This window comes from Mustela putorius, unplaced genomic scaffold (assembly GCF_011764305.1).
Source record: "Mustela putorius furo isolate JIRA1106 unplaced genomic scaffold, ASM1176430v1.1 tig00537284_pilon_pilon_pilon, whole genome shotgun sequence".
In the NCBI taxonomy this organism is placed as follows: Eukaryota; Metazoa; Chordata; class Mammalia; order Carnivora; family Mustelidae; genus Mustela; species Mustela putorius.
This window is the reverse complement of record NW_025422422.1, coordinates 1,504,483-1,558,453: the sequence shown is the minus strand read 5'-3', so window position 1 is coordinate 1,558,453 and position 53,971 is coordinate 1,504,483. Positions and strand designations below refer to the sequence as shown.

General features: G+C 36.0%; 1 protein-coding gene across 1 annotated transcript; it reads left to right on the top strand.

Moving 5' to 3' along the window:
• The first annotated feature begins 14,428 nt into the window (after window positions 1-14,428).
• TDRD15 (tudor domain containing 15) lies at window positions 14,429-48,260 on the top strand. The gene is made up of 4 exons (XM_004745884.3): window positions 14,429-14,525; window positions 22,780-28,984; window positions 32,826-32,938; window positions 46,348-48,260. Exons 2-3 carry the CDS (start codon window positions 22,783-22,785, stop codon window positions 32,882-32,884), a joined length of 6,261 nt encoding a protein of 2,086 aa, XP_004745941.2. The 5' UTR covers window positions 14,429-14,525; window positions 22,780-22,782; the 3' UTR covers window positions 32,885-32,938; window positions 46,348-48,260.
• Window positions 48,261-53,971: the final 5,711 nt, after the last annotated feature.

Here is a 53,971-nt window from a genome sequence, read left to right as displayed (position 1 = left end):
AGCTTTGTTTTTCTTTTCAACCTTTCCTTGGCGATTTGGGTTTTTTCTGGTTCCATACAAATTTTAGGATTATTTGTTCCAGTACTAATGATATATTATTTGTTGACTAATATAACACAATAAAAAAAATAATAAAGCAGCGATTCTTAAATAGATGGTGATTTCAGCTCCCAGGGAAATCTGGCAATGTCTGACGACATTTTGTTTTTCTTACAATTTGTGGAAGGGAGAGTGCTACTGGTATCTACTGGGTAGAGGTCAGGGATGATGCTAAACATCTTATGATGCACAGTACAGCATCCACAACAACTAACTATCCAAATATGTCAGCAGTGCTTATGTTGAGAAACTGTGTCCTGCACAATGTTGTCCAAACCTAGCTAGCCCTTTCAAAGAGTCACCTGTTAGGCTTTTGAAAAATCCTTGTGTATGAGCCCTACCCCTGAGATTCTGATTAAGGCTACATAAAGAGAATCCTGGGATCTGTGTTCAAGAGCTTTCCAAGTGATTCTTCTGATTGGCCAGATCCAAGAAATATTGTGTGAAAGTAGACTGACTCTCAGCTCTTAATTCAGATGAAAATCACCTGGTAAGCATTAACAGTACTCCCAGAATAGATTAATGGCTCCAAGGCCATTACCCCTCCTGTTTAATTTCTTTAATTACCTATCTCTCAATTAATGGGGTCATTAAGCACTTAAGACTTGCCTTAATTTCCTTCCTTTAAAAAAAAAAAACTTTCATTCTGTGTAAACCCAGTTTGCAAATGATTACATCTTGTTAATTATTGTACACTTTCTGTTTACAAACAGAACAAATGACCTAGAAAATGTTTGGCAGCTGTCTTTGTTTGCTGGTGTTTAATGGGAAATGGCTGAGCAGACAGGCACACTGACCCTATTGGTCTGGCGCAAATCATCGCCCAGTGCTCCGGTACCAACTAACTAAACTCGTGGAGGTAGGATTTCATTTTCAAGGGTCTGGAGTTGCGTGTATTAAGGTTAATATAATTCTGCTGAACTTAGGAAATTATAAAATGAGTTAATTTTAGCTTTAAGACTTTTTTTTCCTATTTTTTATCATTCTGTAATAAATGACTCATAGGGAACAGTCCTTACTCCCTTTAAAAAATATATATATGTTTTATTTATCAGAGAGAGAGAGCACAGGCAGGCAGAGGCAGAAGTGGGCTCCCTGTCGAGAAAGGAGCCCTATGTGGGACTCAATCCCAGGACACTAGGATTATGACCTGAGCTGAAGGCAGCCATTTAACTGACTGAGCCACTCACGCATCCCAGAAAACAGTCCTTTCTTTTCAACCTAAAAGGTAGTAATGGAACATGACACCTAAACACATGTATCTGTAAGAATGAAAGTTAAATATTCTAAGAGGGTACAGATTTGAAAGGAAGATATCCTTTTGGCTGGAGAGAATTGGGAAGTTTTCATGGAAGTAGCCCCAGCTTTGGCTTTCCCTTCACCCATTCAGTATGTTTGCTGGTTCCCATCTTCTAGTCCACCATATTAGGAGTCAGGGATAAGTAGGCACAATCCCCTTATTAATGGAATTTCATTTCCTGGAGGCTAATTAGTCAGCCAGCAATTATTTATTGTGTGTCTACTGAGCCAAGCCTACAGACAGGTGATGATGATTCCAAGTAATCAGTGTTAAGATAGGGGAAGAACATGGTAGAGTTCCTTACAGGCTGGATTTTTATTGCACCGAATCCTCCTTTCTAAGCACAGACATATCTCTGACCTCACTTGCAAGGCTAGTATCACAGGGCGCTCCCTCACCCTCAGTGATAATTTAATCATGCAGCTGTATCTGTTTGCTGACTTGCTGCCATTATCTATCTGGTGGATCACTAGGGTTGACTGGCATCCTTCAAGGGATCACTACAGAAGTGTCATTAAGAAACCGGTGACCTGATTCTCTTTTCATCCCTCTTAGGAAGTTTTCTGAGAGAACTAATAGGTATTGACTCTTGTTTGTAAATCTATGTCAATTGTGAAATTCTTCAGGAATATGATTACCCTATACTGCACTTTGTGGGGCCAAGTGGATAGTGTGACTAGCTTTATTCAATTTCAAAGCGATGTTAAATTGTAAAACATTTTAAATATATCAAAAGTACAGAAAATATTATAACAGATACCTATATGTACTTCCCATAATGCCAAGAAGATCATAATAGTATGCCCCCCCCTTTTTTTTGCATTCTGTTCTGTCTCTGTTGTTTTCTCTGGGACATAAATGAAATAAAACATAAAGATATAGCTCAAGTTCCCCTGGTACCCCACCATCCATTCCTTCAGACTTTCTTCATGCCAGAGGAAACCAGTATCTTAAAGCTGATAAATGAGCATTCTAATTCTCATGTATTAAATGAAAATTTAAAATCTTAATGTGTAAGCATGCATAAACAATATATACTATTGTTTGCTTAGGGTTTACACAAATGTACAATATCGGACATAGACTTCTGCATTTTATTTTAATTCAAAATTATATTTTCAAGAGATTTAGATATATGTAGATTCAGTTCATTCATTTTCACTGCTGGACAGGAATCAATCTATTTCACCTTACCTGTAGTTCAGGTCTTTTTCCCCTATAACATTCTTTTTAAAAAAAAAATTAACATATAATGTATTATTTGCCCCGGGGGTGCAGGTCCATGAATCATTAGGCTTACACATTTCACAGCACTCATCATAGCACATACCCTCTCCAATGTTCATAACCCAGCCACCTATCCCTACACTGATAGATATTTTAAATGTTAAACCAACTTTGCATTCCCAAGGTAAATCCCATGTAGTGTTTTCCTTGTATTTCTGGACTTGCTATGCTAATGTTTTGTTAAGGATTTTTTGCATTCATTTTTGTCGTGGCGGGCGCGACAAATCGACCAGGAATGTGAAGGTAAGAGGATGAAGAGAAGAACTCGAGAAGCAAAGAGATGGGGGCAGGAGGAACACTGAGGAGGATATCCAACAGTGCTAAGTTTATTCAAAGCACTATGGCCATATATATAGTGATGATAGGAGAAGCAATACACCTGTGTCTAGTTGAACAACCACGAGTTCCCATAATAAGTTTCACATTTAACTATAAGCAGACCTCGTGATGCCAAAAGGCTGATGCCAGTACAATTGTTCTGTATTGATACAGTAAACCTGAAAGTAATTTATGGGCTGTACTAAGGCAGCAAGGACCAGCACAGAACTTTTGACCCCAACCGAATTGTTCTCAGTTGTTTAGCAAGTGTGTGGGCAGTCACGTAGGCGAGCGCACAACACATAGCACAGACCCTTTCCCAGTGCTACTCAACTTCTCCCATCCTAAACCTTTTGTTAGGTTATTTGGACTTTAAAGCAGGCACAAGTCAGGGCCTGGTTTGGTCCTCGTCTCAAGCCTTATTGTGGCCTCCCACACATTTTTATGAAAGATTTTGGTTTGTAGTTGTTTTCTATTAGCTTTATCTGGTTTTGGTACTACGGTAATGTTTACCTCAACCAAATTGTGGAGGTGCCAGGGTGGATCAGTTGGTTAAGCGACTGCCTTCGGCTCAGGTCATGATCCTGGAGTCTCAGGATTGAGTCCCACATCGTGCTCCCTTCTCTGCAGGGAGTCTGCTTCTCCAGCTGATCTCTCTCCTCTCATGCACTCTCTCTCTCTCATTCTCTCTCTCTCTCTCAAATAAATAAATAAAATCTTAAAAAAAATTGTGAAGCATCTTGTGTTTGGAAAGATTTTACATAAGCCTGGTCTTATTTCTTAACTAAAATGTTGGTATCATCTGCCACTGGAGACTTCTGGATCTAGACTTTTCTTTTGGGGTAAACTTCTGTCTACAAATGCCGCTTATTTAAATGGCCTGGGGCTAGCCAGCCTGTCACTTTCTCTTGAGTGACCTTTGTTATTTTGTCTTTCAAAGAATTTGTCGATTTCACCTAAAAGGCATAAATTCCTCATAATATTCTATTATTTTAAAATACGTGGTCTCTGTAGTGTTGTCCTCCCTATCCACTTTTACTTGTGTCTTCCTTCTTTTATGTTTGATCAGTCTGACTGTTCAAGAGTCAAACTTGATCTGAGTTTTGTCACTTTTATTGTTCTTTGGTTTTATTTCACTGATTGTTCTTTGTTATTTATTTTCTATTTTATTGACTTCTCTGATGTTTATTATTTCCTTCCTAATGCCTATGAGTTTAATTCACTTAATTCACATTTTTATGATCTTAAAGTAAAATTTCATAACATTAAATTGAGAGCATTTAATAATATAAATTCCCCTTAAAGCACTACTGCTGCAGTGACTCATATACTTTGATAAGCTACTTTGTATTCATTTAATTTAACGTATTTTCTAATTTCCCCTGTAATTTCTTCTTTAGCCCTCCGTTATTTAGAAATGTGTGTTTAATTTCCAAATACTTAGAGATTCCCCAAATATCTATTTGTTGATTTCTAATTTAGTTCTACTCTGATCATAACATACTTTTTATGATTTATTCTTTTAAATTTATAGAGCCTTATTTTGTGGCTCTATAATTTAAAAGAATAAATCAGAATAAGCCCAGAATATGGTTTATGGTGGCAAATGTTTTGTGTGCGCTTGAAAAGATGATGCATTCTGCTGTTGCTAGGTGGAATTTTTATTAAATGGCAAATAGGTCAAGTTGATTGAGGATAATGGTCAGCTGTTATACCTTTACCAATTTTCTTTTCACTTTGTCTATTACTGTTAAAATCTCCGGCTAAAATTATGGATTTGTCCATTTGTCCCTTTACCTCCAATAGTTTTTGCTTCAGATATTTTGAAACTCTGTTATTATTTACATACACGCCGAAGAATGTTACGTCCTCTTAATAAACTGACCTTTATATCATTATGCATTTACCTTCTTTGTCATTAGGATTGTTCCTTGCTCTGAAATCTGGTTCCTCTCAAATTCTTATGCCACCCTAGCTTTCTTTGGATTGTGTAGGCATAATAAATATTTTTCTGTCATCATAATCAAGTCCACACTTTGCTTTTAACCTGTGTTTTTATGTTTGAGGGGAGTTTCTCTTAGACAACATATAATTGACTCTTGCTTTCTTATCCAATCTGACAACCTGTGCATTTAACTGAAATGTTTAGAACATTTATACTCAACATGTTTATCAGTATGGCTAGGTTTATATCCACCATCTGCTGTTGTTTCTTATGTTCCATATCTTTTGTTTTTCTCCGTATTTTCCTGTTTCTTTCTTCTATTTTCCTACTGATCTCAATTAGAATTTTCATGATGTGGTGATTAATTGCAAAAACATCTCTTATCTTTATGTCTTCCTGAATCACGCACTTTGCAAAATGACTCTGAAGATCAGGCCATCACATGGAAGTGTTTATTTTTCTCCCCTTGAAACTCAGCTGTCCTTGTGATTCACAAGGTATATGTATTTTATCCCTTCAGTTTCAGTCTTTGTATATGGTGCTCCTTTGGTATGTATTTTGTAAGTCTCATATAACTGGATTTTATGGTATTTTATTCTTTAATATTGTCTATAGTTACAGTCTGTAACTTTACATTTCAAATAGATAAACCTATTTGTACAACTATTTTCTTACTTTGTCTGAAGCTAATCAATATTATAGTCTCATGCCAAATAAAATGATTCTTTTAATTGATTTTAACTTCATTCTTATCTATACCTCTCCTTTTCTAAATCATGTTGACATTGCCAACAATTTTAATTTTACATAATCATTAAATTTGTCAAACACATTTCTACTTTTATTTTGAGGAACATTCAATTACATATTATTTCACAGATGTATCATCAGTCATTATTTAAATTTACGCTAATTATTCAATTAGAGACCATTCTTTTCTTTCTCATTTTAATCCTTCTGATATCAGGAATTCTGGTGGCTAAAGTGAATCAAATCACAAGGCCAGCGAGTATTTAAGGGGAGGAGAAATAAATTCCTCTACTCAGTAATAAGATCTGCAGTCATTTTGCATTTAATTCTTCTGATATCTACCCACCTTCAGTTCATTAAGAAACACGTATTGAGTACATGTGTGGAATACACTGTATTAGGTGCAGGAGACGTCAGCTGTGGGTGAGATAGATATGATCCTGGTTCTTACCTAACCTACATTAGGTCTGCAGTCCATAGTCACAAGGTCCTGTTAATTTGGTGTTCTTCATAATCTTGAATCTGACCCCTCTTCTCTATATTTCCTGCCTCTGCTCTAATTCAAGCCCTTATCGTGTCTCACATCTTTTACTGTGAAAACCCACTCTCCTCATGAATCCATTTCCCACAAAACGTGGTGATTTGATTTCATCACTCTTTAAACTTTGTTCCAGGGTGAAGTTGAAACTCTGTAGAATACCATGTTCTGTCCCTGCTACCCCTAGGTTGGATCTTTGAATAAGTTTCTCAATTTACTCTTGTTTGCCACTGACCTGATTTTAGTTCTCTATGCATTTCATGCTATGTTTCACTTTTTTTTGCCCTGGTCTATATTATTCTGACATACCTCCATGGTCTCTGTCTCTGCCACACCAAATCCTCCCCATCCTTCAAAGCTTACTTCAGTGCCACCTCCTGGAGTGTAGAAGAAGGGGCAGAGTTGGAATTTCAGGAAACATTAAAAAGGACTTGAAGGCAATGAGGATGAAGCTGACTGCTAGACTGAGGAAAGGTTAAGTGGAAAGGAAAAGATACTGGGGCCATGATGGCAGGATGAAGCCTCGGCCTTGAAACAGGAACGGGACAGAGAGCCCCTAAGGAAGATAGGTAAAAGAAGATTGTGGGCTTATATGAGAAGTTTTAGCCTTCTAGCTGTCCAGGAGGAGGCCATGATGAGCCAGGGCAGTTTCTAGGAAATGAGAGCAGATATAGGGATGAAACAATGTCCATTTACAATTGTCCCATGTACCACATCTTGTGATATATACACCACATATTTGGAAAACAATTCAACAATATCATTTTTAACAGCCATGTAGTAATCAATTATATGATCCGAATCCCTTATTGATGGATCTTTACATCATTTTCTAGTTTATGTTATTTTAAGCAGTGCTGTACTGAATGTCCCTGTAGCTAAATCTTTGCTCTCAACCACAGTAATCTCCTCAAATGAAATGACAGGAGGTAGGAGAGAGGTTGTGGGAAAGGGGAATGCTAGAAAAAAGGATATTCACCATAGTGTTTCAAATTGTCCCCAATGAACACTTCAACTGCAAGTATATAGCATTGTATGAGCACATCAACTGCTCCCCCATGTCCTCATTAACACTGGGTATTGTTTGAAAAAAAAAAGAAAAAGGGTCAGGTTTAGTTGTATCTTAAGTAGAAAAGACATGTTCTTTTAGAAGTGACAAAATGACCATAGCTGTGAGGTCATCACTAAGTTCATGCTGCCTTCTGGTGGCATCTATAAAAAAAACCAGACAACACTCAAACCCAGTCAAACTGAACCATCTGAACAAGTCATCACTGCTAAATCAATTAGGGTTAAAGTAATAGAAAGTGGGTAGTAGAAACATAGAAAAAATGGACTTGACTCTAGGATACCGAAGGAAAAGGAAACAGAAAAAATGGACTTGACTCTAGGATATTGAAGGAAAAGGAAACTGGAGGAAAAGATTCTTACCCACAAATATCGTATGTGGTATGAGTACATGATGCAATCAGAGATGATTGGCTAGAATGGATGATAGAAAAAGAAAACATTTAAATGGCTAGTTCTCAGGAGAGATTATGTGCGGCTTCCTTGAAGGGGAGGTAGGAGCTACTCTGTTTTATGTATTTAACATCTGTTTCTTCCATAGGGCGGTGATGACAACAAAGATTGAAGACATTGAGAGACTTGCCTAGTCCCATACTCTTTTAGAGTAACTGTATCTCTTAACAGTAGTTATCTACTCTGGGTCTTAGATTGGTTTGGTAAAGCAGTCCAAGCAGGGTCATTTTTCCTTTCGTATTGTTCCTGTGTGCAAGACACCATGCCCCTATTAGAGATGAGGGAGGAAAGGAAAAGGGAGAGCTGTAAATGCAGGTGACTCAGATGTGACCCTAAAAGGGCTTGCTAATCTACTTCTGTTTCTAGAGTTCCATCCTCTGCTCTGCGCACGTGTTCTGGCTAATCACATCCACTCCTGGAATTGCAAACACCGCCTGCATCTGGTGCATTTGCCCATTAAATCTTTCACGCAAGGTTTACTGAGGAAAAGCAACGTGCTCAGCAATGTGCTTGCTTCTGTAAGACTTGATGTTGTAGGATACACAGACATTAAATAGTTACATGAATGAATATATGTTTACATATTATGATAAGCAAAGGAAGAAGTCCAGGTTGCTATGAGAAACTAAAACTTGGTGTTTGTGGTTCTTAAACCTTATTGCTCTTGCATTCTTAGTGCTCGCATATCTACAATGATTGAGGACTTGGCTAGATTCTTCAATCTTCTTCTTTTTGTTGTTAGTGCCAAAATTGGGGACAGTGGACTTGAAAAAAAATTTCCTTCCCAGCCTTCAGAATTGTTTACATTCTGAATTTCTGGGCAGTTTAGCAAAAAGGCCTTATCATAAATTACCAAATTGTGTGTGTAATTCTTTCATTTAGCTGTGACTTAGCAGATATAAATTAGAAAATATATTGTTAATTTCCACATTCCTTTTCAAAGCTTTTTTCTTCTTGTTCATTGAGGTATAACATATATAAAGGGTACTCGTCTTAAGTATGCAGATCAACATGAAGACACTTTGATAATATTTATCATTACTTATTTGATAACATTTATTTTTATAATGTGTTAGTTTCTATAAAGCCCTGGAGTTGAAGATTTGGTGAATTTAATATGTGAAAAGTTCCCACATAGAGCCAAATTGTTTAGCCCAATCTGAATCATTTTCCAACAGAACAAGTCTGAATTAAGTTTTCATTTCAAATCAACATATTAATAAACATCACTATGATAACCATCTTATTTTGTAATTCTAATTCTAAGATAGATTGCTAAATAAGGAAAAGATTCTTGCCATGAGTTTGTAGGCTGGTTGAAATAAAGCATCTCTGCTTTAAAAGTTCTTACATTTTTGGGTTGGGTTCGCTCCAACAGAACTCTCCCTTGGGAACACTGTATTTTTAAAAAATGTCAAAGAGATGAAAGAAAAAAATGAAAGTTGTTCTTAATATTAGCTAGGGTTGTCAGATAAAATACAAGATGCAGAGTTAAGTTTGAATTTCAGAGACCAATAAGTTTTCAGTGTTTTAGTATATCTGGTAATCCATATACTGAAAAAAATTTTGTTAGTTGAAATTCAAATGAAACTAGGTTTCTGTGTTTTTACTTGCTTAATCTGGCAACTCTACTCTTATTTGACTCCATGTTATGTCTAATTATTAACAACCGAACAGGTGCCAAAACACTCCATTTCTAATGCTTTGCCTTTCAGAAAAAATTGAATAATACAGAGAAAGCACAACTAAAATTTCACTGATGTTAATATTTTGAGCTGCTGACTATTTGTTTGGTGTTTGAAGGGAATTTATATGCCAGGGCCAGACCAAACACAATGGTAAATAGAGGTAATATAGACATACCTTTATTTTATAAAGTGATGAAAGGGAAGGAGAAAAGAACTATCTGCTTCAGGCTTGTAGGTAGCTTGTTTCTCAGGCAGATCAGTATTAGGGAAGACTACACATAAAGGTGGGGATCTGGGGGCGCCTGGGTGGCTCAGTGGGTTAGGCCTCTGCCTTTGGCTCAGGTCATGATCTCAGGGTCCTGGGGGCTCTCTGCTCAGTGGGGAGCCTGCTTCCCCACTCCTCTCTCTGTCTGCCTCTCTGCCTACTTGTGATCTCTCTGTCAAATAAATAAAATCTTAAAAAAAAAAAAAAAAGGTAAGGCTCTGGAGATTGAATCCTTTAAAATTATTATGCCAGTGCCCCTTTTGGAAGTCTTTGAGTATTTTTTTTATGTAATTAATTAATTAATTAATTAATGAGACTGAGAGAAATAGAGAGAGCACACACACAGGGGGAGAGGCAGGCAGAGGGAAGAGCAGGCTCCCCGTTGAGCAGAGAGCCCGATGCAGGGCTCAATTCCAGGACCCTGGGATCATGACCTGAGCTGAAGGCAGATATGCTTAACCAGCTGAACCACCCAGCAGCCCCTCTTTGGGTGTTTCTAAGTGCAGGGTAATCCAGTTTGATGACTACTGACCCAGACTTTAGGGAAGTCTTCTTAGAGGAAATGGCATTTAAGCAGGAAAATGAAGGATGAGTAGGAGTAAGTTAAATACAAGGGGCAGATGATCTGTCAGATATTCACAGAAATTCCTCCCAGCAGATAAGTTAGAAGGGGGAGGTGACAATTGAAGTTATAATGCCCCCAGGTCTTTGTATGGTTTATTAGGAGGGTAAAGACATTGATTAACTTCAGAATTCCTTCCATTAGATAAGTGTTACAAATTGTAGGGTGATCTCTAAGAGATGGTAACAGAGTGAATAACTTCCCAAGTGGTAGAGAAGAAAGTGGCTGGTGGGGGAGAATTAGAGAAGGAGAAGGTAATTTTTTTTTTCACTCAGTCTCAAAGAAAACAATAATGGAGAAACCTAGAAAACGTGTCAAAATCTTAACACTTAAAATGGTAAGAATGAATCTCAAAAATTAGAAATCACAATGTCAATAGACCAAGGGTAAAAAGAATCTACTACGTCTGAATAAACAAACATTAAACAAACAAAAAATGAGCAAACATTGAGCTACATCTTATTTACAAGAGACACTTAGAAAGACACAGAAGGTTAATAGAAAAAGAACAGAAAAAGATAAACAAAGGCAAATACTGACTAAATGAAAGCTGGCATGGCTAAATCAATACCACGCAAAAACTTTTTTTGGACTTGAAGAAGATTATTACAAATTGATTAAATAAGCAAACTCATCAAAAGAAGCTTAAACTTTTATGAACTTTATAAAATATAGTCAAAATATAGAAAGAAAAAATTGGCAGATTTACAAGAAGCTGTCAAAAATCACTTTCTGTACCTGATACTTGGAAAAAATTAAGAACTTGTTGTCATGGATAGATGTTTACAAAAAGACCAGGGGTGCCTGGGTGGCTCAATGGGTTAGGGCCTCTGCCATCAGCTTGGGTTATGGTCTTGGGATCCTAGGATCAAGCCCCGCATCGGGCTCTCTGCTGGGTGGGGAGCCTGCTTCCTCCTCTCTCTTTCTCCCTGCCTGCCTCTCTGCCTACTTGTGGTCTCTGTCTGTCAAATAAATAAATAAAATCTTAAAAAAAAAAAAGACCAGACGTTAGGCCATGAGGCAAGTGTCAAGAAATTTGAAGTAATCAGTATTATATAGACCATATTCTCTGACCACAATGCAATTAATACAAGTTATAAATGAATAGAAAGAAGACAACAATATACTTCACATATCTGGAAATTAAAATGATTTTTGGACCATAGACTACAAAATAAATCTCAGTAGGAATTAGAAAAATTTAAAACTGAATTATAATGAAATAAGCCATAAAAACTTAAGGGATACAACTAAAGCAATTGTTAGAAGAAAATTATATAGTTTAAGTACTTTTTTTTTTTTTTTTTAAGGAAATGAGATGTTAAAAATAAAGACAGTAGAGACGCCTGGGTGGCTCAGTCAGTTAAGCATTGGATTCAATCTGAGCTCAGGTCCTGATCTCAGGGTCATGAGTTCAGGACCTGAGTACATGTGATGCCTACTTAAATAAATAAATAAAGACAGTAAACATTCAACAAAAGAAGCTATGATAAATAATAAAACAAACTCAAAGAAATTATTTAAAAGAAAAGGATACTGATATAGAAAAGATAGATGAACTAGAGAACAATTAGAACAAGAAACACCAGTAAAGAAGATTAATCAGATCTGTCAAGAAAAAAAGTGAGAAGATATAAATAAACAAATACAGAATAAAGGAGGAAATGGTCACAGACATAAATTTTTACTTTATTATTCCTTTTTCTATCTCTTTTTAAAAGTTTTTATTTTAATTCCAGTTAGCATAGGGTTATATTAGTTTCAGGTGTACAATATAGTGACTCAACACTTCCATACATCACCCTGTCCTCATCACAAATATACTCCTTAATTCCTGTCACCTATTTAACCCATCCCCCCTCACCTCCCCTCTGGTAACCATTAGTTCTTTATAGCTGAGTCTGTTTCTTGGTTTGACTCTCTTTTTACCCCTCACTTGTTTGCTTTGTTTCTTAAATTCCACATAGGAGTGAAATTATATGGTTTTTGTTTTTTTCTGACTGACCTATTTCACTTAATACGCTAGCTCCAGCCATGTTGTTGCAAATGGCAAGATTTCATTCTTTTTTTTATGTGATATCTCATTTTTTAAAATTAACATATAATGTACTATTTGCCCAAGGGGTATAGGTCTGTGGATCATCAGTCTTAAAACACACATTCACAGCACTCACCATAGCACATACTTCCCTGGATGTTCATAACTCAGCCACCCTATCCTTACCCCCTCCCCGGCAACCCTCTCTTTGTTTCCTGAGATTAAGAGTCTCTTATGGGGCTGCCTGGGTGGCTCAGTGGGTTAAGCCTCTGACTTCGGCTCAGGTAATGATCCCAGGGTCTTGGGATTGAGTCCCGCATCTGGCTCTCTGCTCAGTAGGGAGCCTGCTTCCTCCTCTCTCTCTGCCTGCCTCTCTGCCTACTTGTGATCTCTGTCTAATAAATGAATAAATAAATCTTTTTAAAAAAGTCTCTTATGGTTTGTCTTCCTCCCGATCCCACCTTGTTTCATTTTTCCCTCCCTACCCCCGAACCCCCCCTTTCAAATGGCTCAGTAATATCCACATCTTATTTATCCATTCATCAATCAATGGACACTAAGGCTCCTTTCACATCTCAGCTATTTAAATAATGCTGCTATAAACATAAGGGTACATGTATCTCTTCGAATTAGGATTTTTGTATTCTTTAGGTAAATACCCCAGTAGTGCTTTAACTTTTGAGGAACCTCCATATTGTTTTCCAGAGTGGCTGCACCAGTTTACATTCCCACCAGCAGTGCAAGATCGTTTCTTTTTCTTCACATCCTTGGCAACACCTGTTGTTTCTTGTGTTGTTGATTTTAGCCATTCTGACAGGTTTGAAGTGATAACCTCATTGTAGTTTTGACTTACATTTTCCTGATACGAGGGATGATGAGCTGCTTTTCACGTGTCTGTTGACCAGATGTATGGCTTTGGAGAAATGATAGACACAAAAAGATTTTAAAATAATATGCTTGTGGGGAGCTGGGTTAAAGTGTCTGCCTTTGGCTCAGGTCATGATCCCAGGGTCCTAGGATCTAGCCCTGCATTGGGCTCTCTGCTCAGCAGGGAGTCTGCTCCCTAGCCGCTGCCCCACCCCCACTGCCTCTCTGTTTACTTGTGATCTCTGCCTGCCAAATAAATAAATAAAATCTTAAAAAAATAAAATAATATGCTTGTATTATTAAGACTACACATTAGTAAATTAGAAAACCTAGGGAAATGGATAAATTGATAGAAAAAATAAAATGACAAAATTCATTCAAGGGATTGAAAACTTGACTAGATCTGCATGAAAGAAATTATAATGAAGTCAAAGATTTTGTCTTCCTCCAAATACCTGTATCTAGATGACTTTACATCTCAGTTCCTATTCTTTCAAGGAACTGTTAATTATTGTTTAATAGAAAGTGCTACAGAATATAGAAAAATAGCGAGAGTTGTGCAACTCATTTTATGCAGCTAGAATAATTTTCTAAATTAAGGCTTTCTTTTTTCTTTTGAAATAATTTCAAATTTGCAGAAAAGGTACAAGAGGAGTAGAAAGAACACGTGACCGCCAATAATTTGAAAGTATATTGCTGACATCATACCCAACACCCCTAATACTTTAGTGTTTATTTACTACAAGCAAGGACTTTTCCCTGCATAACCCCAATAGATTTATTAAGATCAGGAAATTAACATCATAAGTTACTAGTATCTAACCGGAGATCCAATTCAAGTCTCTCCAAAACAGAAAAACACAAGTAAATGCAATAATATATCTAAGTATGTAATTTAACAGGTGCTCAATAACTGACCATTACTTTTACTAATCTGGAAATGCATTAGGGGTTCCTGGGTTTCTATCTTGGGCGGCCACACGGTGGGTAAAGTCTGTCAGTTTGTACTTGGGGAGTTTGGAGCTCAGATTGGGCTTTGCCCTCCCGGGGCCCCACGCAGCCTCCGCCCTCGCCCCAGGGCAGGAGGAACTGTGCCCACCTGTGAACCTCCTACTCCCCCGCGAAGGCGCCGGAGCTCTGCGCATGCACCCTGGGGCATAAAAGGCGGGGGTTGGGGGGTGGGGTGGAGGAAGGAAGCGAGGAACCAGGTCTTAAGTTTGCTGCCATCTTGAGCGCTGGTACTCTTCTAAAAGCTTCGGGAAGAACGGCCTGGCCTAGCGCTTCTCCGTAAGTGTGTATTTTCTGACAGCCTGCTCTGGGCTGTATTGTTTTCTGTCCCCCACTCCCCTCACCTTTGTCCCTTGAACCGTCGTGGCTTCGGTCCCAGAGGAGTGGGCACCAGCCTTCTGCCCCCTGTGGGGGCATGCGCGCAGCCCGGCCGTCCTCTCTGCCCGCTAACGGCGTCGTGGGTGCCAGTAGTCCGGCCCCCGGGAGCGTCGCTCTCCGGGAGCGTACGGCTCGGGGTCGCCTGTGGGAAGGCTGAGGCTATGGCCGGCTGTTGTACTTGTGGAGCTGGAAAGACCCAGACGACGCCAGCGCTCTTCTGAGGAAACTGATTTTTGTGGAGTCTCGTCACTGTTGTGATACTTGAACACACTTTCAGAAGTAACTTTTTGCCTTTCACAATTCTGAAGAAATGCAAACGCTTTGCGGCGTGTCCCCTAACCTGAAAGGCCAGGTTAATCCCTCGTCGGTGCTTCCACGCGGCCCTCCTGGCCGCCGTCAGCCGTGTGCCTACAGCCACACGTTCCTGGACGCGTGTGGGGGGTCCTGGTAGTTTTCTCCACGCCTTACCGGGACCCCTTACATGCCCCCCTACGCGACAGGGTTCCTGAGACCTATTCATCAGAACCAATGAAAGTAGATTCATTGTTTTTGATGTGGTGGTAGTTGTTGTTGTTGTTTTTGTGATTGAAACATAAAAGAGGCCTTCTGTAACCTGCTCCACCATCAGCATATGTTTAGGTAGTGTGCTGGGTGTCTTCTATAGCTTTACTGAACTCTAATTGAGGAAAAACGAATTGCAGGTCAAGTGTGCCATTCGATGACATTTGAAACCTAACACAGAAATCACCGTAATCAAGATAATAAACCTACCCCGTCACACCCGAAAGTTTGTTGTGGCCCTTCCCAGGCAACACTGATCCACTCTCTGTTCACTGTAGATGAGTGTGCATTTTCTAGAATTTCATATAAATGAAACACAGTATACATTCCCCTAGCTTTCACTCCGTAATTATTTTGGGATTCATCTGTGTTGTGTGTGTCAATATGTTGTCCCTTTTATTGTGTGTGTGTGTGTGTGTGTGTGTACACAGAAAGCATCTTTTTAACAATTTACATTAGCCAACATCTAGCACATCATTAGTTTCAGATGTAGAGTACTTTGTCCCTTTTTTTCTTGCTGATCACTTTCTATTTATGACCTACAATCATCCTGTGGTTCCAACTCCATAAGAGACAAACTGTTGTGACTCAGATTTGAGTATTTTGTAGACCTTTTCTCAGGAGTGAGTGAAGCAAGCTTGATATTTCAAGGAAAAATGTCAGTATTTATTGATGACAAAATTCACACTTTAAAGCCAAAATTAGAAGTTGGAAAACTTGTGCCTATCACTGCAGGCTTTAGAGCTTCCCAATACTTAAGTTGTCTGAGGTTGGTTGTGATATTTGATTTTTGAGATGTTCAGGTAATGCAGCAGGTCGGTTTTAAGGAAGTTCTGCATAATTCTGAACCAATATTTTCAAGCAGATCAATGTAGTACCTTTAAAATCGTTCAGATTTAAAAATTCCATTCAAAGCTCAAGATGAAGGGATTTTAAGGTCCGAATACAAAAAATTCACATATAGGGCTTAGTATTTCCATATTGTAAATAATGTCTAAGAAACCACCTCTCATTGAGTTTTTATAACTATCAAAGAGTATCTTCAGTTCTATGAAAAAGCTCTTAAAATGCTACTCTTCTCTAATTATATGTGTGTGGCCAGATTTTATTCAGATACTTTACCCCAAAAAAGCCTATCGCAACACATTGTAGGGGCAGCTCAGAGAATCCAGCTATTTTCTATTAAGCAGACATTGGGATTTGCAAAAATTGTAAAACCATGTTCCTCTTCTCACTATTTTTTTGGTTTTGAAAAATATCTTTCATGAAAATACTTAATGAATTATGATTTTAAAATATTTAAAAAATGTTTTTCTAATATGGTAAACATTGACAGAAGCTACATAAACAGTCTTTGGTGTCTGTCATGGCTTGGGCTGCTCTGACAAAATGACTTACACTGAATGGCCCATAATCAACAAATTTATTTCACAAAATCCTGCGTGGTGTGCAGTCCAAGATCAACGTGTTAGCAGATCTGGTGAGAGCCTGCTTCCTGTCTTATAGATCATAGATGTCTGTGTTCTCTTGGTATCTCTGTATGGCAGAGTAGAAGTTCTTTTGTGATTCCTGTGTGGGTACTAATCACATTGCCGAGGGCTCCATCCTCATGTTCTCATTGAATCCTCAAGAACCTCCCGAATCCCCACCTTCTAATACCACCACATTGGGAGATTGTTTCAATGTATGACTTTGGAGGGGCACAAAAATAGCCCATAACAAGGTCCTCATTAATTTTTTCAGAGCATAAGGGTCCTAAGACCAGATATTTAAGAACCACTGGTTTAATGGAATTTTTTTTTTTTTTTTTTTTTTTTGGTGTTGGAGCAAGAGAGGTTGGGGAGGGGTCCAGAGACTACTAAATTAGGAGAAGGTTGCAGTTTAAATTGAATGGTCAGGGAATGCTTCAGCTAAACAGAAACCTCTGCCAAAAACTTGAAGGCTGTAAGGAAGCAAACTGTACTTGAAGGGCAGTAGGCCCCAAACCCAGATCCAAAACCCAGATGTTCAAGGAATAGAAAGCACTGTAGCTGTGCCATAATGAGGATAGTAGGAATAAGGTAACAGAAAAATGTGTGTGTGGTGGTGGTGGGAGTCCTAGTGGTGATGGTTAGATCCTGTAGGGCTTTCTAAACCACTGTTAATGGCTTTAGTTTTCACTCTGAGTAATTAGGAGCTACTGATGTTTTTGTAGTGTATGCTGTGTCTATTTTTAAAAGGTCCTTATGGTTAGAATAGTCATGGAATGGTGGGGTTAAGGATAGAAGCAGGAAGACAAGAGTCTCATGTTATAGAAGACAGAGGAAGGTGGTTTGGGTCGGGATGTATCAGCAGAGATGGAAGAAAGCATCAGAATTTTTATGTGCTGAGGATAAACCCAGTAGGATTTCCTGGTGGATTGTGTGTAGGATACAAAAAAGTGGAGTCAGGTATGATTGAAGATACTTGGCCTGAGCAAATCTTGTATGTGGTAGATCATACTGATTTTAATTTTGTTCTAGCTTCATTTCTTTTCCCTATATATCTTATTTCTTTTCATCGTAACAGAATTCATTGTTTTTGCACCATACCCAGTGCTCCATGCAATACATGCCCTCCTTAATACCCATCACCTGGCTTCCCCAACCTCCCAACCCCTGTCCCTTCAAAACCCTCAGGTTGTTTTTGAGTCCATAGTCTCTCATGGTTCACCTCCCCTTCCAATTTCCCTCAACTCCCTTCTCCTTTCCATCTTCCTATGTCCTCCATGGTATTTGTTATGCTCCACAAATAAGTAAAACCATATGTTAATTGATCCTCTCTGCTTGACTTATTTCACTCCGCATAATCTCTTCCAGTCCCGTCCGTGTTGCTACAAAAGTTGGGTATTCATCCTTTCTGATGGAGGCATAATACACAATAGTGTATATGGACCACATCTTCCTTATCCATTCGTCCATTGAAGGGCATCTTGGTTCTTTCCACAGTTTGGCGACCGTGGCCATTGCTGCTATAAACATTGGGGTACAGATGGCTCTTCTATTCACTACATCTGTATCTTTAGGGTAAATACCCAGTAGTGCAATTGCAGTTTGTTTTCTATAATTAAATTCTCTTATGGTTTGTCTCCCTCTTTGTTTTTCTTATTTTTCCCTCCCTTCTCCTATGTTCCTCTGTTTTGTTTCTTAAATTTCACATGAGTGAAATCATATGGTATCTGTCTTTCTGACATTTCACTTAGCATTATGTATGTTTTTGAAAATAGTAAGATTTCATTCTTTTTGATGGCTGAGTAACAGTCCATTGTGTATATATACATACAAAATCACCTCTTTATCCATGTATGAGTTGATGGACATCTGGGGCTCTTTGCACACTTTGGCTATTGTTGATAAGGCTGCTATAAACATTGGGGTGCATGTGTCCCTTTGAATCGGTATTTTTGTATCCTTGAGATAAATACCTAGTAGTCCAATTGCTGGGTCATGGGGTAGCTCTATTTTAACTATTTGAGGAATTTCCATACTGTTTCCCAGAGTGGCTGTACCAGTTTGCATTCCCACCAACATGTTAAGAGGGTTCCCTTTTCTCAGCATCTTTGCCAACATCTGTTGTTTCTTGTGGTGTTAATTTTAGCCATTCTGACAGGTGTGAAGTAGTATCTTATTGTGGTTTTGATTTCTATTTCCCTGATGAGTGATGTTGAACATCTTCTCATGTACCTGCTAGCCATCTGTAGGTCTCTGGGAAAAATGTCTATTCATGTCTTTTGCCTGTTTCTTAAATTATCTGGTTTTTGGGGGGTTTTGTTTGATAAATTCTTTATAGATTTTGAATACTAACACTTTATCAAGTATGTCCTTTGCAAATGTCTCCTACCATTCTCTAGGTTGCCTTTTAGTTTTGTTGTTTCCTTACTGTACAGAAGCCCTTTATCTTGAAGTCCCAACAGTTTATTTTTTTTTTCTGTTTTCCTTGCCTCAGGCGATGTGTATAGTAAGATGTTGCTACGGCTGTTCATGTCAGAGATTGCTGCCTGTGTTCTCCAGGATTTGATCATTTCCTTTCTCACATTTCAGTCTTCCATTTTTATGTGTAGTGTATTAAGGTGGTCTGGTTTCATTCTTCTATGTGCTGCCATTCAGTTTTCCTGATACCATTTGTTGAAGAGACTGTCTTTTCTATTAGATATTATTTCTTGATTTGTTGAAGATTATTTGAACATGTTTGCTCTTAAATGCCCTAATCTCCACCCCCCACCAATTCTCTCTCAATTGTTACAGTTTGAGCTTCAAAAATACAAGGGTAAGAACTTTATCTATGGCATTGGGAACTTCCTTCATGATCCTATAAAGAATTGAAGAGGCAGGGGAAGGAAGCTGATTGACACCCACAGAATAGGTCATTCTGTCTGCCGATCAAGAATCTTTTCCAGGGCCTGGCTGGCTCCATCAGTTGGGCATCCGGCTCTTGATTTTGGCTCAGGTCATGATATCAGTGTTGTGAGTTTGAGCTCAGCATGGAGATTTGAGATTCTCTCTTCCTCTTCCTCTCCCTCTGCTTCTCCCTTCCTCAAAAAAAAAAAAAAAAAAAAAATAGAAACAAACAAAAAAACCCCAAAACTTAGTGGGGACCTTTGGTGGTCATCATACAGCACTTACAGACTTATGTGTTGATTCTTAAGGGCTCATCCCCATTACTCTTTACTCTTCAATTTATTTTTAGTAAATCCCACAGTCTTTCCCCATCAGAATTACTAATCATCAAAAAAAAATTACTAATCATCCTGCAGCACAAGCTATTGTCCATTAATGGAATAGATTCTTAACACCAATAATTTCTTCCAGCAAAGTAGATGTACTGTGTGTGCTGTCAACTGTGACTATTTCATTTTGTTTCTCAGGCAAAGCTCTCCAGTACTTCAGCAATATATTTCTAGATGTTACTGGCATTAGGTGAGAGCATATGTAAACCAGGCTCAGACTTTTTTTTTTTCTCCCTCCTGCTGTGAAATGCCATATGAGGCCATCTGTATTGTTTGAGGGAGGGTTAGCAGTGTGGAGGAATAGGCTCCTGGTAGTTGGAACATGCCATTCAATTTCTCTGTGTTTTCGTGGGGCTAATATTATATATACCCCTTCATTTAATGAAGAAGTCCTTCTGGCTACATTTGCTTTTTATACCTAGAGTGGTGTGGTGAAAGGCTTAGGTATTTTTCTTTTCGTATTTTACTCAAGGGAATTGTGACATGACCCTTTGAGTGAATGCAAGGAGGAATGTTCTTGTGTTCTTTATAGCACAGGATCCTTTCTTTACTATTTTTTTTTCAAGATTTTATTTTTATTTATTTATTTGAGAGAATGAGAGAAAGAACACTAGAGGGGAAAGGTCAGAGGGAGAAGCAGGCTGCCTGCGGAGCAGGACAGACCCTGGGTCCCAGAATCATGACCTGAGCTGAAGGCTGTTGTTTAACCACCTGAGCCACTGAAGTGCCCCAGAGGATCCTTTGAGTACCTGGTCTTCCCTTTATAAGGAATATACACTGGAATATAAGGAATATAAGGTCTGTACACTGACTCAAGTCTGGGAATTGGAAAAGGACTGTCACTTTAACAGTGGCTTAAGGTCTTTCCTGTCCTGAAGTGTTTTGGTTTGTTCAATGACAGTCTTTAGTGTATAGTCTGATGATTTTTTTAGACTCCAGGATCAAATAGATATAGGCTATAATCAGTAGATCAGACCATGATAATTATCATCAAATTAATTATCTAGGAAGAAATAAAAACCATAGTTAGTACCCAGTACCCAGATGTCCCTAAATCTTAACTCTTTGCCTAGCTTTCCTGTGGCTAGTTTCAGCTTTGTTGAAAAGGCTTGAGTTTAAGTCTTAGAAAGGGCTTCTGTTCTGTTTATCTCTGAGAGAACATTTATAATTTCATAAGATTTTATAATCTCATCCTCCATGTTTCTTTCATCTTCTCTTTTTATCTTCTGAGTTTTGGGCTATTCTCTCAATTTCCTTCTCTTTCATTTATCTTCATTTTGTGTTTTTTTCCTGACGGAATTTTATATTTCTTATGTGTATTTTTTCCTAATCTCTGTTGCTGCATCTTAATGGCCACAGAGTCATATAAAAACGTGGTGTTCTTTTTTGACCTTTTGAAAACACAAGTCAGACTTGGGAGGAACAATTATTTGCTCTTTCATTCAATGTATTTATTCTTTAGGGGAGCATTTCCTTCATTTTTCACATGGTTTTCTCTCTTGTTCTCTTTTTAAGGTCCAGTATTTTTCTCATCATAGAACAAAATTTATAGTTGTGTTAATTCCAGGTCAAGTAGGAGTTGAGCTGTGTCCTATCACAACAAATGTTGGTTCTTAACTGAATTTGGGGAACATTTTATATTTGAATATTGGTTTTACTACTTTTAGAATTCCAACAATCTAGAGAAAATTAGGTAGAGCCATTGTTTGAGTAGAAAGCTTTGCACAGATGCTAAAGATCTCTTCTCCCTCTACACTTTATGTGGCCAGCCATGCCAGTCACAAAGCCTGGATGTACCTAACCTTAGGGTCTTTCCATGCCTGGCTTTTCTTAATGGTGTCCAGGATTTAGCCTCTTGCCCTCAAAGAAGAATCTAGAGTTGTGTAATGATGCTGATAGGGTCCAAATGTTATTGATTGACAAAGTGGGGAGTGAAAAAATTATGTCTCCTGTGGGTTCACCATCTGCCCTTGCTCCTAGCATTCACCCCATTGAGTTCTGGGTTGTTAGAAGTCTGCATGAAGTAAAGTAGTTCCTCTCACAGCAGTAGGAGGATGTTTCCAGTAGACTTTATTTGGTCTCCTTCTATTATACCACATATGCCCAATATCCAGTAGAAACTTGGAAATTTCTAAAAACTAGAGATTGCTCTCTACTTTTTTCCAGTGATTATATATACTCCCTATTTTTCCTGTTCTCTTGGTTATTTCAGTTGACTTTTTTGAAAGCAGAAGGCAGTGAATTTGCATACATTTTTGTCTAGTTCAGTGTAATTTATTTAACCAGTATGTTCAATTTTAGAAAAACAAGCATGTAACTTTTAAATGTTTTATTTAATTATTTTTTTAAGAATGAGAGAGGGAGAGAACATGCATGCACAAGAGGTGGGGGCAGAGAGAATCTTAAGCAGGTTCCACTCCTAGCTTGGAGCCTAATGCAGAGCTCTGTCTCATGACCCTTAGATCATGATCTGAGCCAAAAATCAAGTCTTTTTTTTTTTTTAAAAGAATTTATTTATTTGGCAGGCAGAGACCACAAATAGGCAGAGAGACAGGGATAGAGAGGCAGAAGCAGGTTTCCTGCTGAGCAGAGTCTGATGTGGGGCTTGATCCCAGGACCCTGAGATCATGACCTGAGCTGAAGGCAGAGGCTCAACACACTGAGCCACCCGGGCACCTCCAAAATCAAGTCTTACACTTAACCAGCTGAGCCACCCAGGTATCCCCAGGCAATAAGGATTTTAAGGATAATGTTTAAATACCAAATAAGACTTAATTCAGATTTATAGAAGGCTTATTTAATTTTGACAGTGGTCTGTCTGAAAGCTAATTCATACTTATTTGCTTTTAGAAAATGGATTCTACACCTTTGTTACCGACGTCTTTAAACATGAATCTGACAATATCACATGTAGAATGTCTTCCCAAGGACATTCTGGTGAAATTTCAAGGCAGAAATCATATCGAATGTGAGTTTGACTACCACATATTACAGAGAGAAATGCAGCATATTCCAAAAGTAAAAAATAATGTGGACATTGATGAATTTTGTTTGGTTGAAGAAAGAGTATCTGGAGAATGGCAGAGAGGAAGAGTCATGGAAAAGAAAAATGAACTCTATACAGTATTCCTCATAGATCATGGAGAAGAACTAAGAGTTGATGGTACACAGGTTGCTTCAGCCTGTGGCAACTTATTTGAGCTACCACCAAGGGTAATAGTTGGTATTTTCGCCAACATACTACCAAATGGGGAAAGATGGCCTCCTAAGGCTTTGAATTATTTCAAGTCATTAGTAGGACTACAAGTGAAAGGTTGTGTACAAGCTGTTTTGCCTCTTCAAACGATTCTTCTTGAAGTGCCAAAAATTATATCCCAGGTTCTTGAATTACAATTAGGCAGACTTATTGATGGGGATTCATTTCGCCTTATTGTGGAAATGTTAAAAGAATTCTCACAGGAAATGCCAGATTTAATAAAACATAAAAGACCTGACTTATCATTAAGTAATAATGATGCTTCACTTGATATTCAACACATTCTGGCTAATTTGCAGCCATCTTTGCCAGTAGGCAGGGTTGAAAGTATAAAGGTGTCCTCTGCATTGAGCCCAAGTAAATTTTATTGTCAACTAATTAAATGGATTCCAGAGTTAGAAAACTTAACAGTGTGTATGACTTTGCATTATGATACTGTCAGTCAAGAAAGTAGTCCCACATGTGATAACTTTGGACTACTTTGTGTTGCCAAAAGGAGAAATGGACAGTGGCATAGAGGAATTCTTCAGCAGCTCTTGCCCAATAATCAAGTGAAAATTTGGTTCATGGATTATGGCAGTAGTGAGGCTATACCCTCAATCCATGTGAAGAAACTTAAACAGGATTTTATTTTAGTACCGTTGTTTTCGTTTCCATGTTCTCTGACCTATTTACACAGTCCAGATAGAGATGCCAGAAAATCTCAACTGACTGTTTTTAAACAAGCTTTGTTAGGACAAATAGTATATGCACACATTGATTGTTTCAATAAGGATGAACATTTGTATTATGTAACACTACAAACTCAGGAGTCTACAATTAATTCTAAGTGTCTGCTGAAGACCGGAGGCACACAAGTACTCTGTCCAGTGTCTGAATCAAAGATCTCTAAGGAGGCTAGTGCTTCTGATGTAAACAGTGTGGTTGACTCTTTTACTGCAAATACAGAACCATCAATAAGCTCTTCAAATAAAAACACTTTGAAAATAAGTTTTCCTATTAAAACTGTAAATATGGAGATAGAGACTGCCTATATAGCTTTTGTAGCCTATGTATTAAACCCATCAAATTTCTGGGTACGCACTAATGAACATCAGAATGAACTTCAAGATCTAATGAAAAATATAAATAAATCTTATGATTCGTGTGAAAATGATGAACTGATTCTAAGAAATCCAGAACCTGGATTATTTTGTTGTGCTAGATACAGCAGAGACCGACATTTTTATAGAGCTGTCATCACTGAAATTAATGGTTACAAGATTAATGTTTATTTTTTAGATTATGGAAATACTGATTCCATACCATTTTTTGATGTAAAAATTTTGCTTCCAGAGTTTTGTGAGTTGCCTGCCTTAGCTATGTGCTGTTCACTTGCACATATATTTCCTGTTGAAGACTTATGGGTGAAGGCAGCAATTGACTATTTTAAAAAAATAGTCTTGAACAAAGCAATTTTGCTTCAAGTTACAGCAAAAAAAGATGACAAGTACATTGTAAATATTCAGAGTATGGAAGCCTCAGAAAATAATGATGTTGTCTCTCTTATGTTACAAGCTGGATATGCAGAATATTGGGAAGTAGAACCAGAATATTGTCCCAAATCTGAAAGTGAATATTCAGTATTAAATTTAGAACCTAAAAGCAAAGTTAAAGTCCTATCTGCCCTTCTTGAAAGAGCCAAACCTAAAAAGTACCATTCAAATAAGCTTAAAGAAAGGACCTTATCTTTGTTAAAATCCCCAGCTGTTAATTTCTCAGATTTAAAAAATCCTTTCACCTTGTCTGTGGGACCGGAGTTGCTACGACCTTATAAAGAATATATGTTTAAACCAGGAACCGTGCTCGAAGTCAAGTGTTCTTCTTATTATGGCCCAGGTGACTTTTCCTGCCAGCTTCAATGTAAGTTAGAGGACCTAAAATTGTTAATGGAACAAATTCAGAATTACTACAGCGTTCATTCTGATCCTTATCAAATTGGGCAGATTGCTTGTGTTGCTAAGTATTCCAAAGATGGGAAGTGGTATAGAGCTGCTATTTTGACTCAAGTATCAAGAAAAGAATTTGACGTGGTATTTGTTGATTATGGTTACCAAGAAAGGGTTTTAGTTAAAGATATTTGTGCCATTAACCCACGTTTCCTTTTTTTAGAAGGCCAAGCCTTCAGATGTAGTCTTAACCATTTAGTTGAACCCATCAGTTGTAAATTCAGTTGGACAAGAGAAGCATGCAGAGACTTTGGGAATTTTATTTCTTCATCTAGAGGATTATTGACTTGTGTCATTTACGCCCTAGTTCTTATATATCCAAACTGTTTATGTAACTTAGTGGATTTACAATCTCCACTTACTAGTGCAAAAGAATTTCTTATTAATCATGGCTCAGCACAGTATAATACATTATCAAGGCCATTTCCATCTTCAGTTAGTCTTTACAGTTACTATTATTCTTCCTTTAACATAAAAATTGGAAGTGAGGAAGAAATATACATTTCTCACATCTATAGTCCTAAAAAGTTTTATTGCCAACTCAGTAGAAATAATAAAGACCTAGAGATGATAGAAACAAAAATCACAGAGATTAGTAACCTCAAAAATTATCCAAAATACGATCCTAGTAAAATGAGACTGTGCCTATCTAAGTATGTAGAAGATGGTCTCTCTTATCGAGCTTTAGCAACGCCAACAGACTCACTAACTGACTTTCTGGTCTATTTTGTAGACTTCGGAAATAAGCAGTTAGTAGAAGAAAGTACATTGAGGGCTATCTCAGATCAGTTTCCAGAGTTGCTGTTTACACCTATGCAAGCTATTAAGTGTTTTTTGTCAGATTTTAGAGATGTAGATATTCCAGTAGAAATCTGTAGCTGGTTTGAAGATAATTTCTTGGGAAAACCATTAAGGGCAATAATATTGACCAGGGAGTCAGATGGCCAGCTTGGTGTAGAATTATATGATGGATGTCAACATATAAATCAGGAAATTAAAATGTTGCTTCATGCTTATGGAAAAAAACTCTGTGACCAAGCACACTATGTGGAAAAGGGTCCTAAAATAAGTGAGAATAAGCGACTTGCTGTTTCTTTGAAAGGCAAAATAGAAAAAAACTATCACCATAATGTGATAAATAAAACTAAGCTAGTAACATACTCTGAAAGTAAAATAGATCAGTTAACAAATCCGGGAAGTACATATGCCAAGCTTTTGAAACCATCAGTTTGTTATAAAATTGAGCCTGCCTCAAAAAACAAAGTGAGATCTTTGAGTGATGGACTAAAAAATAAAGGTGTAAAAAGTATCTCTGGATTTGATGAAAATGATGTGGGCTGCAAATCAACAAGGGTTATATCGCAGTCTTTTATCCAAGAACTAAACCAAGCAGCTTCTCAAAACCTATCTACTCTTACTAGACCACAGATCAAAGATCTTCCTCAACCCCAGATTTACTTGAATGCCAAAGTTAAAGGATATGTTTCTAATATCAGTAATCCAGCAAGCTTCCATATCCAGCTTGCGGAGAATGAAAATGCAATCCTCAGACTTGCAGATGCTCTAAATGAAAAAAGATTGAATATAGTGAAAGAGAGAAAGTCCACGAAGCCTATGGTAGGAGACCTGGTAGTTGCAGAATACTCTGGTGACCATGCCATTTACAGAGCCGTTATTAAGAAAATTTTGCCAGGAAATTCTTTTGAAGTGGAGTTTATTGACTATGGTAACACTGCGGTAATAAGCACATCCAAAATTTATGAATTTCAGAGGGAATTCTTAACCGTTCCTCAGCTAGGAATCCATTCTTTTCTCAGTGGGGTCAAGTGGCATGAGCCTGATGAAATATGGGACAGTAAAACTGTGGATTATTTCATGTCGAGAGTGAGTAACAAAACCGTTTCTTGTGAATTTCTGAAGCAGCATGAGCAGAAATGGGAGGTCAATATCATCTGTGATGGAACATGTGTCATTAATGAACTAATGAAATGGACAGCCTGTTCAAAACTACAGAAGACTGTACTGCAGCTGCCTACAGCTGTCTCTCAAAAGGTGAGCTCTGGGGAGGAGAACAAAAGGAAAAAAGGAAAGTCAAAGGAGTGCGAAGGTTCTGGGACTCTTCAACCACCTTGCCAACGGCTGGTTAAGATTCCTTTTGAAGAGTTAAGACCTGGACAACTTGAAAAGTCTGAGATACTTTATGTCTCAAAAAGTGGGACATTTTATGTGAAGTTATCCAAAAATAAAAAAATATTATCAGATTTAACAGTATTCATCAATAAAGAAGTAAAAAACCCCTCTTTATCGGTGGAAAATATTGAAAAAGGTTTAGAGTGCTTGGCAAAATCTAAAAAAACCTTGAAATGGTATAGATCAGAAGTAGCAAAGAAGTGTGTTGATAAAGTGCTTGTTTTTTTAGTAGATCGTGGTAGGTATGAAATAGTACCTTTAGGGAATATCCGGCTGCTCAGTAAGGAGATTAGAAATATTCCAAGACAAGTTGTGCCTTGTAAGTGGATTTGGTTTGAAAATTTTAGAAACCGGTCATTTGAGTCCATTGTGTCTTTATTTGCTCATTTGGAAATAAGTATTCTTTTCTTGAAATACTTAAACTCTGTGTGGAAAGTCGACATTTTGGTAGATGGCCTGCTACTTCTAGAATACTTAAATACAGTTCATGCTGAAAACAAACTTAAATCTTCAGAAGCTATTTTTAATGTGACTCCTGTGTCGTCCTGTACAATGAGATCATATACTTGGGCCCAACTCCAAAACGGAAAGCGGTATTCAGGTATTGCCACTGCGGTTTGTGATCCGTCAGATTTCTGTGTTCAGTTAGAAGATTTCTTTGACACAATGAAATCGCTCTTTGTGCTGCTTTCTGATCTACCAGAAAACTTGCAAACAGTGCCTCAAGAGTGCATAACTCCTGGTGCTAGTTGTTTGTTCAAATACGATTTGGAAGATCAGTGGAATAGAGTAGAAATCTCTGAAGTCTCTAGTCAGTCCCTATTACTTGTGTTGATCGACTATGGATTTTCTGTTTGCATACCTTATTCAGATACAAAAAATCTGAAAGTTGTTCCTGTTGAACTTCTGGATATACCAAGGTTAAGTTATCCTTGTATCTTATATGGTATCTTACCTGCTAAAGAACAACACTGGGATGAAGATGTGAAAAGTTTCGTTCAAAACTTCCTAAGCAAACCAGGCTTAGTTTTTCAGTTTAGGAAGCATAATTTTGAAACAAAACTGAAAGTAGATGTCCTTCATGAGAAAAATAACTTGGCAGATTTGTTAGTTGCATCTGGTCTTGCTGTATATTCTGAAGATTCAGATCCTCTTAGTGATGGAGGTACTACTACTGGACCTACTAAAGTCCAATATCCGTTACAGAGTAAGCCTGTTCTCCCACTGTTAGATGAAAATTGTTACAAAAGAGAAAATATAAGTTGTACATGCACTGAGAAACAAAAGCTGAAAGAGAAAACTGTAAAGAGGAAAGAGGTCTGTAAGAACCTCTTAAGGAAAAGGCGTATCAGTAAAAGATTATATTCCAAAAACGTAGCTCTGAGGAAGAAGGCTGACTTTGGAAAACATAATCCCCTAAGTACTGCTATGTTTGATACGTGTTCAGCAGCTTCATTTTGGGAACTGCCTAATGGTTTAAAGACCAACACCAACTGCATTGAAAACATTTTTGAAAAAGTACCAACTGAAGAAACACAGGAAAAGAACACAGTGGATTTGAGAATAGCAGTAAAAGCATTGCACGCTAATGAAAAAATAGTATCAGAGGAATACTTAAATGGTAAGTAGCTATTTTAAAAAAGATATCCTTTTTTTGTAGATTCCATTTTTGATTCTTTAAAAGCTTATTATATGTCAATTATCCAAGTTGAAAATATCATACTGCAAGGAAACTTACTAGAAAATCTGAATAAATGGATAAACTGGGACTGATCACTTAATTATAGAATGGTATGTGACTAGTTCTTTTTTGAGTGGTGGTGACCTTTGAGATTGTAATGAAAGTGGAGAGCATTTTTAACCATATATGCATGCACACATACGTGACATTTTTGAAGTTTAAATTTAATTAGCCAGTATATAGTACATCATTAGTCTCTGATGTAGTGTTCAACAACTTATCAGTTGCATATAACAGGACATTCTACAGATAATTTCAAGGGTTTCACAAAACTAAAGCCCCATAGAGCTCAGGTTAATAAATCTTGCTGTTAGTGAGCTCCTGGGCTCATTCTGAAGATCAAGGCCTCTTATCAGGGGAAATGTATCTTCAGGTTTTTCAAATATGCCTTTAGCATATTGATAATGTAGTTAAACTTATGGAATAAACTGGAACTTATTTCCTCTTAAAATTTTTAGATGTCAAACTGATTCTATAATAAAATTTTAGTATGTTATGGCTAGGGTATTGTCTGATTTTGCTTATGCACATCATATTTCATTTTCTGTGGGGATTAGTTACTGAGGATTTTGTAGCCTCTAAATGTTCCCTGTTTAATGAATCTGTTATTCATGTTATAACTCTATTATAGCATGTTACATTCTTTTAATCAGTGTGGAGAGATCTTGTTTTTATTGATATATTTTAGAAAGAATATTTGAATTCATATTTAGGTGTTCTATAGTGAATTGATAAATGGTTTAAAGTTGGCTCTTATTTTTGAGTATTTTGTATTGGATTAGCAGTTATGGTAGAGTGCTTACTATGTTATGTATTAAAATTTTTGTACATATTACCTCATTTAAAGCTTACCAAACTCTGAAGTAAGTTGATTTTTTATGTTTGAATGGAGTCAGATAGCTAGTACCCATTTCTTTGCCTGAATTCTAAATCACTTTAGAGAGGGACAAGGAGAGAAACAACTGGTGAGCAAAATATCAATATTGTTTTTTTTTAATAAATGTGGTAAGTGTAGGTTTGTATCAATGGTAAAATGGGCTTACCAACACTGAATCAATAATTTAGACTTATCTGCACAGGCACAGAGGAGAACTTCTCTATATGGAGGAGTCTACCCATGTAAAAACTATGGCTTGAGGCATTTCTCTCCAAAAAGGGAGGGAGAAGGAACAGGCTAAACTAATATAGGAATTGGTCCTTTTAAGTGGACTAATCAGATTGGTCCCACTCCTGGTGTAAGTAAGGGAGGAAACAAACCAGAGGAGAGTTAGGCTAGGAGAGTGCCTCAACTGTGAATACTTCTACATGGAAGGCTACCTCAGGAATGGGAAGAATGACCCCCCTGAATTATCAGCATTTTATGGAGGAGGCTCAGGAAAATTAAATTTTCCTTTGGATATAAAGACAGAATCTCAGCTCCTTATTTACTAGCAACTGTGTCCCCAACTCCAAAAAGTTTTTTGTTAATCATGCTGCCTTTTGCAAAGCAGTGATATCATTTGAGGAATTTCAATAAGCTTTTGTCCCTCAGCCCATGCATCTTAGTGCTTACATAATTTCTTTTACTACTTCACATGTGTATGCTTCTACCTCCATGTTTTTCTTATCAAATTTTCTAAGACTCCACTGTGAGCCCCTATCTCCATCCACCTCCTGTATGCCTAGCACACAGTGAATCAGTGAGTGAGTTAAGTGGAAGTAGCTGTTACAAAAGTAGTCCAAACGTCAAATTACAGTTCTAAAAAATAGAACCTGAAGTTTTATTTAGGGGAAAATCGTAACTTTGAGACAAATAGAAGAAACATGGTTATGTGGACTAAGAACTTACTAATGCACTTGCTATTCTCCATTTTAAAACAAAATGAGAAAACGTCAGATGGTCTCATCGCCTTGAGTACTGTCCATGCTCCTAACATCTGTTACTACTCGTCCAAAGGCCTCACTGTAGGAGTCACTGCTGTTTACTGTCTGCTCTGAATCTGGGGCAAAATAATCTTTTTTTTTTTTTCTTCTGGGTTAAAGTTACCAATATTTGATACTACCTTGCCTGTTGAAGAATCTAGAAAAGTGGATCTAATGGTTGTACTTTTTCACTCAAGGCTTTGCACTGACATTAAGAAAGGAAGCTTAAAAAAAAGTTCTGATGCCTGGGCCTCGCTGTTAGAGAGATTTTTTAAATTGGTCATGCTGTGGTCTCACTATCAGGATTTTAAAGCTCCCCAGGTGATTCTAATGTATAGCCAAGGTCAAGAACCCCTATTCCGAAGATGACTGTGGACAACTTCCTGAATTATTTTTGTGAGAGAAAACACTAATTCCGGACTCTGAAAACTCATAGAATCTATCCTTCCGGTGTTTGGAGTCCAAACTATACACAATGAGTCACAGTAATTCTGTACTAAACTTAGAGTGTCATTGAGTTAGAAATGGCCTTGAAGTATAATCCATTTATTTTGTCCTGGTATTGTTTTAATTATAGAAGTTTCTGCCACTTACATTTAGAAAATGGGCTTAACTTTCCCATAGTTTCAGCCTACTGTAACATATCAATATTAAAATAGTCAACTAATTGTTTTTATTTGCAGACTTTTTTCAAAATAAGTTATTAGTCCATTTCTGGGATGTTCTTGCTGTCATTGCTTGCTCACTTGCTTTTTCCCTGGATGTCCTTGAATAGATAATTATGGAAATCAGAGAATGTAATAACCCTTTTAAAAAACGCAAAAATGTCTAGTTACTCTCTGGTAATGAGGCAGTGTTTGATGCTGATATGTGCTACTTTCCTACAGTTGTTTATTTAACTGGAGGACACCTTTGAAAGAAGTCTGGAATGGCAGCCCAGTTTTGAGGAGAGAATTGTCTGACCTTTTACATTTGAGATGGTATAGCTAGATATCCAAAGGGGAATGGCTGATAGGCATATAGACTGAATTCTGAAAATACAAGATTTGTAAGTGATACATACTTAAGAATCACTTACATTGGATCTAGCGTGGTATTTAAAAGTATGGGCAGTGAGACACCCTCCTTGAGTTTGCATTCGTGGTTCATTCCTTAACTGTGAAACTGGAGGTAGGCTTTTTAACATATCTTTCTTCAGTTAGTTTCTTCATCTGTAATACACAGCTAATAATGAATGCCACTTGCTGCTTGTGAGGGCTATGTAAGTTAAAACATGTAAAGTCTGTTAGTATCTGGTATAAAATAAATGCTCACTAATTTTAGAAATAGCCATCTTAATAGAGCTACAATTGTTTTTCAAATCTTTTGTGAAATAGTAACTTGAAAAAGTGCTGATGCTTCTCTGCGTGAAATTGCAATATTTAGGACAGTGTGTATGTATATATGAACATGCATATTTGCAGTATAGTGGCTTGATTAATGGTTAGATCTGTTTGGAAGATAGGATTTCTGATTGAGAGAATTATAGTTCTAAATAAAGATTAGAATAAGCTATATGTATTTTTTCCAAAATGGATATATATTAGTAATAAAATATTTTTATTTATATGTATAATTATGTATATATATGAGTATGTAATTTATATGCCATATTTCATTTGTTCTTTGCCTTTTTAAATTGTGACTTTAGAAATTAGTTAAAAATTCTGTTTATAGTAGGAATTTTCAAAATAGTCTTGACTATTAATGAAATGCTTAATGAAATGCTTGGAAAAATCCTTTATGAAATACTAATTATTCTCTTTTGCTTGTTTTTCAGTGCAGGGAGATGAAAGCTCAGAACCTTTATGCATCAGTTTGGCAACAAATAATATATAGGATACCCAGTAATTACTGTTTTGTTTTAGATGCTCCAAATATATAATAAAAGTGGTAAGCATATGACAATTTCTAATATTTAAAGTATCTGAAAGGCATCTAGATTGTTTAGCTTATTTTCCCAGCAGACAGTGATTAGAATGTTACAGAAATCTTAAGTGACCAGGAATTAGGATGACTTGTTTTCAGAAAGGTTATTTAGGAAATGGGGTTCACTCCTAAAGCATTTTAAATATTTGATAAACCATTCTTTGCTTATATTTTCAGTCATTAGCTATTTCACCATTATTTACATCTTTCAGGTGTCTTTCCTGACTAAAGCCTTTGTTTCTGTCATCACTTTTAGAGTCTTCATTGCAGTCATGGATAACCTATAGTTAACGCTACACAACCATATTCCCAGGAGAATATAGGTGCTTATAGTAGAATATGGAAGAGAAGTCCAAATTCATCCCATTCTTCCTCTTCTTTAGCTCATGCAATGAGATTTTTCTTTCACTTTATTTGGCAGTTGTATCTATTTTTAATTTGGCTTTATATTTTTGGTGGTTTGTTCTAGATTCTTGTGATCTTCAAGAACACTACTGTTTAGTTGGTGGGAGGGTGGGGGTAGGGAGATATCTTGCCAGTGCAGTTACCTATGAATTAGAATTTGTTACAAGTAAATATTTACTGTGCAAATTCAGAGTATTTTGTTGTAAAGATAGAACCATAAAATCATACAATTGCACTTAAAGTCAATGTATGCCAAATCGTTTTGAAGAACTAGGGATTTGGTGACTTAGAGAATATTTGAGAAAACTTAGGAATATTTTAAGCTACTTGGGGACAAATTTATCATTGGTACATATATATTAGTGTATTGATATTGTAATTTTTTTTTGAGGTTAGGAAGTAATTTCCAGAATAGGAATGGGAGTTTAAATCTGATATCTTGAAGTTTATTCAAGGCAGGGAGACTCTATATTTTTACATTACAAATTAATCTGTGGTATGTGATTTTAGAGCAGGTAATTTATAATCTTTATAATCTAATTTCTTGGAATCCTTTGGTGTTACTTTCCCCTAAACCTCACCAGATCTTAGAGATTACTTTGTACAATTTAAAAAAGGGCTTTTATTGGAAAAATAATTTGCTTCAACTTCTGTAACTATTGTATCACTGGGCTGCTTTTGTTGTTTGGTTTTGATACCATAAAATATGATAAAGGTAGTGATTTGGTTAATTAGATGAATTTGAATGCCAAAATAAGATAAAGTAGTAATGGATGTTTTGGTACCAGTTTTATCAGGAAGAGCCTCATATCCCTTCAGTTTTTCAGATTTAACTTCATGTATGTCTTCAGGTATAGTATTTTACGTTTGTCTATTTCAAAAATTCACAAATTTATTGTAGCATTTAAAATTATGTTTTTTATAATTCTGTAATTCCTACTTGATTTTTTTTAACTTCAACAGAAGCCCAATATAGAAAGTAGTTGAAGGTAACATTAAAATTAAGTTTCCCTTTAAGATATAAATGATGAATTTAAAGTGGTTTTCTTTTTATACTTGAAGGCACGTTTCCCACCCCATTAGCTAGTTTAATATACTGTAAAATTACAACATGGAGGATGAATTAGTAATTCAGAGTACTTTCAGATAAAAACAAAATAGCGTATTCATCTTAGGATTTATGTTTTCGTAAGATTAAGTTTTACTGTATTTCACAGATAAGTCAATATTAAGGGCATTTTTCCTAGTCTAAAACATTTGTATTAGTTTGTTAGTAGAATCTTGTTTTATGTTAGCAACAGACTGTTGGTTCAAAATTTGGGAAGCAATATCACATTTAAGTTTTTAGCTGAAAATATTTCAAAGTTGATTGTTTAGCTTTACTTTTTAAAATAACTTATAATTTTGCTTTATTCGTATAAATTAAAAATATTTTGAACTCTCTTAAAATGGTTTATGAGAATGGAAAAAGTATTCCTTAGGAATGGATTTTTTAAAAATATTCACATATGCATTATTCAAAACTATATTGATATAGAATAAAAACATTCATAAAAAAAGACAAATTTATTCATTTGTCTTTTCCTGGCATGATCACTTTGATTCTAAATTCTTCTATATAAGATGCTCAGTTGGTTAAATTTATGTCTGATTTTTAAAAAATTTTAAAATCTGTATTAATATAACTCTCTGACTTGTTTATGAGTATTTAACTCTAAAAGCACTTAAAGAGTCTTACAGTTGTGTACACCTAAGGGAAATTATTTTTGTTTTGTAATGGGGTATTTTGTGTAAAAAATATTTCACATTAAAATATTTAAAGTCTGAATGTGTCTGTATGAATGTGTTTTAAAAGGGTACTATAGCATTAACAGAATCCTACCTTGTGCATATTGTGATGAAAAATTGAATTCACTTTAACATTTCCTGTGACCAAAGTCTTTACTCAAACACTTAGTACATTTTTTTCTCTTTAAAAGTACTTCTCAAAAGTTTTTATTTTTTTCATGTTTCACTTTTAAAGGAATGTTGGATATTTAAGTTAGATCTTTTTACTTGGCCTATAACTTTTTGTGTTTTTTTTTTCTTCAAATTTTTATTAAATTCCAGTTAGTTAACATATAGTGAAGTATTGGTTTCAGGAGTAGTCTTTAGTGACTGATCACTTATGTATAAACGCCAGGGCTCATCACAAGTGTCCTCCTTAATACTCATCACTCATTTAACCCCCACCCCCTCCTCACCTTTTTTCCCCCCATTTCTCATTTTCATGTGTTTTGTTTTGTTCCACATATGAGTGAAATCATATGGTGTTTGTCTTTCTCAGACTTAATTTGCTTAGCAATGCATTCTCGCTTCATCCATGTTTTTGCAAATAACAAGATTTCATTCTTTTTGATGGCTGAGTAATAGTCCATTACACAGGGGCACCTGGGTAGTTCAGTGGGTTAAAACCTCTGCCTTCGGCTCAGATCATGACCCCAGGGTCCTGGGATCGAGCCCCACATCGGACTCTCTGCTTAGCAGGGAGCCTACTTCCTCCTCTCTTTCTGTCTCTCTCTCTCTCTGCCTGCCTCTCTGCCTACTTGTGATCTCTGTCAAAAAAATAAATAAAATCTTAAAGTCCATTTTACACACACACACACACACACACACACACAACCACCTCTTTATCCATCTTTATTCATCAATCGATGGACATTTGGGCTCTCTCCATAGTTTGACTATTGTTAATAATGTTGCTATAAACACTGGGGTGCAGGTACCCCTTCAAATCTGTAATTTTGTTTCCTTTGGGTAAATACCTAGTAGTATAATTGGTGGGTTATAGGGTAGTTCTATTTTTAACTTGTTGAGGAACCTCTATACTGTTTTCCAGAGTGGCTGCAACAGTTCGCATTCCCACCAACTGGGTTAGAGGGTTGTTCTTTCTCTGCATCCTTGTCAACATCTGTTTCCTGTGTTAATTTAACTATCCTGACAGGTGTGAGGTGGTATATCATTGTGGTTTTGATTTGTATTTCCCTAATGATTGATGATGAGCATTGTTTCATGTGTCTGTTAGCCATCTGAAAGTCTTATCAGATATGTCCCTTGCAAATAAATATCTTCTCCCATTTTGTTGGTTGCCTTTTAATTTTGCTGTTTCCTTCACTGTACAGAAGTTTTTATCTTAAGTCCCTATAGTTCTTTTGTTTTTGTTTACTTTGCTTCAGGCGACATGACTAGTAAGAATTTGCTGTGGCTAATGTCAAAGATTGCTGACTATGTTCTTTTAGGATTTTGATGGTTTCCTCTTGCATTTAGGTCTTTCATCCATTTTGAATTTTTGTGTATAGTGTAAGAAAGTGGTCCAGTTTCATTCTGTGTGCTGCTGTCCAGTTTTCCCAACACCATTTGAAGAGATTGTAACACCTCAGAGCAATGGACAGATCATCTGAGCAGAAAATCCAATAAGGAAAGACTGGTTTTGAATAACACATTGAACTAAATGGACTTAACAGATATACTCAGAACATTTCATCCTAAAGTACCAGAATACAGATTCTTTTTGTGTGCACACGGAACATTTTCCAGAATTGATCACATACTGAGTCACATATCAGATCTCAACAAACTACAAAAAGATGGAGATCATACCATGCATATTTTCAGACCACAAAGCTATGAAACTTGAAGTCAACCACAAGAAAAAATTTGGAAAGATCACAAATACATGGAGGTCAGAGAACATCCTACTAAAAAAATGAATGGGTTAATTACGAGATCAAAGAAATTAAAAATGAATGGAACAAATGAAAAGGAAACACAGCAGTTCAGAACTTTGGGACTTGCAGCAAAGGCGGTCCTAAGAGGAAAGTATATAGCAATAAGGCCTATCTCAGGAAGCAAGAAAGTCTCAAATATACAACCTAACCTTACATCTAAAGGAGCTAAGAAAGGAACAGTAAATTAAAGCCAGCAGAAGAGAAATAATAAAGGTTAAAACAGAAATAAATAATATAGAAACGCAAAAACAGTAAAATCAATGAAACTAGGAGCTGATTCTTTGAAAGAATAAAATTGATAAGCCCCTAGCCAGACTTCTCAAAAAGAGAAAGGACCCAAATAAAATCCTGAAAGAGGAGAGATCACAACCAACATCACAAATATAAACAATTAGAATATTATGAAAAATTATATGCCAACAAATTGAGCAATCTGGAAAAATGGATAAATTCCTAGAAACCTATAAACTACCAAAACTGAAAGAGAAAATCTGAAAAGACCCATAGCCAGCAAAGAAATTGAAGGAGTAATCAAAAACCTTCCAACAAAAGTCCATGGCTGGACGACTTTCCAGGGGAATTCTACCAAACATTTAAAGAAGAGTTAATGCCTGTTCTTTCCAAACTGTTCCAAGAAATAGAAATGGAATGAAAACTTCCAAAACTCATTCTATGAATTGAGCATTACCTTGATTTTTTTATTTGGCCTGTAGTTTGGATGTAATTTTCAACATTTCAGAGGTTTCCAACAACATTTTTTTTTTCTACACTTCTATAATTTTTCTTAGGCTATATTAGGATGGCCATAGTAAATTTAAGATTCTAATAACTATTCCCCTTTGGCTAGGATACATTAAATTTTTTTAAAATTAATTTATTTGACAGAGAGCGAGAAAGGGAACACAAGCAAGGGAAGTGGGAGAGGGAGAAGCAGTCTTTCCGCTGAGCAGGGAACCCAGTGTGGGGCTCAGTCCCAAGACCCCTGGGATCATGATCTGAGCCGAAGGCAGATGCTTAATGACTGAGCCACCCAGGTGCCCCAGGATACATTAAAATCTTAGCATGAACTCAATGTAATAGTTTTAATGTATTTTCTTAGTTTACTCATAATTTTTTATTAATCATAGAATAATCAGTTGACTAAAGTTATTTTATCATAATGCTTTTCCATAACATTTCTGTCTTGATGTTCTTGAACATAGATATCTCTGAATGTCATCTAAGTACTAAATCATCATCTTTATAATCCAGTCACAGTTTCTTATATGGTGGATTCATTCATCAAACATTTTGGAAATCTTTGTATTCAATATAGGAGTTAGAAAAATGAGTCAAATTGTGGTTCTTAAGATATTCACAGTGGTGGGAACAAGGTAATTATAAGTGGTACATGGCATGTAATAAGGGTGTATAATAGGGGCTTTAGGACCACAGAGGACAGTGAGCCTAACTTCCCTGGGATTGAGGAACCAGTTGAAAAAGACTTAAAAAAAATATGACTTCTGAGCCTGATTCTTGATAGATGTGTGGTATAATTTGTCAGGGAATTTAGGCAAACCTACAAGGAAGGAAATTATAGACCACATAGTACAGCCAAGCAAAACTGACTCAGTACAAACCAGTTTTGATTGCCAAGGCCCATGGGGAGTTGGGGATAGGAAGAGACTGCTTATGGCCATGGAATTTCTCTTTGGGGCTCTGAAAATGTTCTGAAACTAAATGGTGATAGTGGTTTGTGCAACTGCGTTAATAATATACTACAATCCATTGATCTGTATACTTGAAAAATGAATTTTATGCCAAGTGAATATTTCAGTGAAGATTCTTAAAAATTGCATGTATGGAGCTTATATATATAGCTTATGAATTCAATAAGCTATTCTTGAAGACTAGAGAAGAATGGAGAAGTGTAATGAAATTCTGATATTTAGTTTGTAAGGATCTCAAAATTAAAGGGAATAAAAATCTCAAACCTCAAGGTTCAAAGAATAGATGAAAAGGAGAGCCCTAGGAAGGGGGAAAGTACCATCCTTAGCCAAGATCATTCTGTGCATGTCATTATTAGCTATTGGTGTGTAATTCATTTTTAAACCTTTTTAAAAGTATAGACATGAAAGTATAAAAAACATATCTGTAGCTAGAGGCTTTATTTCTGGTTGAACCACCCATGTAACTGCTACTCAGTTCAAAATGGAACATTACCAAAACTCCAGAAGCTCTTTTCCCATCCTCACAAATACTTATGCCCTCCTCCAATGGATCTACTATCTTGACTTTCGTGGTACTATCTTCCTTTCTGGGTCTTTAAAAATAGTTTTACCACCTAATTTTGCCAACAACCAAGAAAAAATGTGTTTATTTTTTAATGATTCTTTATGGAATCTGGATATCTTTTGGATATGTGCTGGGCTCCATTGCTAGAATTGAGTCATTGGCTGTACACTAGTGTGGCAGAGAATAGAGGAGCTAGGATACCTACTGGATGAATAAGTCCTTTTACCTGGTTGCTGAGTGTATTTTTGTGTATATGCGTTTTCCAAATGCATATGATTAGCATTGGCATGAATCACCAAGATTCACATGGCCATTACTATTGGCTAATCCAAATTCCTCTTCTATAAGCTTTCTTATCTTTGTTTTGCAGATTTGTTCCTTTTGAGCCCCAACCAACCAACCAACTTATATATATGATTTTTGAGTGTTAAAACACTGTTGCATTTCTGGGATGCCCCATTTAGGCATGTTATGTACTCTTTCTAATGTCTTGCTAGACTTGGTGCTAGCATTTTTAAAGGAATTTTGTTTGAGGGATACTGGTCTATGGTTTTGTTCCAGATGTCTTCTCTGGACTTGGTATTAGGGTAATAGAATGAGTTGGGAAATTTCTCCTCTGAGAAATCTTTTTTTTTTTTTTTAAAGATTTTTATTTATTTGATAGAGATCACACGTAGGCAGAGAGGCAGGCAGAGAGAGAGAGAGGGAAGAGGCTCCCCGCTGAGTAGAGAGCCCAATGTGGGGCTCAATCCCAGGACCATGAGATCATGACCTGAGCGGAAGGCAGAGGCTTAAACCACTGAGCCACCCAGGTGCCCCTCTGAGAAATCTTATGGAGGTTTGTATTTCTGACTCATCTTCAGAGAAATTTCAGTTTTTCCCATTTTTCCATTTCATTATTTCTGCTATGACTTTTATTTCCTTTTACTCTGTACTTTATTTCCTTCTTCTAGCTTCTTGAGGTGAACTATTTTAGATCTTTCTTTTTTGCAATGGAAGTGCTTAATGTTATAAACTGTTAAGCATTCTTCACTGGCATCCCATATATTTTGAAATGTTCTCATTTAGTTTATTTTAATATCCTTTTAGCTAATTTGGATCTGATAACAATAAATTTTCTCAGCTTTTGTTTTTTTGTGTGAATATCTTTTGTCATTACTTTTAAACTAACTTCAGACATGTTTTTGTATCCTATGATAAACTTGGAGTGTACAGCTCTGTGTTTGGCAGTTTTAACAAGTTGAGTGACTATTTCCATAAATAATTTTTGCAATATCTTATTATTCAGTATCATTCCTGCAATTCAGTATGCATTCCTTCTGGGTACTTAATGCATTTTGAATTTACTTTTCTGCATGGTGTAAGAAAATGATCCAGTTACATTCTTTTGCATATAGCTCTTCAGTTTCCCAACACCATTTGTTGAAAAGACCATCTTTTTCCCACTGCATATTCTTGCTGCCTTTATTATAGATTAATTGGCTATTTAAGCATAGGTTTATTTATGGGATCTCCATACTGTTTCATTGTTTTGTGTGTCTATTTTTGTGTCAGTACCATATTGTTCTGATTACTATAGTTTCATAGTATATGTTGAAATCTGGGATTATGATATCTCCAGCTTTGTAATTCTTTCCAAAGCTTTCTTTGGCTATTTGGGTTCTTTTGTAGTTCCATACAAATTTTAGGATCATTTTTTCCAATAGATATTTTGATAGGGATTACTGTAAATCTGTAGATTGCTTTAGGTAGTATGGACATTTTAACCATTTTGGCTCTTCGAATCCATAACCATGGAACATATGTCCATTTATTTGTGTCCTCAATTACTTTCATCAGCATTTTATGGTTCTTATAGGTATTTCACCTCCTTGGTTTATTTCTAGGTATTATTTTTGGTGCAGTTATAAATGGGGTTATTTTCCTGTTCTCCTTTATTATTAGTGTATAGAAATTCAATAGATTTCGGTATTAGTTTTGTATCCTGTGACTTGACTTAATTCACTTATTCTAGTTTTTTTTCCTAGAGTCTTTAGGTTTTTAAAATACATATTATCATATAATCTGCAAATAGTAAAAGTTTTACTTCTTTGTTACCGGCTTGGATGCCTTCTATTTCTCTTGTCTGATTGTTGTAATGAGGACTTTTAGTACTGTGTTGAAATAAAAGTGGTGACAGTGGACATCCTTGTCTTTTTCCAGATCTTAGAGGAAAAGTTCCCATGTTTTCACCATTGAATATGATGCTAGCTGTGCATTTTTCACATGAGACCTTTATTATGTTGAGGTGTGTTCTTTTTTTTAAATTAGCCAACATATAGTACATCATTAGTTCCAGATGTACTGTTCAATTCTTAATCAGTTGCATATAACACCCAGTGCTTATCACATCACCCAATTATCCCATCCCCCCACCTGTCTTCCCTCCAGCAACCCTGTTTCCTTCTACTTTGTTGAGGATTTTTATCAGAGTGGAAGATGTACATTATCAAATGCTTTTTTCTGAACCTTTTGAAATGTTTGTTTTCTTGTTAATATATTTTATCATGTTGATTGATTTATATATATTGGACTGCCCTTGCACCCCTGGAATAAATACCAGTTGATTGTGGTGAGTAATTTTTTTAAATGTATTTTTGGATTTGGTTTGTTAATATTTTGTTGAGGATTTTTGTATCTGTTTATCAGAGATGCTGGCCTGTAGTTGTTGTGGTGTGTGTGTGTGTGTGTGTGTTTGTTTTGTAGTGTCTTTGTCTGGTTTTGGTATCAGGGTAATGCTGCCCTAATAGAAATGAATGGATACTATTCTTTAAATCATTTGAATGTTTGGTAGAATTTACTTGTGAAGTCATCTGGTCCTGGATTTTGTTGGGAGATTTTTTTGACTATTGATTCTATTTCATTTCTAGTAACTGGTTTGTTCAGATTTACTATTTATTACTATTATTACTAATTCAGTTTGGGAAGATTATGCTTCTAAGAGTCCATTTCTTCTCAGTTGGTATAATATTATTTTGTATTTCTTTGGTGTAGATAGTTATTTCTCCATTTCTGATTTTGAGTCCTTCGTTTTCCCTTCAGTCTGGCTAAAGAATTATCAATTTTGTTTATATTCTCAAAGGACCAGTTCTTGGTTCTTTATCCATTTTTATTCTTGCCATCCTAGTGGATGTGAAAAGCTATCTTTTGGGTTTAATTTGCATTTAATTAATGATATTGAGAATGTCTTCATGTGCTTATTAGCCATTTGTATATCTTTGAATAAGTTTTCAAAAATTTTCACCATTAAAAATTTTTTTATCTCTATTGTGGAGTAGTAATGTGTATTCTGGATACAAGGCCTTATCCCGTATAGGTTTACAAGTATTTTATGTCATTTTTGAGAGTTGTCTGCTTGGCTTTGATGTCCATTTGAAGGACAGATATTTTTAATATTGATGGAGTCCAGTGATATCCATATTTTTGTTTCTTTTACATTTTCTTTTGGTGTCCTACATAAGAAATTACTACCTACTTCAAGATGATGAATGCTTATAAAAGTTTTTTCCTAAGTTTATTTGTGGACTCTTAATTATCTTCCATTGATGAATAGGATTAGCCTTTTGCCTGTACTTCACCATTTTGATTACTATAGCTTTGGAATATTTTTGAAATCAATGTGAAAATTCTCATTTTTTTTTTCCAAAATGGTTTTGGGTCTGTTACATTTCCATAAGAATGTGGTGGGGGTCACCTTTTAAATTTCTGCAAAAAAGCCTGCTAGATTTTATGGCAGTTGGTTGAATCTGTAGATTAATTTGGTAAGAGTTGCTATTTTAACAACACTGAATTTTCCAATCCATGAACGGGAATGATCTGTTTGTTGATCTTTAATTTCCCTCCTCCATGTTTGTAATTTTTAATGTACAGGTCTTGAAAAACTTATTCTATTTATAAATATTTTCATTCTTTGTTGCTATTATGAAAGATATTTATTTCATTCTCTAATTGATTTTTCCATCTATTGGAATTAGAATACAGTTGATTTTTTTGAAGTTTGACCTTGTGTTTTGTAACCTTTCTGTACTTATCCATTCATTATAATTTGTATATGTGTTTCTTTGGATTTGCTGCATGCAGAATATACTATGCAAAAAAATTTAAGTCTTCCCTTTATTAGGATCCTGTTTTTTTTTTTTTTTCCTTGCCAAATTGCAGTATTTAGAATCTCCAATATAACGGAAAGAAATGGTGGGAGCAAGTATCCATGTCTTGTTGCCTGTATTAGGGGAAAGGCCTGTCTTATACCTAAGTATGATGTTTGTGGTTGTGTGTTAACATTTAAACAGGTTGGAGTTTTTTTCTAGTCTAAATTTGAGAGTTCATCATTAATGGATGCCTACTTTAATTCTCTTGGTTATGTATCACTTTTACCGGTTTCTTTCCCTATTTTTTTATTACATAGAAGACAATGTAGATATATGTTATAGTTATTTTGGGTTATAGTTCCTTCTTTTTAAGATTATAAATTTTTGTTCTGGTAGGTGTTTAAGTTACAAATGGATCACTTGGCTTTTACTCATCTAGTATAAGGGAAGATGTATTTTTAATTTTGTTTTCATGCTTTAATCTTGATCTTTCTGTAGATCACTTTTCTGGAGTCTCAACTAAGAGTCCAGCTTGTTTTCCAGGGTGCTTATATTCTGGTTTGGTCCAAACTGCAAATTCTCCCAAGCACCCTGTTATGTCTGGAAACTCCTCCCAGGTTTCAACCTCTTACCACAGCTACACTAACTATAAAGAGTCTTGCCCTATAAATTTGCAGCTTAGAAGTTGGCTAAGGACGAGTGGAATTAACATGCAAGTGTTTGGTGTTCATTCTCTGTGGATCTAACTGTGACACCTAAATCCCAGCTGCCTTGGATCTTGATTTCTGCATCCTTAATCCAGTAAAACTACTGATCTGTGCTTGGTCTCCCTTCCTGTGCTGTGGTTCAAATAATTTACTTAGGGAATCTGGATGAATATAGGGATTTTTCTATGTATATCTCCTTTCTTAAGGATTACAGCCTTTCATGAGTGCTGTCCAGTGCCTTCAAAAGTTCTATATATTCTCTAGGTTTTATGTCCTGTTGCTTGTTAATAGGACAACTTTAATATCCATCTCATAGCCAAGACAAGAATTCCCTAGTGTTTCATTAACTTACACCATTGAGTAAGGAAGAACTTGGAAGTCATACAATCACTTGGATTTTGGGCATATTCTCTGACCTCTTTGTTTTAATTTCTACTCTTCCTCCATTATAAGCTGGATCAAGCACCGCAGCCACTATATATAACTCTTCTTTACTTATTTGTTCAGTTGATGAGGAACCCAAGTGGCTTTTTCCCCATGTTACCTTTTTTTTTTTTTTTAAAGATTTTATTTATTTATTTGACAGAGATCACAAGTAGGCAGAGAGACAGAGAGAGAGGGGTAAGTAGGCTCCCCGCTGAGCAGAGAGCCCGACTCAACTCTGGGGATCTCATGACCCTGAGATCATGACCTGAGCTGAAGGCAGAGGCTTAACCCACTGAGCCACCCAGGAGACCTTCTCATGTTATCTTAATAGGGTTTTGAGAGATAGCAAAAACGCATGTGTTGGGGCACCTGGGTGGCTCAGTGAGTTAAGCCTCTTCCTTTGGTTCAGGTCATGATCTCGGGGTCCTGGGAAAGAGCCCCACATTGGGCTCTCTGCTCCGCAGGGAGCCTCCTCCCCTGGCCCCTGCCTGCCTCTCTGCATACTTGTGATCTCTCTCTGTCAAATAAATAAAATCTTTAAAAAAACAATGCATGTGTTGAAAGCATTATTTCTCCCTCCTGTCATTATGCATATTGCCAGTAGCACTTTGGTATTCGTTTATTTCTTGATAAACTGGGATAGAGGATTTTAGTTTTCATAAATGGCTACAACACCATCAGTATTCTATCCTGTTCTTTTTTTAAGGAGTGCTGCTTGACTTGTATGATTAGGTTGTACAAGGTTGTGTACCTCTAACTTGTTCATTAAAATAGTCCTGTTTAATTTTGAGTTGCCATGCAAGTAGTCCAGTGACCTTGAAGGTTGCCATGCTCTAGGAAACTCAAGCTACATGGAAAGGTTCCGTTTGGGGTCTTTTCTTGATAGTTCCGGTGTATTACCACTTGCATATCCCTATTTAAGGTCCAGACATTATGGAACAGATTTAAGCCAACCTGCTGTGTTTTGTTTCAATTTCTGCCTCATAGAATCTGTGATGTAATATTATTTTATCCCTGGGTTTTAGGAAGAAGTTGTTGTATAGAAATAATAACTGGACTTGTTAATTTTAGCTCTTCTGACTGGTGTGAAGTGGTATATCACTGTGGTTTTGATTTGTATTTCCCTGATGATGAGTGACATTGAGCACTTTTTCATGTGTCTATTGGCCATTTGATATCTTCTTTGTAGAAATGTCTGTTCATGGCTTCTACCCATTTATTGATCTGTACCCCTGAAGCAAATAATACATTATATGTTAATAAAAAAAAGAAATAATAACTGAAACAAAATTTGGTACCAGATATGAGATGCTGTTATAACTTTTGGACTGAATCATGGGCAGAAACTGGAAGGTCCTTGAGAGGAAACCTGACAGGCCTCAAGGAGGCTGTCAGTGAAGGCCTTAAGCTAAGGAAAATGTTGAAAGCTGGAAGAAAGAAGACTGGAGATCTCTGTTATATATAATAAAAGAATATCTAGCAAAATTGCTACTGCCACAATATGCAAAAAATGAAATTGAGGATTTAGTCTGCAGGGATTTCCAAGCAATTACTGTATGCCTCCTGATTCTTTGTTTTGAATGAGAGTGCCTATAGAAGTTACTCTATGCTTGTCCCACAGTGGTGTGTTGGATGTGAGTGGGCTAACATGGCATTTTGTTTTGTAGGTCTTCAGATCAAGAGGAACTGTACTTGAACGACTACTGGGGAGCCTAATCTACACTTGGACCTGATTTAGATGATGAGGTCTGAGACTGTTTTGGTACCATCACGGATTGAGACTTTGGAGATCTTTCGGGGAAGGGTGTAGTGAATCCTGCATATGGGAATGATGTGAATTGGGGCCAAAGGGCATACTGTGTTATACTTTATTACCGAGAGATTACTACAGTAATATTTAAGTTTTTATCTGCTGTGACTTTGCTATTCCCCCTCAAGAAAAGGAGTATAATTATCATTCCTTTGGGAGTGGGTAGGTTTGAGTGCTTTGACCAAAGTGTAGAGTAGAAATCATTCCATGTGATCTTACAAGGCTAGTTCACAAGCAGTGATGTAGCTTTCACCTTATTTTCTGTAACACTTGTACCTGGTGCCTTGGACCGTCATGCAAGAAATCCAGATACTGCATCCAGGAAGCCCAGGCCACATGGGGAGGCCATGTATAAGGACTCCCGTCAATAGTTCCAGACTCTAGCCATTTGAGTTTTCCTTGCTGAAGCCATGGGTGTTGATTGTACAGAAACAAGCCAACTCCACATATTCATCATATGCAAATTCCTAAGCTACAGGACCCATAAACTTAATAAAGTAGTTCTATACTAAGCCTCGAGGTAGTAAGTGGAATGGCTGGATAACTTCTAAATGACTTTAAAGAATCATTAGAACTTTTGGTGTATAGTAAGAGTAAAAAGGCCTGCTACTGAGTAAAGTACGAGTTTCAGTGAAAAAGTGTGACATGTTTTATCTGCCTAATGGCTTGCTTTTTTATTTATTTGGTTTTGGGACACTAAGTTCTGTGGCCATATGCACTCTTGAGAGTTGTTGACATGCCACTGTAAAAACCAATACATTAGCTTGTACTAGTTTATTTGTAAACATTCCATTTACTTTACATTTTGTTCTACTTGATTAAAACTCAAATGTTTTCTTCAGTTTGCTTCCATATTTTACACATAGTAGATGTAAGATAAATACATACTAATTGAATATTTTGTCAGCTCTCAGAGGGCATTATTCTTGAGTTTTTTTTTTTTAATGACTTCTAGATGATTTAGGAAATAGGTAATTATATATATGTGTTAAATTAAGGGTTAAAGTCTGTCTTAGGGAACTTCATTCATGGTCTGCATATATAATTTGAATATTTTTATGAGGTAAAGATTATAGACAAGCTTTTCTAGCAATTAAGAAAATGTTCCTATAATTTTTGGAGGGTTTTACTGCCATCTACTGGCAGTCATTTCTATAGTTTAAATTCCTTCAAGCTTTATTTCTACTCGTTTTCCTGGCACCGTCTTCTCTTAATTTTTTAAGACTTTTTTTTTTTTTTTAAGGAAGAAGATATTTCAGGTGCCTAAAGAGAGGCTATCATTTTTTTTTTTGAAGAAACCTGATGTTCTACATATGCCTCCTATATAATTTAACAGAAGTGAATAAACATGACCATGTTATTCATTCTTAAGTGCAGTTTTTCCTGCACTCTTTCCATCACTTGCTTGGGTTCCCCTTCCTTTTACCATTCATAGAATTTTTTAACCTCTGCCCTGAGGTACATCATAATAGTCTACATTTTCTTCATGTGCATAGAATTCAGTGAATGAATGGATATAATTATGTGAACATAAATACAATGATATGCTTTTGTTATGTTTTAGAAAAAGATCACATAATTTTTCTGCATTTTGCTTTTCTCACTTAGCATATCAGAAATCTAAGAAGTAACGTAGTTCTATTCTAAATGTATGCATGATTTTAAAAAGCAGTTGTATTTTAATTTTGTTTTTAACAATTTCTCTTGATAGACATTTATTTTTGCATTTTTTGCCACCTTGAATATGATTGCAATAAATATCTGCATGTATATCCCTCTCTAGGTGTAATTTTGTTTCTCTGAGATAGCTTTTTAGTAGCGAAATTACTGGGAGAAAGAATATATTTTTAATTTGAATAGATGTTACCCTGTTGCTTTTAAAAACAGCTGAAAGGTCAGTGTATGAGAATACCTTTTTCTTACACTACCGTTAATACATTTTATAGAATTTTAAACATTTTTACCTGTATGAGAAATTAAAATGATTATTTTAATTTCTTAATTAGCGAATTTGAACAATTTTACATGTTTGTTGACACTGAATTTATTCTATGAAACTTCTAATTTTATGTTTGCACTTTTTATATTGTAAGAAGATAACTCCTTTTGTTTATCATCCCAATTAACAAATCTTTTTGTACAAAAGATAACAAAGTTTTTAACTCTTTATACAACTGAACAGGTCTATCTTTGTTTTAAACAGAGTTTCCTGCATGTAATGAAGAAAGTCTCACTCACCCATATGGGTTGTACCTTCCAGGTCCCTTTCCTCCCCACCCCTCCCTTTTTTTAAAAAATTTTGCAGAATTTTTATTGTCTGAATTTTAAGTTTAAATTTTAACCCATCTGGAATTTAATTACACTTTTCAGAACTGAAAGATCCCATATACCCAGTGAAGTACTGTATCAAATAATTATCAAAATAGATCCACGTAATCAGCAGCCAGTCACTCAGAATAATTCTAGTCTCAATTACTAAAACTGCGTTATCCTAGATATTACTGTCTTGATATCTATGGTAATTGCCTTCCTGCTTTTCTTCCTATTATTGTCTTCTAAACTGGATCTCTAAACATTATAGTTTAGTTTGTTGCTCATTGGCCTTAATATAAATTCATATAATATGTATTTTTATATCCAATATCTTCTATTTAACATTTTGTTGGTGAGTTTTATCTACATAGTGGTGTGTAGCAGTTCATTCTCCTTGTTGTATGGTATTTCATTGAATGAATGTGATTATTCTACTGTTGACAGATATTTGGATTTTTTTCAATGAATGGCAATAGAGAATATAGCTATGAATATTCTTGTGCATTACTTTTGAGGCTTTTGTGCATACATTTCAGTTGGATGTACATTTCAGAGAGAAATTGCCTCATAAGTCATGTAGATTTCCAACTTCAGTAGGTCAGTAATTACTGCCCAGAAGTTTTCCAAAATGATTACACTAGTTTACACTTCCGCCAGTAAGAATTCTAACATTCTACATCTTCACCAATACTTATCATTGTCTTTTTTAATTTTACTCTTTTTTATGGGTAGATACTGGTATCTCACTGTAGTTTTATTTATTTAGGTTAGTCTCTATGTAGTACATCATTAGTTTTTGATATAGTGTTCCATGATTCATTGTCTGCATATAAGACCCAGTGCTCCATGCAATCTGTGCCCTCATTAATACCGATTAACAGGCTCACCCATCCCCCATACCTCTCCCTTCTAAAACCCTCAATATGTTTCCTGGAGTCCATAGTCTCTCATGCTTTGTTTCCCACTCTGATTTCTCCCCCTTCATTTTCTCCTTCCTTCTCCTAATATCCTCCATGCTGTTCCTTTTGTTCCACAAATAAGTGAAACCATATGATAATTGACTTTCTCTTTTTGACTTATATCACTTAGAATAATCTCCAGTCCCATCCATGTTGGTGCAAAACTTGGTTATTCATCCTTTCTGTATTGTACATATGGACCACATCTTTATCCATTCATCTGTTGAAGGCTCTTTCCACAGTTCGGCAATTGTGGACATTGCTACTATGAACATTGGGCTGCATATGGCCCTTCTTTTCACTACGTCTGTATCTTTGGGGTAAATACCCAGTAGTGCAGTTGCTGGGTCATAAAGTAGCTCTATTTTTAACTTTTTGAGGAACCTCCACATTGTTTTCCAAAGTGGCTGCACCAACTTGCATTCCCACCAACAGTGTAAGAAGGTTCCTTTTTGTCTGCAGCTCCTCCAACTTTGTTGTTTCTTGCCTCATCGATTTTTGCCATTCTAATTGGTATAATGTAAGGTGGTATCTCAATGTGGTTTTGATTTGAATCTCCCTGATGGCTAGTGATGAACATTTTTTTCATGTGTCTGTTAGTCATTTGTATGTCTTTAGAGAGGTGTCTGCTCATGTCTTTTGCCCACTCTTTGACTTATTTGTTCTTTTGAGTGTTGAATTTGAGTTCTTTATAGATCTTTATAGCCCTTTGTCTGTAGTGTCATTTGCGAATATCTTCTCATATTTTGTGGATTGCCTCTTCGTTTTGTTGACTGTTTCCTTTGCTGTGCGAAGCTTTTTATTTCGAAGAAGTCCCAAAAGTTCATTTTCACTTTTGTTTCCCTTGCCTTTGGAGGGAAAGTGTCTTGACAGAAGTTGCTGTGGCTGATGTTGAAGAGGTTACTGCCTATGTTCTCCTCTAGGATTTTGATGGATTCCTGTCTTACATTGAGGTCTTTCATCCATTTTGAGTTTACCTTTGTGTATGATGTAAGAGAATGGTTGAGTTTCATTCTTTTGTATATAGCTGTCCAATTTTCCCAGTACCGTTTATTAAAGAGACTGTCTCAACTTTAGTAATCAGTCCCTTCACTGGAGTTTTAATTTGCCTTTCTGATTACTAAAGTTGAATTACTTTCATATGTTCACTAGTCACTAAGTTAAAAATTGCTTTTGGCCACTTTCCTCTTAGGTAGATATTTTCTTACTGATTTGTAGGAATTCTTTACATATTTTGAATCAGGCTCTTTGTTTTCCACTTAGTGCTCTTTAAAAAAATTTTTTTATGACAGTATATTATTTTTGGTTAACAGAAACTCTTAATTCTACATTTATTTTCCTTTATGTTTAGTGCTTTTTGTCATGTTGAAATTAAAAATACTCAAATTCTGTTTCCTAGAGAATTTTATTAAGTTCAATTTACAAGTCACTTAAAAATTTTTACATAAGTGATAAGAAATGGATCAGTATTCACTTTTTACATATAGATATTCATTTGACCCCATAGCACTTACTGAAAAAGGCTCTATATGCTCTGCTGAACTGATAAATCAAGAGTTTATTATCCTGGGTAGGCTTCTGGACTCTTGTGTTCTTTCATGGACAATAAAGTCAATACCTTGCTGTCTTAATTATTGTAGCTTTACACTAAGTCTTGATACCTGGCCGGTATTCACTAGCTTCTTAAAGATTCCTTAGCATTTCTTTACTTTTACATTTCCATAAACCCTTTAATGCTATCCTTTTAACTTTCTACAAAAATACACTCTTGGGATTTTCATTGTGATTTCATTCAACCTGTAGATCATTTAGAGAACATTTACAGCTTCATAATATTGAATCTTCAAGGTGCCTGGGTGGCTCAGTGGGTTAAGCCTCTGCCTTCAGCTCAGGTCATGATCTCAGGGTCCTGGGATCGAGCCCTGCATCAGGCTCTCTGCTTAGCAGGGAGCCTGCTTCCCCCTCTCTCTCTGCCTGCCTCTCTGCCTACTTGTGATCTCTCTCTCTCTCTCTCTCTGTTAAATGAGTAAATAAAATCTTAAAAATATTGAATCTTCAAGTCTCTGAATATGGTGTGTTCTTACATTTAAATTCTTCAAATACTTTGTAACTTTCATAATAAGAATCTTCTACATCTTTAAATAGGCATGTTTCTCGGTATTTGATATTTTGGATATTGGTATAATTTTTAAGATTTTTATTTCCTTTAACTTATGTCTGCTGATCTTGTATCTAGTGATCTTGCTAAATTTATTTCTGATGAAGTTTTTGAAGAGTTTTTTCTTTTTCATCCTTATTTCTAAAATTTTTTCTTTACTGTGTTTGATGACTGTGCAGTGTGGAATGGAAGTACTTGTTGTGAGCATCCTGATGTCATTCCCAATTTTAGAAAAAGGCTTTTAATATTTCACCATTAAGTATGATGTGTGCAAAGTGCTTTTTATATTCTTTAATAGATCAAGGACGTTTTTATTTCTAGTTTAAAATTTTTAGTATGACTGGTATTGAATTTTATCTGGTTGCTTCTAGTGATATGATCTCAAAACTTTTTCTCATTTTGTTTCCTTTAAAAATATTTGATCAACCTTACATTGATGGATTAAATTCTCCTTGCTCATGTTGAGTTCATATTTGATTTTCTGTTTCAGATTTTTGCTTTCATAATCATTGATTTATCTGTGCTTTTTTTCTTCTAACTTTAGAGGTTTTGATGTAAAGGTTATGCTGTTATCTTTAATTGAATGGAAAATATTTATTTGTATTCTCTGGAAGACTTTATGTAAGACTTGTGTTACGCTTTCTTTCCATGTTTTGAAAAATTCACTGGTGAAACTGTTTGGGTCTATTGATTTCTTTCTAGGAAAATTTTAAAACCAAGATCTCATTCTTAAGGGATCAAACTTTCTATCTTTTTTTATTGTATCAGATTTGATATATTTTGTCCATATTTGTGAATTTCCAAATTTATTAACATTAATTCATAATTTATTAATCTTTAAATGTTTGCAAGATCTGTAGTGATATCTTTTAAAATATTTTCCTATATTGACTATCTTTCTGATTGGGATTGAGTGGGAGGAAGACTACTGGGGTAAACTTTCATTCTTGTGTATCGGGGTCCATACTGTTAACATGACTTATCGCTGATGATGAAAACTTATTCATTTGACTGAGGTAGTATTAAGTAGATTTCTTCTGGGTAAAGGTATTCTTCCTCTCTCTGGCACATATATACTCTTCAGGAAAGAGTCAGTTTGTGCATCCTATATTTAATGGGTGGTAAGTTATGCCCTACCTCTTGGAGGAGGGAGTTTCTACATAAATTAGTTGAGATATTTGTTCTCCCGCATTTGAATATTTGCTCATTTCTTTTTATTAGTATGGATCCATGGATATTTATTTCATACTTTTGGTTATTTCCTGATACCATGTGTTTTCTTACTCGAATGGCCCCAGCTTTGGCCATTGAGCACTCTTTCAGTTGCCTTCTGTGTTCCTTTGTCATGGTCCCATTGTTTTGTTCTTAAGAATTTTTTTTCTTCTTTTTGGTGCTATGAGATATTCTAGGCAATTCTTATATATTCCCTACCCGAGTCCCAGCATCAGCAATTTCTTCAAAGACTCTGGTTTCTATTAGTTGAGAATGTTGTGATGCCAAATTTGGGGGGTTGGATGAGTACATTTATCTTTATTTTCTTAATTCTGTTCTTTAATTTCTTTGGGTTTAACTTGCTGTCCTTTTTATAACTTCCTAAGATATATTTTCAGTACCATTGTTTAAAATGTTTTCTAATATCCATTTCCATTTCTCTTTTGAACAATGGATTAGAAATATATTATTTCATTTCTAAACATTTAGGCATTTTTCAAGTTACTTTATACTTTTTTTCCTACCCTAATTCAATAGTGGTCAGACAACATAATTGAATGATTTATAGTTTAAGTTTAAGACTTATTTTATGAACTACATATAATCATTTTGTTTGTCTTGTATGTAGAGCTGAAAAGACTACTTACGATTGTCAGGTCATTTTTAATTGTGCTATTTGGAAGTTTTACATCCCTACCTACTTTGTTCAGATTTTATGTTGGGCGGATATATTATAGTCTCTCATCTTGATAGGGGATTTGTCTATTTCCCTCAAGCTACAGTTTTTTTTTTTTATTGGAATATAGTTGACCCATAATGTTATGTTTGTTTTAGGTGTA

What these genes read in the sequence shown, in the direction of transcription:
- TDRD15 (XM_004745884.3), top strand. Translation starts at nt 22,783, where the DNA reads ATGGATTCTACACCTTTGTTACCGACGTCTTTAAACATGAATCTGACA. An exon ending in ATCAGAGGAATACTTAAATG is followed by an intron (nt 28,985 to 32,825) that starts GTAAGTAGCTAT and finishes CTTGTTTTTCAG; the next exon opens with TGCAGGGAGATGAAAGCTCA.